General features: G+C 33.7%; 4 protein-coding genes and 1 long non-coding RNA gene across 7 annotated transcripts; 1 reads left to right on the forward strand and 4 right to left on the reverse strand.

The window, feature by feature from the left end:
- Positions 1 to 11298: 11298 nt before the first annotated feature.
- Positions 11299 to 12252, forward strand: LOC112778921 (zinc finger BED domain-containing protein RICESLEEPER 1-like). Its single transcript, XM_025823187.1, has one exon. The coding sequence runs from the start codon at positions 11299 to 11301 to the stop codon at positions 12250 to 12252; it is 954 nt and encodes a 317-aa protein (XP_025678972.1).
- A 12293-nt stretch (positions 12253 to 24545) lies between these two features.
- LOC112779814 (uncharacterized) lies at positions 24546 to 29020 on the reverse strand. Its single transcript, XM_025824165.3, has 7 exons — positions 28869 to 29020; positions 28259 to 28747; positions 27652 to 27807; positions 27420 to 27527; positions 26551 to 26655; positions 25868 to 25909; positions 24546 to 25781 (listed from the first exon to the last, which is right to left on the reverse strand). The coding sequence occupies exons 1-7, from the start codon at positions 28921 to 28923 to the stop codon at positions 24745 to 24747; spliced, it is 1992 nt and encodes a 663-aa protein (XP_025679950.1). The 5' UTR covers positions 28924 to 29020; the 3' UTR covers positions 24546 to 24744.
- Positions 29021 to 41856: 12836 nt separating this feature from the next.
- Positions 41857 to 45074, reverse strand: LOC112779913 (uncharacterized). Of its 2 annotated transcripts, none has more exons than XR_003190911.3 (4): positions 44944 to 45074; positions 44744 to 44830; positions 44013 to 44188; positions 41857 to 43098 (listed from the first exon to the last, which is right to left on the reverse strand). It is a non-coding gene; the product is annotated as an uncharacterized lncRNA (long non-coding RNA). The 2 variants fall into 2 exon arrangements; XR_011877730.1 differs by having other exon boundaries at positions 44744 to 44821; positions 44944 to 45057.
- Positions 45075 to 46023: 949 nt separating this feature from the next.
- On the reverse strand, positions 46024 to 49674 carry LOC112780100 (uncharacterized). 2 transcript variants are annotated; one of them, XM_025824439.3, is made up of 14 exons: positions 49373 to 49671; positions 48519 to 48630; positions 48290 to 48402; positions 48073 to 48195; positions 47775 to 47947; positions 47615 to 47690; positions 47412 to 47498; positions 47245 to 47325; positions 47088 to 47120; positions 46904 to 46957; positions 46773 to 46814; positions 46531 to 46609; positions 46383 to 46453; positions 46024 to 46270 (listed from the first exon to the last, which is right to left on the reverse strand). In XM_025824439.3, exons 1-14 carry the CDS (start codon positions 49553 to 49555, stop codon positions 46166 to 46168), a joined length of 1332 nt encoding a protein of 443 aa, XP_025680224.1. In that variant the 5' UTR covers positions 49556 to 49671; the 3' UTR covers positions 46024 to 46165. The 2 variants fall into 2 exon arrangements, with proteins under 2 accessions (XP_025680224.1, XP_072083984.1); XM_072227883.1 differs by lacking the exon at positions 48073 to 48195 and having other exon boundaries at positions 49373 to 49674.
- Positions 49675 to 54724: 5050 nt separating this feature from the next.
- On the reverse strand, positions 54725 to 56737 carry LOC112777455 (organelle RRM domain-containing protein 2, mitochondrial). The gene is made up of 3 exons (XM_025821828.3): positions 56445 to 56737; positions 55246 to 55314; positions 54725 to 55150 (listed from the first exon to the last, which is right to left on the reverse strand). The coding sequence occupies exons 1-3, from the start codon at positions 56563 to 56565 to the stop codon at positions 54915 to 54917; spliced, it is 426 nt and encodes a 141-aa protein (XP_025677613.1). The 5' UTR covers positions 56566 to 56737; the 3' UTR covers positions 54725 to 54914.
- Positions 56738 to 72089: the final 15352 nt, after the last annotated feature.

Genomic DNA, 72089 nt, shown 5'->3' on the forward strand with positions numbered 1-72089 from the left:
TTCGCGACCTTAATATTAACATTCTCATCCGAATTCTGAGCGGCATACATCAACGCAGTAGCACCTTGATTGTCCATCAACTCAAGATCACCTGCTAACATTAGATGCACTAAGCTTTCAACAATATGCAGATGCCCATACATAGCTGCAATATGGAGTGCTCGCTGACCCTTGTGCGTGATCCTTGCATTCAATGCTTCTGGATGCTCTTCCAGAACTTTCATGGTGCCGTCTAAGTCCCCTTTGCGCACTGCCACCAAAAGTCCTTCATTTTCCTCTAAACTACTACCTAACCTGCTTCTTCTATTATCTGCATATGAATATGATCCCGCCATAACCATAAGTTGCTATGTATATATTCTGAACTTTCTCTTTGCAGAAGCAGAGAACGTGATACTTTAGTAGTCTCCTGTGACCTAAATTTAAAGAACCATACATACTTAGTATCAAATTCATCAACACTTCAGGCCCAAGGTACACAAAATTCTAACAATAAGCAAGACCAAATAGAATGATCAATTTTTGTCTTTTTCTCTCTATTCTATTTGTAAATTCTGTCTTTTGTCTTTTTCTTTCTTTATACCTTCTTAATGTTTCTAGAATTTAGATGACTTTTTCTTTTCTGTTAGAAATAGGAATCTTCTATCATGATACGGAAAGATTTGGTTTGTTATGAGAGTTGTCCATGTATATATATTGTCTCCCTAAAATCATTCAATTCAAGAAAATATACACATTTTCTTCAGCCTTCTTTATCTTTTTCATTGCTCTGCTTTTCTATTATGGTATCAGAGCTTCTTTAAAGAAGCTCTGCTGATACCCAATGGCCAAGACCACTAACCCAAACACACCACACTCTTCTTCTTCTTCTTCTAGCTCTACAAATACAAATGCAGAAGCTATTTCTTCTTCCTCCACAGACACATCCAACCCTTTTCACATACATCCTAGTGAGAGTCCCACTTCTGTTCTGGTAACACCACTGCTCACTGCAACAATTACCACTCATGGAGTCGTGCTTTCTCCATGGCCGTCATCATGAAGAACAAGCATGGATTCCTCACAGGAACCATCCCCATGCCCTCTCCTGAGGATCCCACCTTTCCTGCCTGGGAAAGATGTAACAGTCTCGTTCTATCATGGTTGTTCTATTCTTTTTCCCCTTCCATCACTCAAAGCGTCATATACTTCTCAACCGCCTCCACTGTATGGGAAGACCTACGAGAACGTTTTTCACAGATTGATTTGTTGCGAATCGCAGAACTACAAGAAGAAGTATATGGACTCAAGCAAGGAAATCAATCAGTGACAGATTTCTTTACCTTTCTGAAAACCCTATGGGAAGAGCTGGAGAATGCTAGACCCCTACCTCCGTGTAGCTGTCCAGCTAAGAAGCATCGAAATCAAGATTTTGTAATTCATTTTTTGAAAGGGCTGGATGAAAGATACGCTGTTGTTGGCTCACAAGTTCTGATGCTCGACCCTCTGCCTCCAATTACTCGAGTCTTCGCAATGGTGATCCAGCAGGAGCGAAACCTTCAAATCGCTTCTGGAATCCTAGATGATCAACGCCTACTCACTGCTGCTGTCAATACTCGCCGTCCTGCACCAGGGCGAGGCCGCGGCGGTTACTCCCAAGGGCGTGGTGTTGGCTCTAACAAGCAGTGTACCTTTTTCGACCGGGTGGGGCACACTGTCGATGTGTGCTATGGAAAGCATGGGTATCCACCCAGTCACCCGCGATACCCCGGTCATCCACGCCTCCCGGACCGAGCAGCTTCCCCCAGCAGTAGCGCCGCCATGACCGTGACATCTTTCTCTCATTCACATGCCCAGTTGCAAGGAAATAGGGCAGTGATGGGTAGCACTCCAGAACCTCTTTTGGGCCTTACTCCACAACAACATAACACTCTGATGGCTTACTTGAAGCAGGCCGAGGCCCATGTGCCAGAGACTAAAGATGATAAGGGTTCCTCCTCCTCCCAATCTGGGCTTCTCCCCAGTCCACGTACACATATCCTTTGTTCTGCAAAAACCTTTTCTATTTTAAACAAAGATTTTTCAAAAACTTTTAGTGATACTTGGATCATAGATTCTGGTGCTAGTGATCATATTTTAATTTATCCTTTTTTGTCTCATACACAAAAATAAACCCTATTCTTGTCCACATGCCCAACGGTTCAAATGCTACTGCACATTATAGGGGAATAGTTAAATTTTCATCTTCTTTGACTCTTATTCATGCATTATATTTACCTCAATTTCATTTTAATCTTATCTCAGTGTCTAAGCTCACTTCTACATTACCTTGTGAACTTATTTTCTCTCAATTTTATTGTCTCATACAAGAATCGAGCAAATCGAGGATGATTGGTTTGGGTGAATTAAGAGATGGGTTGTATGTGTTAGACAAGAAGTCCACTACAAGTTCATCAAATGACATCCATCCCACACATATTGCTTCAGTCCACACCTCCAACCTATGGCATTTTAGATTAGGACATCTTTCTGGACACCGTCTTAGCATTTTACATAAACAATATCCTTTTATTTCCTTGAATCATGAAAATGAAGCATGTGATGTATGCCATTTCTCAAAGCAAAAGAAACCTTCTTTTTCCGTTAGTCATAATCGTGCTCATGCTCCTTTTGATCTATTGCATCTTGACATATGGGGACCTTTTAGACAAAATTCAATCCACAACTACAAATATTTTCTAACTATTGTGGATGATTTTAGTCGATTCACTTGGATTATTTTACTAAAATCCAAGAATGAGGTTTCTCAACATGTCATCAATTTTGTTGCTCTTGTTGAAACACAATTTGACTCTAAAGTTAAAACAATTCGTTCAGACAATGGCCCAGAATTTTTAATCCCAAATTTTTATTTGTCAAAAGGGATTCTTCATCAACGAAGTTGTGTTGAGACTCCCCAACAAAATGGGCGTGTCGAACGTAAGCATCAACATATATTAAATGTAGCAAGGGCCTTAATGTTTCAATCCAATTTACCCCTTAATTTTTGGTCTTATGCTATAAACCATGCAGTTTATTTAATAAATAGAGTTCCCTCTTCTATTCTTGATTTTAAAACTCCTTTTGAAACTTTGTTTAACAAAGTATTTAACTACAATGATCTCAAAGTTTTTGGTTGTCTTTGTTTTGTTTCAACCCTTCTCAACCATCGTTCCAAATTTGATCAAAGAGCTCACAAAGCCATTTTTCTTGGTTATCAAATAGGAACAAAGGGATTCATTGTTTATCTTTTGGATCAAAAGAAATTTATGGTGTCCAGAAATGTTGTGTTTTATGAGTAAACTTTTCCCTTTTCTATAAATCACAAACAAAGACAAATACTCAGCCCAATACCACCAGTTGAAAACACCCCATTCTTAAACACTACACAAAATGAGATAGGCCCACATAAAATTCCAACAAATCCCTCCTTACCTATTGGGCCACAACCCTTGACCCATGATCCTATCACTCCCCCCTTATCTCTCTCAGACTCCACTGTGCCTTCAACCCCTCTCCAAGACCACCATACACAACCTACCAATTCCACACCCACTCCTTTATCGTCCTCCCCTACCACCCCAAACTCATCAACATCGACCGATACCCCATCTTCTACCTCACCCAAGACCACCGCCCCTTCCATGCCACCACTGCGACAAAGTTCCCGTGCCACCAGGCCATCCATACACCTTCAGGACTACGTATGCAACGCCTCTCTTCATTCATCCACGTCAACACCCTCAAGAACTCGATATCCAATTTCTTCTGTCCTCTCTCTCTCAAATTTCTCAGCCAGTTACAAAAGCTTATTATCTTTATACTCTGACCATGAACCTCGGTCTTTTCAAGAAGCAAATCAATCCCCTCAGTGACGTGCCGCCATGAAAGAGGAACTTGTTGCTTTGGATTTGAACCAAACTTGGTTTCTGGTGGATTGCCCTCCACGAGTGAAACCCATAGGCTGCAAATGGATTTTCAAAATTAAAAGGCATCCAGATGGGTCCATTGAGCATTACAAAGCACGGTTAGTAGCAAAAGGATTTACGCAGACAGAGGGCATAGATTTTCTGGAGACTTTTTCCCCAGTGGTGAAACCTACCACTATTAGACTGGTCTTAGCCATTGCTTCCATCCGAAAGTGGCCAATCCATCAGCTCGACGTCAATAACGCTTTTCTTCATGGCGATCTTACTGAAATTGTGTATATGGATCCACCTCCCGGCCTCACTCTCAGTAATCCAAGGATCTGCTGTCGTCTTCACAAATCCTTATATGGACTGAAACAATCGAGCCGAATGTGGTATGACAAGCTTTTTGTACTCTTGATGTCTTGTGGGTATCAGCAGACTGTCTTTGATTATAGCCTTTTTGTTAAATTTTTGGGCAATAAAATTTATATTCTATTGGTCTATGTTGATGACATTGTCATCACTGGCAGTTCAGTTTCTGAATTAGCAGCTATCAAGCGTACTTTGGATGCACATTTCAAAATTAAGGATCTTGGTACCTTGAAGTACTTTCTTGGTATTGAGGTAGCCCATTCCTCAAAAGGAATTTCCCTCTCACAACATAAATATTGCATTGACGTGTTATCTGACTCTGGATTGCTAGGTGCAAAACCTGTTAGTTCTCCTATGGACATCACAACTAAATTGTTTTAAGATGACAGCCCTCTTCTTTCTGATCCTTTGGTGTATCGCCTATTAGTTGGACGCCTCATATATCTCACTACTACAAGGCCAGATATCACCTATGCAACCCAACAATTAAGTCAATTCATGGCTTCTCCAACTCAGAAGCATTACACAGCTGCAATTCGGGTGCTCAAATATTTGAAGAACAATCCCGGTCGAGGCTTATTCTATCCTAGAGACTCTGACTTCCAGATTTTTGGATTCAGTGATTCTAACTGGGCCGGCTGTCCCGACACTAGACGCTCCTTAACTGGATATTGCTTCTTCTTAGGCAAATCTTTGGTTTCTTGGAAAACAAAGAAGCAGACAATAGTGGCTCGGTCCTCCACCGAAGCTGAGTATCGCGCCCTTGCAAACACCACCTGTGAGCTTCTGGATTCTGAACTTATTGCAATTTCTTCACATATCTTGCGATCGACTACCTGTATTATTTTGTGATAACCAAAGTGCCCTCCACATTGCGGCAAATCCTATTTTCTATGAGTGAACGAAGCACCTTGAAGTTGATTGCCACCTTGTCTGGCAAAAAGCCCAAGCCGGCATCATGAAACTGCTTCCAGTCCCATCCTCAGATCAGCTAGCCGATATGTTTACAAAAGCTCTCCCAAAGCATCCTTTTCATGCCAATCTTTTCAAGATGGGGATTTTAGACATCTACCATCCTCCAGCTTGCGGGAGCATATCAAATTCATCAATACTTCAGGCCCAAGGCACACAAAATTCTAACAATAGGCAAGACCAGATAGAATGATCAATTTTTGTCTTTTTCTCTCTATTCTATTTGTAAATTCTGTCTTTTGTCTTTTTCTTTCTTTATACATTCTTAATGTTTCTAGAATTTAGATGATATTTTCTTTTCTGTTAGAAATAGGAATCTTCTATCATGATACGGAAAGATTTGGTTTGTTATGAGAGTTGTCCATGTATATATATTGTCTCCCTAAAATCATTCAATTCAAGAAAATATACACATTTTCTTCAGCCTTCTTTATCTTTTTCATTGCTCTACTTTTCTATTACTTAGCTTCCAATTTATGTTTCTCTTGCCAATAGTTCTTTTCTCTTTCTCTTGATTCTTTTTCCCTTATAACTCACCTTCTTCAATATAATATTAGACCACGAAGTCTTTTTAAACTCGCAAGTGTTAAATTTTTATTCATCAAGATCTGATCTCGTCATGAGCCATTAAAATAAATACTTGAATTGTTATTCGCATCGGCACCAACACATATAAAAATAAATATTGTTTTATGGCCAATAAACATTATCAGTTTTTGTTATCACTTTATCAAAAATAATTTGCACTCGTATTTATAAAAATTTTGTATATAAAAAATATATAATTTATATTTATATTTTTAAAAGTTTATTCATGTAAATTAATAAAATTTATTTATTACAGATAATTCAAAATTTGTACTGATTAAATAATAATATAAAATATTAAAAATTACAAAATTTCAAGAATTCTTTCGTAAAGAATTTTAGTTATGAAAACAAAAATATATGAGGATAATTTTTTAACATGCAATATTTACTATTTGAAATTGGAATTGTATACATGTATTATGAAAAAATAGAACTATATAATTGTTTTAAGGTACCTATCAAGAACTCCAATATCTAAATCGGTAAAAATTTAAGTAGATCTATGTAAGAATTAAATTAAAAAAAAAATTACTTAAGTGATATTAAGAATTATAAATGTCACCTAGTCATTTTAGAGATGACTACAAATGATCATGAATAATTATTTTTTTATAGAATAAAAAATTATCTTATATTTAGATTAGTTGTATTATTATCTTGACAATACTCTAATGCATTGGACAACCCCCAATGCTAGATATAAGATATACATCTACACACTTTTTATATATTTATCAATTTTTTTTTTCGGTTGCAGCTGGTAGGACTTAAACCCGAGACCTCTAAAATGAGAAGGAGACGAAATACCATGTGAGTTATGGCTGGTTGACAAAAAAAAAAACGTTTAACTTGTTCTTCAAATCGAGTAGAATACAAATTTTAGAGATCTGTATCCAAAGTCGGTGCGATCCACGTGAATAAGGCCATATGGACTGCCCGTTTAATACCAAAAAACAAAAGGCCATATGGACTAATTTTGCCGCCGTTTAGACCGATTTTGTTTGGTCTAACTTCGAACGTAATATATCACTAAAAAATGTGGGTTGAATTTATATTCAGTAGGTCTAAATATAAACAACATTAAAAATATATAAATTTAAAATAATAAAAAAATTTATAATTCTCCTCCTCAAACTATTTTGAGCATAGTTAAATTTTTTTATGATTTTCGTTAACAGGTTTCTTTAAGCTATTGATTAAGATGGTGACAATTTTTTTTATTTTTCTCTTAATAAATCTATTACAAACATGTTGAAAATTTCAACTATTTAATTTGTTTCATAAAATATTTCTCTATTAAACACCTTAATAAGTACTGGGTATAAGTCAAAATGATGATATTTTATGCTAAATATATACAATATAACACAAATTATAATTGACTGATATAAATTAAAAATTTAAATATTTTTAAAAGATAATTCTAATAATTATTACTAAATAAACTAAAAATATATTTCCTAATATATAAATTAAACCTACGTTAACAATATTTACTAACTAAATCCAATAATACATTTCTAATTATAATATATTAACTATCATTTAATTATTATAAACAATAATATTAATATCTAACATTATTATTAATATTTTTGTTAAATTAATAAAAATAAAATAATAACTTACATAATTAAAATGAATAAGATAATTAACAATATAAACTTCAGAACGATTAACAATTGTTTTCTTGACATTGTTGTGTTGCTGAAATTTTGTTGAGCTTGGAATAAATTAGAAGAAAGTTGAAGAAGAAAAGAGAAGAGAATGGATGTGAGAGAGTACTGAATTGGGAGAAGGAGAGGGAGTTTGAAGCGTGTTGTGAGTTGTGCGAGAGAGAAAGAGAGAAAGAGCTTGCACAAATACGTGAAATTGGTGTATAAATTGAACGATTCGATATGTATACTTAAATCGGACTGTTCAATTATTTTTTCATTAATTTAGACTATCTAACTTTTTCATCAATTTAGACTATCTAATTTTTTTTTTTTAATATCACAACGGCGTTAAGTATCATACTTTTCAATAATACGGAGAATTAATACGCCATTTTTTTATCCATTTCAAAATAAAAAAGCGGATACTTAAACGGCTAATCCCATATTATTATTACAAACTTTTTTGTCGTGCAGACCAATTGAAAAATATTAAAAGAAGACTTAATAATGACTGACGCCTAAATAATATTAAAAGAAGTAGGGGTGTAAATTATCGAACCGGACCGAAAATTATCGCAGAACCGAACCGAATTTTACAACAACCGATTGAAAAATAAAAAAACCGGTTTTTTTTGTTTTTTTCGAACTAAACCGATCGGTTCGGTTTGGTTTTCGGTTGTCTTTGCTAAAACCGAACCGAACCGGACCGAACCGAAGGATGATGGTTCAGTGGAGTGTGATTTTACTAAGTTGCCCCCGTTAACCTAGGTATAAAAAGGAAACTCAGAAAAATAACCTAGCTTTCTTCTTCCCCTTTCTTCTTCAGCCGCGAACCCTACCTAGCCTATACCCAGTTACCCAGTCTGCCAGCCACCCACACCTCTCTCCCCCATTCTTCGAAGGTTCCACGGTTCCACCTCCGAGCTCCATACTTGAGAGAAGGAGAGGCTGAGGGAGACAGAGAACTCGCCAATCGTCGCTCGAAGCCTCGAGGTCGTTCATCATCGCCGTCAAAGGGTCGCCGTCGCAGGGTCGCCGAGCAACAAAGCCAAAGTCGAGCACTCGAGCAGCACTCCAATGTCCAACTAGTCCAGCCGCCGAGCAAGACTCCAGAGGCCGAGCCGCCGAACAACCAGTCCCTCTCCTGCAAAAACCCAAAACGAAACATAACTATGTCTTCGTCAGAGGTTAGATTTTGTGTTTGGTTATTTGTATTGTTATGTGAGTTTCTGATTGTATGTGTAGTGATTTGGAAGACTTATTTAAAAATATACAGAGTTAATGAACAGAAAAAATGAAGTTCTGGAGTTGTTAGATCTGAGAAAATGTTGCTGTGTTGAAAATATACAAATGTTTAGTGATTTGTTTTTTAGTTAATGTTGCTGTGTTGTTTTTGTTAACTACTAGTGAGTCTCTTTGATTGCTCTTTCTTGTTCTTGTGATACTGATCATTGGCTTATTTGTATTGTTATGTGAGTTTCTAATTGTATGTTTAGTGATTTAGAAGACTTATTTAAAAATATACAGAGTTAATGAACAGAAAAAATGAAGTTATAGAGTTATTAGATCTAAGAAAATGTTACTGTGTTGAATGTGTCTTATTTTTGGGGGTGAATCAGCAACCTCTTATTCTTGGTGATAACCATAAGTTGCAGGTGATTCCTTCATTTATCATTTGTTTGATTAAGCTGCTAACCATGTGGTGAACTGCCTTTTCATGTTGCCTTTTACATGATAGAGTAAATATTGAGTTTTAGTATATTACTGAAATGTTACTTAAAGATGCTGAAAAGAGACCATGATATCTTTGCGAATATTGGTCAACTATTTTATGACTTTGCCAGTACTATTAAGTGATATGACAATGATGCATGATGAATAACTAAAATAGTTCGATTGTGTTAACAGCAGTGCTTAAAACTTGTTTTAGGTTTGTACTTGTAGGCATATGATGTGCATAAGCCTTTCTATTATCTAACAATACTTTTTTAACCATTTCTTAGTATTACATAGTTATGATTATTAAATTCTAAAACTCAAGCAACTTATTATATGAGAAGTGTGGTTAACGTAAACAGAGAAAAAGATTAAAAAAAGAAGGTAGTTTCTTGTTGGAATGGTTATCAATTATCACACATAAAATGTTGGCAGTTTAGATATCACTTAAAAGAGAATGAATTTATTTTAAAAATCTTATGACATTTATTTATCACTTTTTATTTGTGATGGATATCTCTGCATCTCTGTTCCGTCTTACCAAAGGTCTATTTTTTGTTCACTTTTCTGCTTCTTTAACTCTGCACTTTTGTCAAGTGGATTCATTGGTGGAAGATATTGGTTTATTTTATATAGAGGTTGTTTATTTTATTGGTGGAAGGTATTGATATCAACCAAATTTAATTTCTTTGTTAATATATAACTAATTGTTGATTGGCTGCTTAGGAGCTATTGTGGTTTTGTTGATGGAAACAAAACTGTTGGTTCTGTTCATGAGTTAAAAATGCTACTTTTTCATTGTTCTGTTTATATGTATGCAGCCAACAAGCAATGAGGTGCCCAATGAACGGACGCCTGAAGTTGGGGGTGAAAATGTCGAGTCCGTGGTACGTTCCTCAACGGACAGCGGCACGCTTACCAAACCCCCGCCCCACCCTAGAACAAAGAAGAGGAAGGTTGATATGACTAATGTGGGTGCAACTTCGGGAGCAACTCCTACAAATCCAGCTCCAAGCAATGTGGACACTGATGAAGAGGATGGCAAGGATGAAGCCAATGAAGGTAACAGAAAACCTTCTAGACCTAGATCCTGGACTTGGAAATACTTTACAAAGGATCCTAAGTCCAAGCCATCACATCCTAGGGCTAAATGTAATTGGTGTGGTGCATCATATGCATGTGACTCTCATAGAAATGGTACAACTAATATGCGTTATCATTTGTTGAATCAATGTAAAAAATTTCCTAGGGACTCGGGTGACCCTAGTCAAACAATCCTTACCTTCCAACAAAAAAAAGAGGGTGAAGGGGTATTTACTGCAGTTACTTTTGATGCTGAAATGTGTAGAAAAGTCCTTGCTAGGATGATAATTATTGATGAGCTACCGTTCAAGTTTGTTGAGGGGGAGGGATTCAGATTCTATATGAGTATAGTGCAACCTAGATTTCCACTTCCAGGAAGGATTACTGTTGCTAAGGATTGTTGGAATCTTTATATTAGTGAGAAGAATAGGTTGAAAACTGTGTTCAAACAACCGAATCAATCTGTTTGTTTAACTACTGATTGTTGGACTTCTGTGCAAAATCTGAATTATATGTGTCTCACTGCTCATTACATTGATCATGATTGAAAATTGCAAAAGAGGATTATCAATTTTTGTCTTATTAAAAACCACAAGGGAGAAACAATTGGTAGAAAAATTGAGAGATGTCTTTTGGGGTGGGGGATATCTAGAGTGTTCACAATTACTGTTGATAATACTAGTTCTAATGATACTGAAATATCTTATCTAAGAACTAGAATGGAGGATTGGAATTTACATCCTTTGAAAGGAGAACATTTGCATGTTAGGTGTTGTGCACATATTCTTAATCTTGTTGTTAATGATGGTCTGAAAGAGATGCATGAATCTATTAGTAAGATAAGAAATGCTATTAGATATGTGTGTGCTTCCCCTAGTCGCATGAATAGGTTCAAAATTTTCATAAAGGAAGCTAGGATACAAGACAAGTGTACTTTTCAACTCGATGTTCCCACTAGATGAAACTCTACATACACTATGCTTGAAAGTGGTTTGAAGTTTCAAAAGGCGTTCAAGAGGCTAGGGGAGAGAGATACAGAATATGCTCTAATGCAAGGTGGTATTCCGAGGAATATTGATTGGGACAATGCAAAACACTTTATGGAATTCTTGAAAATTTTTCATGATGTTACAAAGAGTGTGTCTGGTAGTTTGCTTGTGACTTCTTCTCAATATTTTCATGAGTTTTGTAAGATTTTGCGAGTGTTCAAGGCTTCTTGTGGTAGTCGAGATCCATTACTTGGGAGTATGGCTGAGAGGATGAAGCTTAAGTATGACAAATATTGGGGTAACATAAAAAATATCAATATGATGATTTTTGTTGCTGTGGTTCTTGATCCTAGATACAAGTTGAAGTTTGTGAACTTTAGCTTTGAAAAGCTATATGATAAGGATGATACTGATTTTTTGGGTGCAAAAGTGAAAGAGATCTTCTCCAATATGTTTGATTGCTATGTGAGTGCAAATAATGGGGGTAGATCATTTACTTCAGCAATAATGGATGGTGCATCAGATGTGGGAGTACCTGATGGTGACATGGCTGGTGATTTTTTCAAGGAGGTTCATTTTCATGAGATCATCAACAAGAATGAGGTGGATTTGTATTTGATGGATGGTTTAGAGAAGCCTCGTGATCAAAATACTTTTGACATATTGAATTGGTGGAAGGTAAATTCTAGCAAGTATCCTATCTTATCCCAAATAGCTAGAGATGTCTTAGCAATGCCGGTCTCGACTGTTGCTTCAGAATCAGCTTTTAGCACTGGTGGAAGAGTGCTTAACAACTATAGGAGTTCTTTAACTCCAAAGACAGTTGAGGCATTGATATGCACACAAAATTGGCTTCGTGCTTCTCCAATGACAACTGGTTTTGAAGAGCTTATTGAAGAGTTTGAGAAACTTGAGTTAGGTATGCAAAAAAGAAATTTGTAGTTCCCTTTATGGTTTATGTTTATAATTTATAATCTATATTATGTTTATAATCTATATTGATTTTCTTGTTTTATTTTTGTAAAAATTGCACCAACCGGAGAAGATGAGGATGAGTCTGGTGTAGATTCTGATTAAACATGGTGGCTGTTTGGCTTTTGTTTGTTTAAAAGTGAATGTTTCGGTTTAAACAGTGTTTATTGTTGTTGTTTGTGTTTATTGTTTTTGTTTTGCTAGACATTTTTAATTGTCTTTGTTTTATGTTTAATTAAATTGAATTTGTATTGGATTTGGATGTGATAAACTCTTGTTATTCTAGTTTATTGAAAGTTTTAAATATCATTTTATAGCATTTTAAATTCAGATAAGCAGGTGTAAAAAATCGAAAAAATCGACCGAACCAAACCGCTGTTGGTTTGGTTCGATTCGGTTCGGTTGCTCAAACAGCAGCCAACCGAACGGTTGGCCTCTTAAAAAAACCGATCAAGTCGGTTCGGTTGGTTTTCGATCCAAAACCGAACCGAATCAAACCGATTACACCCCTAAAAAGAAGTCTTAATTGCTAGTTGTTCTCTCCAATTCCTACATAGAGGAAGCTGCTGCCTAGGATTTCTAAGCTTGTGCATAGAAAGTTCTTTCTCTGTATTCGAATTCCATTTAAGAAAAAAAATTACTATTTTATAAAAACATGTTAAAATTATAAAAATAAAATTTTTAATTAAAATTTTAATATATTTATTTTATATATATTGAGAGAAAAAATTTAAATTTTTTATTATTGATAATCTTATTATATATCTTAATATTAATTAAACAAAAATAATGATAGAATCACAATCAAATTTTCATTTTTTCAAGCAATGCTAATATTATTTTTAATATTATACTATTAAAAATATAATCAATCCCTTTTTATCAATTTAATCATATTTAATATTTTAAAAATAAAAAAAAAATCAAATGTCAAATTTTGACTTTCATAAAATATAAAATTTGTCAGCGCAAATGTCAAATTTTGTCTAACACAATTAATCCCAGGTTAAGCTGTTTGTTGTCTTCCCATTGTTCGTTCTTTCGAAATTGTTCCCCACCAGACCAGAATGAATGACAATCTAGCTGCATTGCATTTGCATAGGAACTAGTTTTAAAGAAAAAATAAATAAATATTAGATGAAAAAACTAAACAATTATTATAAAATGAAATATTATGAAACCTTTTAATATATGAGAAAATAATCATTTTTAATTTCTAAATGGTATTTAATTTACTAGTCTATTTATAAAAAATAGTAAAATAGAATCTTCTCTCTCATAAAAATAAGAATAAATTATCATATTAAATTATTTCACATTTAATATTATCCAATTATGTTTCGACTTTTATTTTAGAATTGTCCTTATAAAAAGATATAATATAAACCGATTTAATATCATAGTATAATAAATCGTTTTAAACTGATTTACCATACGAATACGTTACCAGGTAAATCGTTGTTCTTAAAAACGATTTAGTAGGGTGAGGGGAGTTGCTTGTAATTCCAATTTCTAAAACCGATTTACTAGGAATATCATATATGTATAATTTGGTTTCTATTAAACCAATTAGGAACACCTCCATATAAATAAGTGAAACCACATTGTGTATGATATGCTTATGATTTTAAAATGTCTGATAAAATTTCTTATTACTAGTTTATTATAAAAAAAATCAAGAAAAAAACGAGAAAAAATTAAATTCAGTAGCAAAAATCCACTTAATGTCTTCGTTCGCCCATCTATTGATTTTAAAAAATTACAAAATACTATACTACAAAAGTTTGAGATTTGTGGAATAAAGCTAGTGAAAAAATTGTCTACAAGATTCTTATTGCTATCTGTAAGAATTTTACGAAGTATAATTCTTTTGTAATAGGAAATGATGATGACTCTAAGTGTTATTTCACTATCACATGAATTTTTCTAGAGTAAAGGTGCCTCAGTTGTATGCGAAGCTTGGAAATGTGGTTGGGAGTATTACAAAAACTTATACACGCTTTTCGTTTTAATATAATGCCTTTTAAGTGCTCTTATATAAAATTATTTTGAACCAGGGGAAAAGGTAACATTTGATGCACTCTGACGAAAGAATTCGCTACTCAGTTGGTGAAACATATGGATCAACAACCAACCACTGAGTATATACTCATCTTGGAATTTACAAAATTCAATCTATATAAAGGTAAAAATAATAATCAATAAAAAGGACGTGGTCAGCACTATCGCGTGATCTCCATCAGCCACAGCGACTTCAATTCACCAACCATCAGCATTGTCGTGCGACCTTCATCAACCACAACGAGTCGACGTTGTAGAGCGCGAGGATGCGGTCTCCGATGAGAGCTGGACTTCGACGAGGACTAGACTCCGTGACTTCGCAAGAAGATTGGAGGAGAATTTCATCCATTGGTGGTTGTTGTCGCCAAAGAACCAGAGGGCGGGGAGTTTGCTGAGGATGATCACCAATGACTTCAACACCTAGTTTTACAATTGTTGAGTCTGCAGCGGAATTTTAACTTCTAATAGCTACAAAGTAATATGAAATTGAACACTAATCACAATAATGCACTCGCTATATAATTACTAAAGAGAAAAAGAAATAATAATAATAATAATAATAATAATAATAATAATAATATGAAAAGAAGATGTGAATGTAGTTGTTATTGTTGATGATGATTGAATTGAAATTCTACAAACGTTTATATAGTGGTTATATGCTATAATTTCAACGGATAGAAATAAAAATTTCCTATAATAACCCTTAGCCTTCCTTTTCTTTCTCTCTCCCTCACAATTCTCCACCTCGTTCACAATTTGAAATCTACGCAAATTTTGGACGATCAAAGAATGGTATTCGTATTCGGTTGCATCATTGACAATGACTGCCTAACATAAAACAATATTGAGCAATTTCAAACAGTGTTAGAACTTGCTTCCTGACACCACTTTAGTCAACATGTCAGCGGGATTTTCATCCGTGTGTACTTTTACAAGAGAAATGTCACCTTTCTCCATAACATCACGCACGAAGTGATATCTAACATCAATATGCTTGGTACGAGCATGATGAACCTGATTTTTAGCCAAATGAATTGCACTTTGACTATCACAATTCAGATCCACGCAATCTTGTTTCAACCCCAAATCATCTAGAAGACCTCTTAGCCACAATGCTTCTTTCACCCCTTCTGCTACTGCCATGTACTCAGCTTCTGTAGTAGATAGTGCCACTGTAGCTTGTAACATCGATCGCCAACTAACTGGAGCACCTTGTATTTTATATACATAACCAGTCGTAGAACGTCTTCTATCTAGATCACCAGCATAATCAGAATCAACAAAGCCACTGATTTGACATGATTTTCCACTAAAGCATAAACCTGTGTCAATGGTGCCCTTCAAGTATCTTAATATCCACTTGACTGCTTCCCAGTGTGCCTTACCCGTGTTTGCCATGAACCTGCTAACAACACTTACTGCCTGTGAAATATTTGGGCGTGTACATACCATAGCATACATTAGGCTACCGACTGCACTAGCATAAGGTACATTTTCCATGTAAGCCTTATCCTCTGCTGTTGTGGGAGATTGTTTACTAGAGAGCCTAAAATGTGGAGCCAACGGTGTTACCACCGATTTAGCATTTTTCATTTCAAATCTTTCAATGACGCGCTCAATGTATCCTCTTTGGCTCAAGAACAATTTTTGGCTTGATCTCTCCCTTTTAATTTCCATGCCTAATATTTTTCGTGCAGCACCCAAGTCTTTTATTTCAAATTCTTTACCAAGTTGAACCTTTAACATATCTATTTCTACCTTGCTCTTAGAGGCAATAAGCATGTCATCCACATACAATAGAAGATAGATATAATCACCTCCAGGAAGCTTACGAATGTATACACAACAATCATAATTACTTCTGGAAAAATCTTGTTTTAACATAAAGGAGTCAAATCGCTTATACCATTGCCGAGGAGATTGTTTCAATCCATATAGCGATTTCCTCAAGCGACATACCTGACTTTCTTTACCCTCAACCTTGAAATCCTCAGGTTGATACATGTAGATTTCTTCCTCTAAGTCACCGTGCAAGAATGCAGTCTTTACGTCTAGTTGTTCCAACTCAAGATCACCATGAGCGACAAGACTTAAAAGCACCCGTATGGAAGTGTGTTTCACCACTAGAGAAAATATCTCATTGTAATCAACACCTTCTTTCTGTGCAAATCCCTTTGCTGTTAACCTAGCTTTGAATCTTGTACCATCTGACTTAGTAGGATCTTCTTTTCTTTTATACACCCACTTACAACCAATTGCAGTCTTTTCCACGGGCAATGGGACCAGATCCCATGTCTTGTTCTTATGAAGAGATTGCATCTCTTCCTCCATAGCGACCAACCAACTCTCTCTATCTTTGTCTTTGATAGCATGTTTGAAGGTGACCGACTCATCATCCTCCACTGAGAGTGCATAATCTACCAAGTTTAGCTGCCCATAATGTCTCAAAGGCTTGTCTGACCCAAACTTCTGAACAAATTTATAATTCCTTTTTGGCCTAGTAGATGCCAAAAAATCCTGCTACTGCTGTTGTAATACATGTGCATTTTCTCGCTGAATTTTCTCATGATCAAGTTCATCCTCTGCATCATCTCGAGTAGCATTAGGATGCTCCACCTGAACATTATTAGAGTCTATTTGTTGGTATTTAGACTCTATCTCCACCACTTGAGTATTTAAAGTTTTTCCAACATCACCATCATCTGGCACCACATCTTTAGACAAAGCTACCATAGATCGTTCATCAAAGGTAACATCCTTGTTAATTACAAACTTAGAATCATTTACACTCCAAAGGCGATAGCCTTGAACCCCTCTTGGATATCCCAAAAAGATTGCCTTCTTAGCTCTATCATCAAGCTTATTATCTTTGACATGATAATAGGTTGTGCATCCAAAGACTCTGAGTTTCTCGTAATCTGCATGTTCACCTGACCATACCTTATAAGGTGTGTCTCCATCTAGAGAAGAATGTGGGGATCGATTCACTATGTAGCAAGCTGTAGCAACCGATTCTGCCCACTATTCTCTGCCTAACCCGGAATTAGAGCGCATACACCTTGCCTTCTCAAGTAGCGTACGATTCAGTCGTTCGGCGACTCCATTCTGTTGTGGTATTTTTCTAACTGTCCAGTGTCTTGTAATGCCTTCTCGGTCACAGAACTCCTTGAAAGCCCCATCCATGTACTCTGTGCCATTATCAGATCGTAGAGTTTTTAACTTCCTATCCGTTCGATTTTCAACCATTGCTCTCCATCGCTTAAAAGTACCGAATACCTCATTCTTATGTTTGAGGAAGTAAATCCAAACATACCTGGAATAATCATCAACAAAAGTAACAAAATACCTGGAACCACCCTTGGAAGTAACTTTAGCCGGGCCCCAAACATCAGTATGCACATAGTCTAACAACCCTCTGCTTTTATGCTTGCTTGTAGAAAACTTCACCCTATGTGCCTTTCCATACACACAATGTTCACAAAATTCCATTTGTGGTTTCTTCATATTCTTCAGCAAACCTTGTCCACAAAGCAATGATAGACCTTTCTCTGACATATGTCTAAGCCGCATGTGCCATATTCTCGTGCAATCTGTTTGATCTCTACTTCCACCGATTCCAACTGCTAACTCACCTATAACCGTTGTCCCCAAAAGAGAATAAAGATTACCGTGACGAACTCCTTTCATCACTACCAAAGAACCACGAACAACTTTCAGTACCCCATTTTCCGCAACTATTTTGCAACCATTTTTCTCCAACAAACCTATGGAGATCAGATTTTTCCGCAAGTCTGGAATATGTCTCACATCTTTTAAGGTTCTTACGACACCATCATGCATCTTGATTCTTACAGTACCCAACCCCACAGTTTTACAAGCATGATCATTGCCCATTAAAACTGTGCCACCATTTATGCTTTCATAGGTAGTAAACCACTTCTATTTGGACACATATGGTGAGACTGAATCAAGAATCCACTTATCGAAGATTTCATAAGATTGTTCTGTCACAGAGTAATAATCTTCCTCATCATTTGAGACGTAGCTTGCTTCTTGCTTTTCTTTTGGGTTGTCGTTGTTTTGTTTCTTGAAAGTTATCTTCTTATTTGGACAATTTGCTTTGAAATGTCCAGCCTCACCACATTTAAAGCATGTTCTCTCCGCGTGAGGTCTAGATTTTGGCCTAGACTTTCCACGCTTATTACCTTTTCCTCTTTCATTAGTCCTTCCTCTAGCCGCGAACAATCCTTGTGCTTGATCATTATACTCTCTTCCATTTGAAGATGACATTACACTTGTAGCAACCTTACATAGATCATCTGCTAAAAGTGATGCCCTCGTCTCATCCATGGTCAGAGTGTCACCCACCAGCATCAATGTCTGTACCAGATTTTCATAGGACTTCGCTAATGAAAGTAACAATATGAGTGCCTGGTCTTCATCATCAACCTTCACATCTATATCCTTTAAGTTTGATATGATCCTATCAAACTTATTGATATATTCTCGGATTGAGGTGCCTTCCTCCATCTTGCATGTATACAATTTGGATTATAAGTAGATCCTATTAGTTAGAGTCTTTGTCATGAAGTTACTCTCTAACTTTAACCAGACGCCTGCTGCAGTTGCTTCTTCGTTCACCAAGAAAGCAACATCCCTCTCAAGGCATAAGATTATTGCAGCCCGTGCCTCAAGATCTAATTCTTCCCAATCCTCATCTTCCATTCCTTTCGGCTTTTTCTCTTTTTCCGCTAGTGCCTTGTGTAACTTTTGTGATATAAGCAGATTTTTCATCTGCATCCTCCAATAGGAAAAATCATTTTTTCCATTGAACTTCTCGATTTCATATTTGCCTACTTTGACATTACTACTAGTAGAAGCCATTATATTCAAAATTGAATTTTACCACTCAAATAATGAATAATATAACGTTGGCTCTTGATACCAATTGTTGAGTCTGCAGCGGAATTTTAACTTCTAATAGCTACAAAGTAATATGAAATTGAACACTACTCACAATAATGCACTCGCTATATAATTACTAAAGAGAAAAGGAAATAAAATAAAATAATAATAATAATAATAATAATAATATGAAAAGAAGATGTGAATGTAGTTGTTATTGTTGATGATGATTGAATTGAAATTCTACAAACGTTTATATAGTGGTTATATGCTATAATTTCAACGGATAGAAATAAAACTTTCCTATAATAACTCTTAGCCTTCCTTTTCTTAGCCTTCCTTTTCTTTCTCTCTCCCTCACAACAATGGTACCCTTCAGAAACTTCATCTCTTTTCTCATTTTCTGTTACCCCTTCATCATTGTTGCTGGTGCTGTTGTTGTTGTTGGAGAATGTGAAAAGGAGAATAGATGAAATGGTGGACTTGCATCTTGCGGATTGAATTTGTGGTCTTGGATCTGTTTCTTCTGCGATGATGTGGTTGCACCGGTAATTTGGGATTTTCAGATAATTTTTTAGTGTTTAGATAATTTTGTTGTGCAGAACCCATATTTTATGAATACAAATGATAATTTCCTTTTTCTATGGATAGATGTGTCAGCTTTTTTAACTTTCGTGGGTAGAAATGATAATTTACTCTTTTTTCTATTGAATATTTGACTAAGCATAATTTGAGTCGTTTATTGTATATTGTATAGTTGGTACTTAATTTCCTTATTCCCTTTTTCTTCTCTACCTGTGTGGTTAACAAAGCCTCAACACATTGAAGGAAATTAAAAAAAAATTAAAAAATTAACATTTTTATTAATATTAACCATTATTTAATAAATCACATCCTACTCAACAAATTTAGCATACAAACTGCAACAAAAATGTGAAAAACACAAAAGGAATTGGCTTGCTCTTTGAAAGCAAGCTTTTCGAGCATGCAATTTGGATGTGATGCATCAATTGAAAGACTAAAATCCGATGTGGAGAAGTCAAATAGCCTTCTTGAGTATGGTGAACTCCCGTAAGAAGAGTTTCGAGCAATAAACTTACAGAGTTTCTTGCACTCGAAGGCCTGCAAATGAGTTCACAAGTTTGAGTTTTACAATTCAAAATTATCTAAGCTCAAACAGTTTCAGTGAATATATATACTTTCATGAACAATTAATATGAAGTATAAAATGAATTTTTCCAGTGATATCAATGTTCAACAATGATATAAGCTACCTTGCACTACTCTTTCTAGCATTACTCATGGCAGTTACATGGGCAGCCTCTTGCATCCTGATAAGCTTGGCATAAACTCCATTTTCGCCTTTGGCAAAAAGCTCATCATGAGTTCCGATTTTCTTGCTGAAGTACTGCAACAAGGTCAGCTTTGCGAATCGTGGAAAGGCGATGTGCAATCACAAGTGTTGTTCTACCAATCATAAACCTATCAACTGCTTCTTGCACTAGCTTTTCTGACTTGGAGTCTAACGCACTTGTCGCCTCATCTAGGAGAAGAATTTCCGGGTTCATTATTTTGAGATAAATCATTATTTCTGTTATCCAATTTCATTTTCATTTCTTTTAGCCATATATTTTACTTAAAACTTCTAGAATTGGACTAGCAATGATGGTAACAACCCATGTTTGTATGCTAGTGTTAGATCTTAAATCAAATAATGTGATTCTTTTCACATTGCACAACCACCACAACCACAAACATGCATTTACTTGTTATTGTTTCTTTGAGACAAAATACAAAAATCTTTTTTTACCTAAACAGACACTTCAAAAATGGATGAAGCATTGGCTAACCTGTGTTTCATAACCTTCTGGAAGTTTGATAATGAAAGAACGAGCATTGGCTACTCTTAAAGCTTCTTCTTAAGAGTATGTTTTTTCTCATTGTTGTCACAAACAAAGCCGGTTCTTGACTCACTAGTCCTATTTGCTACCTCAACCATTTTAGCATCAAACTCTTAACATCATTCCCATCTAGCAAAACTTGTCTTACACACAATTTCTTCAATTAATTAGTGTCACATAACATACCATACCATATCATATGGCCTTTAATTAATACGCATAACTTCAGTTCCAGAATTTTTAATGTAATATCCTACCATACAGAGTTTTACGCTTAAGTTCGTAAATCAAAGGTGGTGGAGTATTATGACCTCTAAAAGTAAAAATGCGTACATAAGCATATATGAAAAGAAGTTTAACTAGGAGTCTTAAAAAAAAGTTGAACAAAACAAATAGAAAATGCGTCGCACTTGAAACGGTTAAGCGTAAAAGGGATAGATAACAGCGTATAGTAAAGATAATGTACATAATATATACATGGAGTTCTAAAAAGATACAAGTAGCAAGCTCTTAACTCGACCTGTAAAACAAAGGCAGGCCAGAGTACAGATATAAATATATATAACCCAAATTATATCCAAAAGACAAAAATATAAATCATGTTTCTTCGAATTCAACCTTTAAGAGGGACAAAATATAAGTTATGAACAAAGATGGAAAATATTATTTATATACATATACAAAATACAAAATACAAAATACAAAATCTCCAAATGTAGATATTCGCATCCCAAGAGTCTCTAGCATGCTCAACGAGGTGTCTCACGTCTTGCATATAAAAAACAATGATATATGTATGGAATGAGAACTGAGGGTTCTCAATATAGTAAAGGTGTTCATATAGATAATAAATAATGTCCCGAAAAGCCAAAGGCATTCCAAAACTCTAACAATCCATGTTCGTATCCTAAATTTTTTACTAAACCAGAAATATGGTAATTATATCTAAGGGTTCTAATTTAACTCTTCATTTTCTTTCTCAGCAATCCTCCAAACTCTAGGTGGAACAACCCTTAGCGCCTCCTCCACCCCCCAGAGGGATCTCTCAAAAACAAACACAGGCAAAACAGAAAAGAAAAGCACAAGTATAGATAGCAGTTACAGCAAATAGATCAGGAAGCAATTAATTACAGTTAAGAAATTAGGCAAACCAAAGCATATGCATTCTTCTGCGTACGTGAGAATTTGTAAAAAGACAATTCCACGTATGCATCCACTGTTCGCGTACGTGAGAATAGTGGGCAGAGAAAGAGTCCCGCGTACGCAAGATACATGCCGCAGATGCATGAGTGTAAAAATGACAATGTCGCGTACGCAACCCTCTTCCCTGTACGTGAGTGTGTTGCCAGAGCCCAATACTCGTGTACACGTGAGACTGTCACGTACGCAACCATATCAGTTTTGCCAAAAAGATGTTAAAGTTCAAAAAAATCATTTTTTTACACCAAACTTCTAACGCCAATAATTTTTTCAAAAAAAAATATTTTCAATTTGTTCTTCGAACGTTATAAATTTTTCGGACCAAATTTTTATTCAAAATAAGTTTCACAAGATTTGGGGGTCCGGAAGCCAAGTTATGCCCCGCCGAAATTGGTCAAAAATTCAGTTTTTACCAAAAGCTCAAATACTCTAGTTTTTCAAAATTCTCAATCCAAAACCAACCAAATCACAACTAAAACAACACCAAGCATTCTCGTACATCGCCAAACACTAGTCCTCTACTATCAATCATTTAATCACCTAAATTATCAACTTTTCATTATCAATTCAGCATCATACTCATCACATATGTATATACATACATTAATTTCATCAAATCCAACCATTCAAAATATTCAAGCCTATCATATCGCAGTTAACCTAAGTTTTCACATAATATTATATATTATCTATAAGAAACAAAAACCATACCTTGGCTGATTCTTCCCTAAGCCACAAAACTCCTTGTCCACAAGCTTTCAAGTATCCAATCAACTCAACAAGCTTCAACATGAAATTCAATCTAATTTTATACAATTCACCGAAAATCAATACTAGATTTCACTAAATCAATAATTCATAAGAGTTTAGTAGTTTCTTACCTTATCCACTGAACAATTAGATAAAACCCAAGCTAGTTTAACCTTAAACCATTAAAATACTGAAATTCTCAATACCCATGAACCAAAATCAAGAAAATGAAGGGGGTGGAGAATTGGATGAGAAATTTAAATTTCTTATAATTTTGTTCACAATGGATTTAAAGAGCTCGACAAGGTGGTCGCGTGGCCGCAAACGGTGCGGCAATCGGAGCTCAAAATTGAAAGTTATGAGGAATAGAAGATTGGATTGAAAATGGAGGTTAGGTTTCCTTTGCTCCTTCCCTCAATGCAGCGTGTTTCATGTGTGTTAGGAGGAGAGAAGGTTGAGTCTTGGCTTTTATATATTGGGCTTTGGGCCCAATACGATTTGACCCGTTGGCTCTAATTTCAAATCAGAATATTTAAGATTAATGTTTTAATATGCATTCTAAATATTTTTACTTTTCTAAAATATAAAATTTAATTTCTTAATTTTTTAGACTCATAATTAATTTATTAGTTAATTATTTATTAATTTACCGAATTTTACATTTAACAAGCAAGTAAACTACATACTAAATAAGAATGCAACTTTACTTAACCATCACTCAAATCAAGTGATGGAATTGTAGCGGTTGAGTTTACCTTATGAAGAGTCATAGAATCTCTCTACGAGGGACAGAACCGTGCTCCTTCTCGAACATGCTTCTTCTGCCGCCAGCAACGATGAGCACAAGGAAGGTGCGCGACTAAGTGCGAGATAGTAATGAGACGGGAAGCGATGACGATGATTAGTCCCGGGATCTTCTTCTTCTGTCGTTCGGCAACGACGAACACAGGGGGAGCACGCGAGCGCGACTGAGTGTGAGAACCAATGAGTCACAGAGAGAGATGAGAGCTCGAGCTTTAGTGAGACATTGACGAGAGAAAGGGGATAGGGCATAAGGCTGATGAACGAGGTCGTATTAGAAATTTAAAAAAAAAAATTAAGCACGATCCGGTCCAGATTATATAAACCGGCGGGATCAAACCAAACTGAATCTGAAGAATAAATTATTAACCGGTTTTAGAAATTTAGTGATTGATGTTTACCCGCAAATAGTATTTTTGTTTAACTTCTTTGAATTAGAAATATTTTACGTAATATTCATCATGCCACTTAACAGTGAACAATTCTGCGCTTAGAATATGATGAAAAAGAAAAAGATACGAGATCAAGTATACTTTGAAATTTGGACAAATAATTTCCATGAAGTAAGAGCAATTAAAAAAATCACTAGAAGACTAACAAACTAACCAATTATTGCAGTTCATAACCGTCCACGCAGCAGAGTAGAGAAAGAGAAATGGTTACCTTTTATTCTTTTTCCAATAATTTTATAAAAAAAAAAATGGTACATTATATTGCAATACAAAGAAGAAGAGAAAACTATAAACCAAATGATGATTAGATTGAAATGTTCAAACACAATAAGAATTCATCAAAGTTGAACACCACACTGGCTACTTAGCTAGCTTTTAGTTTATTAATCTCAAAGCCAAGGCTTAATATTTCTATCAAAGATGCCTGGTGCATAGGTTGACTTAAAGATCAGAACAAGCAATGGAAATTGCAACCAAATATATAAAGTAACCGGAACAGAGGCAAGCAGAGTCACAGGAATGACGATCCATGATCGATTTTGGAGCATAAGGAAAAGAGAAGCACAAAACGCAGCCATCATGGTTGCAAGAGAGATGAACATGGTGGAAAGGCCTATCATCAGCTTTGTAGGCAGTGAGTTGAGAAAATCATCCTCTGCATAGCGAGAAGTGAGGAGACCCAGAAACATAAGCAGTGAAGTTGTGGAAGAGAAGAGTGACACTGCATCTGATATTATAAACAATAGAAATAGCTTTTTATGCAAGAAAATTGGATATCCCTTGCTTTGGTCATTGCCACCGGGAACAGTGAAAGCAGCAGCAAAAGTGATGGTAGCTACAAGAGCTGCTACAACACCGCAAGAACTAGCTGTTTCTTTGGTCCATTTCTCACCTTCTTTCACCAAATTGGTATGTTGTTCTGTGAACAATGCTCTGGGTGTCAAATTGTTATCGTTTAAACGTTCTCTTATCATAGGTGTTGTGATACTCTCCACTTCCTTAAACCACTGCAATTCTCTTTGCATCTGTAAAAGGGCCCCAGGAATCGGACTAAGTTGTATTGGAGGAGCTAGCATTCCTGCCATGTGTAGCATGGAATTTCCAAAGTAATCTATGGAGGTTGAAAGAAAAGGCTTCGCACTAAGGCCATGAATAAGATTGTAAACGTTTGCTTGACGATACTCCACAGCGAGGGAAAATATGCGCCTCCTTTTTTCATCATGGATCGCATAAAGTGTAAAGTGCACCTTTAATGCTTCCACAATGAATACAGCGTTCCCTCGTTTTGCTGCCTCAAATATCGCATTCCTTATTCCACTTTCTTGTATTTCTTTATCATTTAAAGGAGTCACTCCTCTACATGTAGCACGTAAGAGTGCAAGATATTGTTGGTGACCTAACTTTGCTTCGCGTATTTTCTTAATTCCTGTTGTATGCGTGTCAAAAATCTAAATATTTTCATGTGAAATTTCATATTATTGAAGGAATCTTAAAAAGGATTTCTTATGGTACCTAATAAATTGTCGATATTCCCAACCAATCCGAGCAGTAACCCTACATACACATCATCGTAAAAAAATAATTAGGGGAAAAATGATACAAATGAAAATGCCAAAATTCGAGCAAACGTACAAGCTGAGTTCCATGGCATATATATTTGCTAATTAACAATTACTCTAACAAGAAAATATATTAAGAAACAAAAATTAGGAATTGTTCAAGGAATCTGATGTAATAACTACTATTAGAAGTTTTTTTTTTTTCCTATACAAAGAATTCAACTTTTGGTTCTTTAACGAGTGTATATAAAACTAAAAATCGGTGTAATCACAAATTCTTCGTTGTAGCAATTGACCAAGAAAAGGATTTGAAGCTGAAAAGAAAAAGTATAAAGAACTAATTTTTTGTTAGTTAATATTAGTCAATTTTATTTTAAAATTTATAATTTAAAATTTAGAATTAATTTTTAGAAAATTAACTGATATTAGCTAAAAAATTTAATTTCTTAATATTACTCAAAAAAATTAAAAAGTGATTTTTTTCAAAGAGTTTAATTAAAAAGCTAACTTTTTTTAGTGAAATTTTATTAATTCTAAATTAAAATAAAATAACTACTTTCGTAATTTTAGTAGTACTTGGAAGAGAGGGAAAAAAAATAAAAAATTAAATTAAACTAAAATAAAACTTTGACTTACTTTCATACAACCATCTTTTCCAAGATGGGAATTGGCTTTTATCCCCAGCTCCCTGATCACGCATTGCTAATTTTGTCCAATCCCTCACCAAGTCCAGAGTCACATCTAATTAATATGCACGCATCATTTAATTAGCCACATTTAAAAATTGTGTTAAATTACAGCCATTACCAAAAAGGATCAAGATGCAATTGTAATGTGATACTAATTTACCATGAAAACAGGAAAATGCATCCTCTCCATTTTTTTTAACATTTGAGAGAATAAAGTGTGATCTTTTATTTTTAATTTTATAAATGATATCAAAATTAAATAAGAGAGAAAGAGCAATAAAAAGTAAAATCTTATACTGAATACCATCCAGTTTTTTTTCTACTGAAGATGATCTATTCCCTGAAAACAGTCCTCGTATTGCAATATATAACTGTCATATAATTATAATTTAAAATATTTATATTAATAAAATAATAAAATAAGACAAGTTTTAGAGACCGTTTATTTCAGTGAAGATTCAATTAAATTTTGTTGCTTTATATAAAATTTTAATTAAACTAAAGTTAAATATTAAAGTGATAAATTTTATAATTAATCTCGAGTTACTATTTATGAAATATAATACATAAACTAATTGTAAGAAATTGACTGATATTCACTAAAAAAAAGTTAGCTCCTTCGTATTATTCTTTAAATTTTACATACTAAATTCTAATATTAAATTCTAAATCTCTAAAAAACAAAAGTTAAAAAATATTTTTACAATAAAAAATTAACTAATATTCCAACAATAATTAAGCCTAATTTCAATGAATATAGAGTTAGGTTACATGATCCAAGATGGAAGGATATTTGAAATGTACACATGAACTCACCACTACCAGCACTCCTTGCATAATTATCTCTGATGCTGTCATTAACTTCCGCAACGAGATTAACAACTTCATCTAGGGCAAATTCATGGGCTAGGTGCACGTGGATCCCTTTATTGTTGTATAAGCAAGTGTAAATGTGAATTTAGTCATACATATAATATAAGCTACTTTCTTTATTTTAATAGTACTTGGAAGAGAGAAAAATAAAATAAAAAATAAAACTTTAACTTACTTTCATACAACCATCTTTTCCAAGATGGTAACTGTATTTGATCTAGTGACGAGGAAGGTGCTTTTGCTAACGTCAACAATAAGTTATCCCCAGCTCCCTGACCCTGATTACGCATTGCTAATCTTGGACAACGCCTCAACAAGTCCACAGCCACATCTAATTAATATGCACGCACCATTTAACTAGCCACATCTAAAAAATGTGTTAAATTATGGCCATTCTTGCAAAGGCATCAAGATGCAATTGTGATATGATACTAATTTACAATGGAAAACTTCCGCCATATAATTACAATTTAAAAACACTCATGTTGATGAAATAAGACAAATTCTAGAGAGAGTAATTTAATTGAGTAAAGAACCAACTAAACTTTGCTACTTTATATAAAATAAGGAAAAGTCTAGGGCCAGCAACTTTTATGTTTTCTGGCCAATACTTAACCATCAAAATAAAAGTGAGTGATTTTCCATCATTAGATGTAATCTCATACCATTAAAAACATTATTGATGGCCAATTGATGATTACAAAACACCAAAATTGCTGGCACCCTAACATTTCTCATAAAATAATATTATTGAATTGAAACCGAAGGGAGGATATTTTTACCAAACATCTTGGAATAGTAGCACCTGACGAGAAGATCAGCGCCATATTTGCCATTTTCAGGGCGCAACACATGAAATGGTGTGACAGAATACAAATAGCGAGCCAGTTCATTGTGGCCCAATTCAACAGCCCATGTCACCGGAATCCAATAATATGGGGTTGGAAGAGTGAGCAACCTATCATGTTTTGCGACGATGCATTTTGCAGCTGAAATGTTAAAATTCTCGTCCTTATTTAAAACAGCAGAACACAACACTGTGTTTGAATCAGTTGCCAGCTCAAGATCCTCCGGTGACATGAGTTGCACTAACTTCTCAACAATGTGCAAATGCCCGAACGTAAGTGCAATATGAAGTGCTCTTCCGCGCCAGTACGTCATCACCTCTGCCCTGATTGCTCCTGTCTCCACCGCCGCCAACTTTAAGGTCTCCTCTAAGTCTCCCCTTCGCACTGCCTCCAGTAATTTTTTCGTATTTGCTTCTGTTTCATCTGTATGTTTGATTCAAAATTTTAAAATATATATAGGCGGACATAAAGAAATATGTATAGATAAAGATATTTATATATATTTTTATTTATACATGATAACTAATTAATAAATTAAAGTAACCTGGATTCCTTGATGAGCTTCCTTGTGCAGCAGAAACTGGTTTTGGTCTCTCCATGACGGAACGAAAATCTATTTGGTATATTGTCGTCAGCGAGAGCAGGCACCAAATTTGGAGATAGACACTTATACAATCTAGTTTAGCTAATTATATATGCTATCGTCTGTACTATATTATAAGAAATCAGACCAGGACATAATATCTTCTCACCAGAATCGTGTATAATATGTTGCCCTTCTCAAACTCAAAGAACCATTATATTCTATTATTCTATAAGCTTAAAAGTTGTCTAACTTATTAAAAATTAATATTTAATTTTAAAAGTATAAAAATAAATAATTATTAAATATTTAAAATTTATCATAAAAAATAAATTAAGTAAAAGTTAAACATCGAATTATAGACCATCTAAAATCCACTTATTCTGTATTTCTACTTCTGCCAGGGTTTTTCTGACTCTCCCTTGTGGTTTTTCATTTTTCTCTTTTTAATTAAAAATATTATACATATTAAAAATCTATTACTAAATTAACTATGGTCTAATTCTTATGATTGAAGTGTAAAGTATTTACTATTTTAACTAAGGTCTAATTATCTGTATTCATAATTTTACTAAATTTCTAATTGAATTTTTATAAATTTCCTAAGTATATACTTATACGAACTAAATTAAAAAAAATTTAAGTGATAAAGACTGAATCACAAATTAAATTATACATCAATGTTTCATATTTCTTTTAAATTGGGTGAAGTCTATTTGTCCTTTATTATTATGAAAATATAATAGAAGACAATTATGTATTTTCAGATAAAAAATTAAGAAATAAATATTTTATAATTATATTATATGAATTTAATTATAGAGTAATCATTAAGAATTGTAATTCATTTTCCAAACTATATATATAATTTTTTTGAAAACATACAAATGATGAAAAATACAAAGTTTTTTTAAAATAAATTGGGAAAATAATTAGAAAGATAGTTTAAGACTCTTGATTATTTTTCTTAAATATATTAGTAAACTGAATAAAAATAATGTATCCGATTAAAAAACATTACATTAAATATATTATCTTTTAGTATGCTATTAATTCATTCAATATCATGGAAAAAATAAATGAAAATATTTTATTTTTTTGTGCAATTCTAATTTACTTTCATTTGTAATCAAGTTCTTATTATTTACAATTTCTTTCAATTAAGCCTTTATAAGAATATACCTATAATGGCAAACATCTTATCACAGACTTTTATAATGTATGAAAAATTTAATTACAAACTGTTAAAATACAATAACCTATTAATAAATTTGAGAAAATTATGAAGAATCCAAATTGATTATACCACTAACTAATTTCTTTTTCTTTTACACATATTTAACAAACAAAGAGTAAATTAATAAACACATTTGACTATAATGAATTAATTTCATATTTATTATTTTATTATCTATTAATATCGTAGTATATAATAAAGAGAGTGTGTTTTTTTTTTTTTTTTTGAGAAATACTAAATAAATAAATTATTTTTTAATTAAATTCAATCAATTTTTTCTTCTTTTATTTCAATTAATTTTTATTATATCAGTAAATTATTAAATTAATTTAATTAAATTTAATTATCCAAATAATTTAATTATGTAGCATCATAGTTTTTTCCGTGACCACAATGATTAACTAATAAAGTAATAATACTTTTCGTTCTGGAGACTCAAAGAACAATTATATTTTCTTTTTGCTTCTATCCACAACCTTTTTTATGGATTTTGTTTTTAAATAAATTAAATAAATATTTTATTTATGAAAATAAACATTTTGCAATTTTTTTACGAAATTGCATTGTATGACTTATTTCGTTTACAGTGTAAACGAAATAATTATTCACGTATTTTGTTTACACTATAAATGAAATAAGATTAAAAATGTAGCGGTCGTATGATATTTATACACGTGTTGTGTAACGAGCTTATTTTGTTTACAGTGTAAACGAAATACGTGAATAATTATTTCGTTTACACTGTAAACGAAATAAAAATAAGAACGCCTATATATAAGAGTTTCGTTCACAGCACATGTGAAAGCTTGAAATCCTTCATTTCTTTTACTTTTCTCCCATTTTACTCTTTTCTAATCAAATCTATGGATTACTTGAAGATTATGACGCGCGCCGATTAACACAATGTGGACATTAATAGGCTGAACGCCACGTGACACGTTGTCGGAGTAGACGACTTTGAAGTTGATTTTGTTCTTCCTTTAATGTTTATGTTAAACATGAAATATGTTGCCATAATGTGGATACTTTCATAGAAATAGTGTGCAGTAGATATTAGACATAGAAATATATTATTCTGAGTGATTTGAACGATCCGGTAAGATATTAGACATACTTTCACATAGATTTGTTTTTAATGATTTTAGTTATAAAAAAAAATAATTAAGATATATTAGTAAACTTAATTACGTCTAAATATGTAGAGGTTTGTATTTATTTAATAATTAAAAAGATAGTTTAAGACTCTTGATTATTTTTCTTAAATATATTAGTAAACTGAATAAAAATAATGTATCCGATTAAAAATATTTCATTAAATATATTATCTTTTAGTATGTTATTAATTCATTCAATATTATGAAAAAAATAAATGAAAATATTTTATTTTTATGTGCATTTCTAATTTACTTTTATTTGTAATCAAGTTCTAATTATTTATAATTTCTTTCAATTAAGCCTTTATAAGAATATACCTATAAAAATATTTCGTTTTCTTTACACATTTTTGTAATGGCAAACATCTTATCACAAACTTCTATAAAATATAAAAAATTTAATTACAAACTTTTAAAATATAATAACCTATTAATAAATTTGATAAAATTATGAAAAATTCAAATTGATTATGCCACTAACTAATTTCTTTTTCTTTTACACATATTTAACAAACAAAAAGTAAATTAATAAACACATTTGACTATAATGAATTAATTTCATATTTATTATTTTATTATCTTCTATTAATATATCAATAAATTATTAAATTAATTTAATTGAATTTACTTATGTAGCGTCATATATAGTTTTTTTCGTGACCACAATGATTAACTAATAAAGTAATAATACTTTTCCTTCTGGAGACTCAAAGAACAATTGTTTTCTTTTTGCTTTTATCCACAACCTTTTTATGGATTTTGTTTTTAAATAAATTAAATAAATATTTTATTTACGGAAATAAACATTTTACAATTTTTTTACGAAATTGCATCGTATGACTTATTTCGTTTATATTATAAACGAAATAAGACTGAAAACGTAGCGGCCGTATGACGTTTACACACATATTATATAACGAGTTTATTTCGTTTACAGTGTAAACGAAGTACATAGATAATTATTTCGTTTACAGTGTAAACGAAATAAAAATAAGAACGCCTATATATAAGAGTTTTATTCGCAGTGCATGTGAAAGCCTGAAACCCTTCATTTTCTTCACTTTTCTCCCACTTTACTCTTCTCTAATCAAATTTACGAGTTACTTGAAGATTATGGCTCGTGCCAATCAATAAGATGTGGACATTAATAGGCTGAATGCCACGTGGCACATTACCGACGACTTTGAAGTTGGTCTTATTCTTCGTTTAATGTTTATGTTAAGCATGAAATATGTTGCCGTAGTGTGAATACCTTCATAGAAGTAGTGTGCAATAGATATTAGGCATTGGAATATATTGTTCTGAGTGGTTTGAACGATCCTATGGGATATTAGGCATACTTTCACATGGATTTAGTCGGTAAAACTTTATTTCGGTTTGTTTTTAACGACTTTAGTTATAAAAAAAGGATAATTAAGATATATTGGTAAACTTAATTACGTCTGAATATGTAGAGGTTTGTATTTATTTAATATAAAAATTTCTGAATTTTTATATTGAAGTTGTTATAACTTAAATTAAGTTAGTAAGTTGAATGTTGTAGTCATTGTTTGTTATTTTAGATATTTTTGTTAGATATTTTAATTTAGATTTAATTATATAGACGTTTGTCAATTTAGGCACAAATTTTTTATTTAGATATTTTATTTAAATTTAATTATATACACGTTTATTCATTCAGTTATGCCTTCAATAAGTAACCAGTTTTATTTTGAAATAATTTGAAAGTTTAGATTATATGCATGTTTAGTTATTTCTTAACGTAATTTTATAATTCAGTTTGAGTTATGTAAATGTCTGTTGGTTTGATGAAATTTTTTAAGGTTAGATTAAAATAATAATTAAATTAATTTATTTTAAAAAATATCGTTAGAATTATCTAATCTGAGGTTTTTATAGCTTTATAGGTTGATAGACTCCTGATATGGATTTTTTATTTTTTACCAGCTGGGTTGCCTACTTCTGCCCAAGAGAGTTAGCCACAGACTCCTACCACCAGACGCCATTCTCTCTTATTTGAGGGAGGCTGGATTTGACGACGTCGTGCCACTGAGGATAACTTTGAATATTTTAATTTAGGTTATTGAATAACCTTACTAATAAAATAAACAAGTCGTTGATGCTTACTGTCATCTTCCAAAACTAAGGTTGAAGTCATCGTTTCTTCAATTATAGACAAGTATAAATATAAGGGTTTTTCGGGTTCTGGTTTTGCTAGAACAGGAGGAGACAATAACAAATTTTTAAAATGTTGAAAAGCGGTCTCACATTCTTCTGTCCATACAAAATCGACTTCTTTCCTCATTAAATTAAAAACGGCTTTGCTTTTTCAGCAGAAGCTCCCAAAAATCTCGATAAGGTGACCGACCTATGAGCCTCTATACCTTTTTGAGGTTTTGAGGACTCAACATATCGAGTATAGTTTGACACTTTTCAGGGTTAACTTCGAAACCCCTTTGACTTACCAAAAAACCTAAGGATTTACCTCCCTAACCCCGAAAGCACATTTTACTGGATTCAACCTCATCTGGAGAAGCCGGAGGCAGTGAAAAGTTTCTTGCAGATCAACAATTAAGTTAGAATCTTCTTTGTCAACATATCATCAATATAGACTTCTATGTTTTTTTTTTATTTGTTGCTTAAATACTATGGACACCAGTCTTTGATAAGTGATCCATGCATTTTTCGAACCAAACGACATTACAACATAACAATAAATCTCTTTTGGGATAATAAAAGCAGTTTTATCTTCATCAGGTGGATGCATTGGTATTTTGTTATAACCACTATAAGTATCCAGGAAACTTAATATTCGATATCCCGAGGTAGAATCAATTATATTATCAATGTTGGGTAATGGGAAGCAATATTTTGGGCCGGCTTTATTCAAATCAGTGTAATCAACACACATACGTCATTTTCCAATAGATTTTTTCACCATTACAACATTGGATAACCATGTTAAATAAGTTAACTCCCGAATAAATCCAGCATCCAATAACCCTTGTACTTATTTTTTAATTTTGGTAGTTGGGTATGGTGACATTTTTCGACATCGTAATCGGCTTGAACATAGGGTCAATAGCAAGTTGATGGGACTTGAGTATATGATCAATTCCAGACATATCGAAAGGTTCCCATGCAAACAAATCAACATTAGCTCTCAAAAAACTTTTAAGTTCCAACTTCTGGGGATGATTAAGGGTGTTCATGGTTCAGTTTTTTCATACACTAAACCATTTTAAATGGTTTAGAAACTGAACCAAACTACTTTGTCAAATAAAAAATTGGTTTTAAACCAGTTTACAATACAGTGCACCAGTTTAAACCAATTCATAAAAATAAAACCAGTTTAAACTGGTTTATAGGCTAAAACTAGTTTTAACTCGAGGTGTTCAAAAAAACTAGTTTAACTAAACTGAACTGAAATTGAACTAAAACTGTTTTAAATAAACCAGTTTTTTTTTAATAAAAAACTGAACTGAAACTAGAATTTTTATAAATACCAATTTCTTAAAAACTAATTTTTATGGTTCAACTTGGTTTTAAACCAAATATCTGGTTTTATTCAAACTCTAGAATGTGAAAAACCCTAACCGTTCTGCTGCTATCGCTACCAACCTTCTTCCAAAACTCCAAAACGACATTCCTCTTTCCCTGCTGCCATCGCTACCAACCCACCACTACCATCGCTGCCGTCGTCGTCATTGAACTGCTCTCCGTTGGTCAGTTCTGCAGTTCCGGCATCACTCACTGTTGCTACTTCTAACACAGCAACACCATTCCTCTTTCCACTGTTGCCGCTGCCACCAACCCACCACTTCCATCGTCACCATCGCCATCATTGAACTACTCTCCATCGGTTAGTTCCGGCGTCGCTCATTGTCGCGACTTCTAACACAGAACGACATTCTTCTCTTCTCTGCTGCCCGCCATTACCAACCCCTGCTACTACTATCTAACACAGTAGGTCATCTCTTTTCTCTTTACTTTCTAATTTCCTTCTTTACACTTTTTAACTTGGGTTTATCATTATCTTTTACTATGATTGGAAGCAGAGGAGACAATACTTATAGCTTTCTTACATCTGGGTGTGCTCTATTTTGTTCAAGCTTCTACCTTTCGTGGATGACTACTGTTTTAGAAAGCTAACTAGTTGTTGATGCTGCATAAACAGTAAGAGTCTCACTTTTTCAGATTTTGTGCCCTCTTAATTAGTAAAAAATGATCTTGTTTGGAATTAATTTTGTGAACATGAGCTGGAGCAAAAGCTTGTTTTGTATCTAATTTTATGTTTAGAAATTTGGACTGTGATTAGCAAAGATATATCTGATTTTATATACTACAATGAATTATTTTTTTTGGATGGCTTCCAAATTTGTTTTAAATTTGTGTTGTTGCTTCCAAATTTCCAATGTCCTTAACCCTTTGGGCCATGCTGCTATTTTATAGTTGGCTTTAATATACGGTATAGGGTTGTCATTAGTTTATGGGATAAGTACTTTTTTCGTCCCCAAGGTTTGGGGTCGAAATCAAAATCGTCCCCGACCTTTTTTTCTTATTAAAATCATCCTCAACGTTACAAAACGTTATAAAATCGTCCTTTTTTACTTCAATTTTATTTTTTTTACCAAATTACCCTTCATTATTAAAAAATTATAAAATAAAATAAATATAAAACAAATAAATAAAAAAAGAAGAAAAGAGGGTGGGGACTGGGAAGAGAAAGAAAGGGGGGAGGCCGCGAGAAAAAGGGGGGGAGGAGGGGGGAGAGAAGGGGGACCGCCGCCCTGCCCTACTGCTTTGCCGTCCTGTCGCACCACACCGCACCGCACCGCACCACCGCATCACCATTCTTCTGTGAACTGGATTTTTGATGAAATGTGTTGTTGCTGAAATTTGAATTTCTAAATTTTTGATGAAATTTGTTGTTGTTGATGAAATATATTGATGATGATGATGACCATGAAGAGAGGGGCATGAGGAAGGGGTGGGGGGTTACGGTGAGGGGGTGAGGGGTGGGGGGGTTACGGTGAGGGGGTGAGGGAGTGGAGTGAGGAGTGGGGGGTTACGGTGAGGGGCTTGATGGTGGTGGTGGTGGTGGTGGTGGTGTTGATGGTGGTTGTGGTGGTATGGTGTTGTTGCTGTTGTTTGGTGGTCTTGGTGTTGGTGTTGGTTGGTTGTTTGTGGTGGTGTTTGTGTTGGTGGTGGTGGTGGTAGTGGTGGTAATGTTGGTGGCAGTGGAGGTGGTGGGGTGAGGAAGGTGAAGAGGAGAATGATGATGATGAAGGTATTTTGGTCCAAAAATTTGGAAAATGATGATTTTAAAGCGTTTTTGAACGTTGAGGATGATTTTAATAAGAAAAAAGGTCGATGACGATTTTGATTTCGACCCCAAACCTTGGGGACGAAAAAAGTACTTATCCCTTAGTTTATCTACCAAACTTATATGTTTTTTATGAATAATTCTTGTATTCTTTTGTGTTCATTTTCATAGAAATTACAATAGACCTTGAATAATATATGTAGACACATTGATTGATATGCAAGAGTCACCCACTAAATTGGTTAAGTCTTTTAGTCATTGTATTGGTATTCTTTGTATTATTTATGGAGCTTGCAGGCATCGGATTCGATGGTCCCAAAACGTTTGGACCATTAAATGGTCCCATAACAAAACATATTTTTTAAATTTTTTAATAATTGCTAAATAGTCCTTATTTAATTTTAATTACAAATTAATCCTTTATATATTATTTAATTATAAAATCTATTTTTTATTTTATAAATTATTATTTTATCATTCATCTATCATGTTTATTAATAATCAAAAACTAAAACAATAATATTAGATCTTCCATTAATCGTAATAAATATTTTGCAATCTTAATCGATCATAATTTTATCATTGATCCGTTTACATACATATTGGATTGGGAAAATCGTGTTTGTTAGAAATTCAATCGATTGGATGCACAAACCAATCGATTAAAATTCAGGCTTTCTAAACTTCAATCAATTGGAATTGATACACAATCGATTGAATTTTGCACGGCATGTGGATTTTTTTATTCAATCAATTGAAATCATCAAAGCAATTTGAGAAATACATAGATACAAGGGAATAAACCATATTTAACAAGAGTTTTTTTCATTATAAATTAAAAAAAAAAAACCATTATTGTACAGTTGTACTCCTATATATTCTGGAGACGATGATAATGGTTGCCATTGCCTATTGTGAAGCTTAATAATTTGAGTTAGTAATTTTTTTTAGAATTTGAAATGAAATTCGCCTTGCTCTGCATTAAAAAAAATTCGTATTTGAGAAATTAAAGTTGAAAATTTGAGTTTTGAAAAATAATAATTTTTTTAATTTTATTTCAGAAAAAAATCCATTACTAAAAGATAAAAAATATCTTTTTATTACACAATCAATTTCATAAATAAAGAATCGAAATAAAGAATTGCAAAATTAGAGATTATATTCACTAATCTCGATTTTGTAATCCAAATAATGGATTGTTTTCTAACACTACAAAAAAAAATTGATTGGATCATTGTGATTATATTGGATATTAAAGATATGGATAAACAATGAAGAAAAATTTGATATTAAGTAGATGGATAAATAATGAACAAAAACAATGAAAAAATTGATAATCAATCAGATTGATAAACGATTCTAATTGTAGGATTGAGTAATTGTTGATAGATTATTCACCAATTTATAATCTTTATTAAAGAAAAGATAAGATTAGAGTATCTAAATTGAAATAAAATCTTAAAAATTGAAGAAGAATTTCAAAGATAAGATAGATGAATAATAAAATAATAATTTATAATCACGAGTAGAAAAATTTAGAAAAGCGTAACATATAATGCATTGCACAATTCAATCAATTGGGTATCACAACCAATCGATTGAATTGTGAAAATCTATATTGGTTTCGAAGACTTAAATTGATTGGGTAATATGACCAATCGATTGAATAAGAAAAACTCCACGTGCCTTGCAAAATTCAATCGATTGTGTATCAATTCCAATCGATTGAAGTTTGGAAAAACCTGAATTTCAATCGATTGATTTGTGCATCCAATCGATTGAATTTCTAACAAACACGATTTTTCCAATCCAATACGTATGTAATGGATCAATGATAAATTATGATCGATTAAGATTACAAAATATTTATTACGATTAATAGAAAATCTAATTTGTTATTGTTTTAATTTTTTATTATTAATAAACATGATAGATGAATGATAAAAAAATAATTTATAAAATAAAAAATAGATTTTATAATTAAATAATATATAAAGGATCAATTTATAATTAAAATTAAATAAGGACTATTTATTAGTTATTAAAAAACATGTTTGGTTATGTGAGCATTTAATGATCCAAACGTTCTGGGGACCATCGAATCTTTTGCCGAGCTTGCATATTACCTATAAGTAACTATGAATTGATACCATGATACAGCAAATTGAAAATGGAGTGCATGAGCAAAGTCGATTTATTGGCGTATAAATGACAAAAAGTGAGAAGGTTATTAGTAATTATTCTTCAATTCTTGTGTAGTTTTATTTAATTAGTTATTTGATTTACAATTAGATTTGTTGCTCATATTAAAAATGTCTGAAGGAGAAGAGTATTCAAATTCTGCTATCCCTCAAAGGTATAAAGAAGTATACGAGATGTAAAAATTGCAATGATCAAATAAAATATGCGGGGGAATAAGTGCTATGCATCAACATTGGAAGCAATGTTTTGACTTGGACAACGAACAGTAAAAGGACAGAAAGGGGAACAAGTGGTCCTATATCCTCATTGAGTGTTACCAAATTTGACCGAGTAGTACCTCCAAGTATCCTCATTGAGATGTTTGTGACTGAAGAGCTATCTTTTCGATTTGTAGAAAGAAATGTGTTTCGAAAGCTCTAGCTTGCAACCCAAGTTTAAAATTCCTTCGCGTACTACATTGGCCTTTGATATACTATACTTTCTCTTTATAATACAGAAAAAGTGAAGTTACAAAATTATCTCTCTCATCATTGTCAAAAAATGTGCCTTACAACTAACACTTGGACGTTAGCGTCAAAATTTGACTTATATGTCTCTAACACACACTTTATTGACAATGATTGGAAATTGCAAAAGAGGATATTTAATTTTTGTCGGGTTGAGGGTCATTTAGGAAAAATACTTGGTAGGGCTATTGAAAGCTGTTTGGATGCTTGAAAATTGCATCAAATTTTTATTGCAATGGTTGACAATGCAGCTTCTAATGATGATGTAATTTTATACTTGAAGAGAGATTAAATGCATGGAATAGTCTAGTTTTGAACGGGGACTATCTTCATATGCATTGTTGTGTCCATATCTTGAATTTGATAATAAAAGATGGCTTGAAAGAAATTGATGACTCAATTACAAGAATTATCCTCTATGAGAAGTGAAAGCTTCAAAGCGTGCATTAAGCGGGAGAGCATCAGCTATAAAGAGCTTGTTTGTTTGGATCTCGAAATTCAGTGGAATTCGACATATTTAATGTTGGAGGCAGCATTGAAGCTTCGAGTGGCATTTGATTTGCTAGAATTGCAAGATGATAAATATAGAAATAAGATGAATGAACAAATCTGATGGTGTGCCTACAGTTGTTGATTGGACTTATGCAGAGTTCGATTTTATCATTCTTGAAAATATTCTATGATGCTACATTGCATATTTATGGAAGTTTGTATGTTTCTAGTAATAAATACATGAAAGAAGTCTTTAGCATCGGAAGGTAAATCAGGTTGCATTGTGATGTGAGCTTAAGGTTAATGGCATCCGAAATGCAAAGGAAATATGATAAATATTGGAGAACTCCAAATATCATTAACATGTTAATTATAATTGTGCTTAATCCATGTCAGAAGTTAGATTTTGTAAATTGGATTTGGATGTATCCTTCGATGTAGAAAAGGGAGGAGAATTCAAGTCAAAATTATTTACTTGCTTGAATTCCCTTTATAATCACTACCAAGGCAAACAGAATGAGTCTCAAATTAATCAAATATGCAATGATCAATGAAGAGGATAAAGATAGATATCCTGAATATTTATTTGCAGTCAATTGGATGTGATTCAGATGCTAAATTTAAACTTGACAGATATCTGAAAGAAGATTGTAAGTCTAAAAACAAATTGGCAGAGTTGGATATTTTAAGTTGGTGGAAGAAAAATTCAACCCGACTCCCTATTCTTGCACGTATGGCTCGAGAAGTTCTACCCATATTGGGTTTCTTCAGTTGCTTCTGAGAGTGCATTTAGTACGGGAAGAAGGATTATTGACCCTTATCGAAACTCCTTTGACACCATATATAGTGGAGACTCTTGTATACACTCAAGATTGGGTAATAGATGAGCCTTTTGAACTAATTGAAAATTTTGAAGAGATTGAAAAAGCTGAACAAGGTAATATATTTCTTTTTTTTTTTTATTGCTTGTTTGTTATTAATTGTTAATTTTTTATAATTAATGAGATATTTCTTTTACGTAGGGAGAAATTCTACAACAAATGTTGGTACATATATTTCTTTAGAAGTTGATTAGAATATTGTAATGGCCAAAACATTCAAAACATTATATATATATATATATATATATATATATATATATATATATATATATATATATATATATATATAGTATTAACTTAAATGAAGTTAAAATAAGCTAAATCAAATCCAACACAATTTTGACCGATTACAATATTTTAACCATCTTCTAAAGAAATATGTGTGCCAACATTTGTTGTAGAATTCTCCCTACATAAAAAAAATCTCATTAATTATAGAAAACTAACCATTAGTAACAAACAAGCAATAAAAAAAAGTACATTACCATGTTTAGCTTTTTCAATCTCTTTAAAATTTTTAATTAGTCTAAGAGGCTCATCTATTACCCAATCATGAGTTCATACAAAAACTTCCACTATATGTAGTGTCAAAGAGCTCCGATAAGGATCAATAATCCTTCATTCTGTACTAAACGCACTTTCAAAAGCAACCGTATAACTGGTATGGCTAGAACTTCTCGAGCCATACGTGCAAGCATAGGAAATTGGGTTGAATTTCCTTTCCACCAATCTAAAATATCCAACTTTGCCAACTTGTTTCTAGGCTTACAATCTTCTTTTAGATATCTATCAAGTTTAAATTTAGCATCTGATGCAGTTGATTGCAAATAAATATTTAGGATATCATCTTCTTCCTCTCCATTGATCATTGCATCTTGATTACTTTAAAACTCATTCTCTTTGCCTTGGTAGTGATTTATAAAGGGAATTCAAGCAAGTAAATAATTTTGACTTGAGTTTTCCTCCCTTTTCTACACCAAATGACTCATCAAAAATTCAATTTACAAAATTCAACTTGTGACATGGATCAAGCATAATTGCAATTAACATGTTAATGCCATTTGGAATTTTCTAGTACTTATCATATTTCCTTTACACCTTGGACCTCATTGATCTTATGCTCAAATCACTATTTTCACAATGCAGCTTGATTTTTCTTCCAATGTTAAAAGACTTCTTTCATGTATTTATTACTAGTAACATACAAACTCCCAAAAGTACGCAATTTAGCATCATAGAATATTTTTAAGAATGGTAAAATTGACTCTGCATAAGTCCAATCATTATCTGTAGGCACACCATAAGATTTGTTCATCTCATTCTTATATTTATCATCTTGCAACTCTAACAAATCAAACGTCGTTCGAAGCTTCAATGCTGCCTCCAACATTGAATATGTCAAATTCCATCGAGTTTTGATATCCAAACAAACAAGCTCTTTATAGTTGATGCCCTCCCGCTCAATGCACGCTTTGAAACTTTCACTTCTCATAGAAGATGACTTGACATATTTCACTGCATTGCGAATTCTTTTAATCGAATCATCAATATCTTTCAAGTCATCTTTCACTGTCAAATTTAAGATATAGGCACAACAATGCAATGAAGATAGTCCCCCTTCAAAATTAGACTATTTCATGCATTTAATCTCTTTTTCAAGTATAAAATTGCAACATCATTAGAAGTTGCATTGTTAACCATTACAGTAAAAACTTGATGCAATTTTCAAACATCCAAACAACCTTCAATAGCTCTACCAAGTATTTCTCCTGGATGACTCTCACCCGACAAAAAATCAATATCCTCTTTTGCAACTTCCAATCATTGTCAATAAAGTGTGCCGTTAGAGACATATAAGTCAAATTTCAACTCGACGTCCAAGTGTCAGTTGTAAGACACACTTTTCCATGTTGAGAGAGATAATTTTGTAACTTCACTTGCTCTATATCATAAAGAGAAAATATATCACGGGCCAATATAGTACAGGAAAGGGATTTTAAACTTGGGTTGCAAGCTATCAAGAGCCTTCGAAACACATTTCTTTCTACAAATCGAAAAACTAGCTCTTCGATCACAAACATCTCAATGAGGATACTTCAAAATAATGCTCGGTCAAACTTGGTAACACTCGGTGAGGATATAGGACCACTTGTTCTCCCTTTTGTCTTTTTTCTCTTGCTCTGCTCATTGTCCAAGTCAAAGCATCGCTTCCAATGTTGATGCATAGCACGTGTTCTCCCCGCATATTTTATTTGACCATTGTAATTTTTACGTCTCGCATACTTCTCTATACTTCCATATCTATAATCGATTTTTACGCCTAGAATATCCACTAGATTGAGGAGGTAATGAGGGATTAGCAAGAGGGGCAGCAGGATTTGAATGTTTTTTTCCTACATTTTTAATATGAGCAACAAACTTAATTGTAAATTAAATAACTAATTAAACAAAACCACACACAAATAGAAGAGTAATTACTAATATCCTTCTCATTTTTTGACTTTTTATCATTTATATGCCAATAAATTGACTTTGCTCATGCACTACATTTTCACTTTGTTGTTCGACTCATCGTGGTATCAATTCATAATTACTTAAAGGTAATATGCAAGCTGCCAAGCTCCATAAATAATACAAAGAATACCAACACAGTGACTAGTAGACTTAACCAACTTAGTTGGTAACTCTTGCATATCAATCAATGTGTCTACGTACATTATTCAAGGTCCATGTCAACACATAGATTTCTATGCAAATAAACACATAAGAATACAAGAATTATTCATCAAAACATATAGGTTTGGTAGATAAACTAATAACAACCCTAAACCATAGATTTCTATGCAAATAAACACATAAGAATACAAGAATTATTCATCAAAACATATAGGTTTGGTAGATAAACTAATAACAACCCTAAACCATAGATTAAAGCCAACTATAAAATAGTAGTACGGCCAAATATCACTCTCTTCAGCTAATAGTAGATCCACTACAAATTGGCAATAATTATTACTACAAGAATAAAGGATTTACTCGGCCAAAAGGGTGAAGGACATTGGAAATTTGGAAGCAATAACTGAAATTTAAAACAAATTTGGAAGCAATGCAGAAAAATAATTCGTTGCAGTAAATAAAACCAGATATATCTTTGCTAATCACAGTCCAAATCAATTCCAAATTTCTAAACATAAAATCAGAAACAAAACAAGCTTTCGCTCCAGCTCATGTTCACAAAATTAATTTCAAACAAGATCAGTTTTTACTAATCAAGAGGCTACAAAATCTAAAAAGGTGAGACTCTTACTGTTTATGCAGCAGAAGCAACAGCAACAGCAACAGCGAGTTAGCTTTCTAAAATGCACACTTCAGGTTTATAAGGCTACAAACTGCAGGTTCTTGGTGCACTTGCATCCTTGTAATGTAGAAGAGCTAAACTGTGAATTTACAGCATAAGGTACTGTAGTCCTCTTTAGCCTGTAACTAAGTTCATTATGCAACAGAAAAAAAATAAAGCGTTACTATGTATACAACCATCGTTTCCAACCTTGTGTTGACGTTTTTACACCGAAATGATATATATAAATAAGAAAAAAACTAATATAGAATTCAAGAATACTAAATTATACATGATAGTAGAGTGCATTTTTCATGCTTTTGTTAAGCAGAGAAAAGATTTTAAAATAGATTCCACTAAGAAACTAACATTTTTTTCCAGCCAAGAATTAGCCAAAATTATGAATAAGGATTAAGTTTTTAGATTATTATTATTAGAGAAGGAAATATCTAAAGAAATAAGTATATCAGGTAATGTTTTTTTCTTGAAATTGAAGGGACTAGTTGTGCAGGCTAAATCCATTTGACTAATATAAAATATAAACCATTAATCACTTGTATATAGGTCAAGTATATTACTGATAGTACAAGCCCTATTCAACTCATGGCGTATGACTATTGACTCTGAAACAGACAAGAAAACAATAATTACATGATATTCTAGAATGTTTTATAATATTCCAGAAATGCAGCATATATTACCTTGACTTACATCAAAAGGTTGAGCCAAATAAGATCACACTGCAGAGCAGGAAATAGTGGGTTCGTACTTGAAGGACTCTGTTGTGTCTTGGCAACATCCACCAGTATCATCCACCCATTAATAATAAGTTCAAAAGGGAAAAAACAAATATGAGGCAAAAGTTCATTTTTCAATAGCAAGAAAAAAGAGATGAAGCTACCTTGTCATTCATCTCTTTCAATGCTGTCCCTGTGCTTGCAGTCTCCTCTGCGGTGTGCTCAACAAATGCATAACCGTTGGAGAGTTATAAGGTTTGTGAATGCGGTAGATGTTTCGCTGGGTTGTTTGTGATTTGGGTTATACCCGGTTCTCTTATTCTAGGTGTGGGTCCGGTTTTCCGGCCCATACCATGATCCAAATTTTTTTTTAATTTTCTGCCCAAAAACCCTTTTTTATTTATTAGGGAACAAAAATTTTCATGATTGAGAAAGGAACATCTTCAAACTGGTTGCCATTTGTGTATGCTGGCTAGTGAATGTATTGCCGTATTGGGGTTCAAAAATCCTAGCTCTGACTAGAAAGTGGTTATATGAATGAAACCCATGGCTACGAAGAGAAGATATTGTCCACGATTTTCTAATTTTTTTTTTTTATCAGAGATAGAAGACTCGAACTTAGAATCTCTTAATTGAGTATGGGGAGACTATGCCATTTGAGCTATAACTCATTGGCTTTCTAATTTTTTTTATTCTTTTATTATAAGTACTTTGGAATATATATTTAACCTTTAGAATATTTAAAAAATATTGTTTATCATTATAACATTATTTATTAATGTATTTTCTTAATATATATATATTAGAGAGGCTAATAAAATTATATTTAAAGTACATAATTTTACCGGATAAAATTCAATTTTCTGGTAAATTTGATATCTTGTTTTTTTCTTTTTCTCTTAGTATTTAAATTACTAGTTAAATTTGTTTTTTTCTTTTTCTCTTAGTATTTAAATTACTAGTTAAATTTAAACTTAGAAAAGTTAAGATTACTAATTCACTAGTTAAATAAACAAAAAATTTGCATTATTATATTTTTTACACCATCATACAAATCGTGAAAGAGAAGTACAATAATTAATAGAATAATGCTATACATCCAAATCTTTTTCTTAATTAAGTCCAATCAAATTGGTCTAACATAACAAAAATAAGCTATGGCTAGTATTATTTTAAATTTTATTGTTTAACTTAGTTGAACTTTATTCATAAAAAAACTTGATATCTAGCATTACTCTAATTAATAATATAAAAAGAAATTGTATTAAAATGTACTACATTCTTTTCTCTATGCTTACATAATTACATTTTCAAAGCCAATTGTATTATAAAATAAAATAAAGATAAAAAAATATGGAGCATAAATTATAAAGGCAAATGGATTTACTATTCACTAAGAAGAGCGGTTTGCTGATTGTTCTGTATGTCATCATCACTTGAGCAACTATGATCATCGGGCTTCAGCAGGCAAGCAAAACAAAGTGAAATTATCTGAACAAAATTAATTTGAAAGATTTCAATGTGAGTGGAGAGTGACAACTATAAAAATTAAAGAATGTAGATATATACATTATGGGAGAAGAAAGAATATGAAATGTGTTACCATGCATATTGATGCACATATAATACTGAAACCTTTGCAATCAAAAGGAGCATTTGTAGATAGAAACCATGCTGAAACACCAGTTGTTAATTGTATGGTAAGCACTAATCACTAATAAGAATTTTTTAAAAGTTATTGTTCCACTTACAAGTCAATGGAGTCATAGCAATAGGTGATAGTAAATGTGATATAGATTGTGTTCCACCAATAAAACTTTGTGCTTTTCCCTGCAGTATAATAGCATGAATGATTGTGAGAAGAGTAATAATAATAAGAAAGATGTTGAAATATTATTGTTCCTTTGAAGAAGTGATACGATGTTTTATTTGTGCTATTAGTTAATTGTTTGTTGCTTGGGATGATGTTGATTCATAAAGAAAGAAACCAAACCTGATTGACTGAGCTTGATGCTTTTGAGATAATAGCATATGTCTGTATAACAAGAAATGATACCAATATTAGAACCTTATGGGATTATTAATAACATGATTGCATCATAGGAAGAGTCATCTACTACTTACAGCGGGTTTTACAAGGATGTAGATGACACCAAAAGAGGCACTCATGTATGGTACCTGTATTGGTGTGTATTATGTATAGAATTGAAATCCAATTTTATACAATAAAAATACAAAATGTAAACTATAATACAATGTCAAGTAGTTTAAAAGGGTATATATATAGGAAGTTGGCAAGTTTACTTACCCAAGATGCCCATGCTAATCCATAGAGCCATGCCTACGTAGAATCATATATGCATAGAATAAGGTGTCAGCAAGTGACTCGAACTCCAAATCTCTTGATTAGAATATAAGATATTTACTAACAGACACTTATTAATACACTAGTATAAATAACTTACATATGCTATTGATGCAAGCAATGCAGAGCAAAGTATCACTTTCTCTCCAACCAGTGGATTTAGTATGGGAAGCACCACCATCTGGGTGCAAAAAATTGAATGTAAGTTACTATGTCAAATAAAATTTTGTAAACAATTTTAGACAAGCTATATGCTAACTTATGGACCTGAGAAAATATTGAACCAATTCCAACCATCATCAGAAGTTCTGAGAACTGATTTTTGTTGAAACCGAAAACGGCTTTCAAATAGTACTGCACAAGGAATTATCAGACTGTCAAGTACAAAACATAGAAACTTGGTACAATATGCTAAAGAACCAATTATCTGAAAATATTTAATCTCAAGTTTTATTCAATTGCAAGCATACCAGTAAAACACTGTTTATGCCTGACATTCCCAACTTGTAAAAGAAGGTGACAATAGCCATGCCCCTCAATGTTGGACTGAAAAATGAAAATACAATTACTTAGAACTCAAGCACTGCACATTAAAAAAAAAGACAAATGAATCCTAAAATTAATAACAACCTGAACATGACTATTTCTGCAGCTTTTCTCATAGATTTGTATCTCTGGTTGAGAAAATCAACTACCTTCATGCAGCATCCTGACTCGTGATTCTTTCTCGGAGCAACTTTCACCGTCTCAATGAGGAAGAATTGCATATAAACAGGACAGAATATCAAGAGTGCTATTGAAACCTGAAACCAGTGAAGCAGTGTACTTTGTTACTAAGATTCATTGTCAATAGGAAGCATCCAAAAAGGGATTCACAATATGATATGAATATGCATAAAAAGGTAACTACAGATGTATAGTTATGCACCATGAAAATGTAGCTTTGGGGAAGAAAACGAGCAAGGAAATTCCCAAGAACATGTGAAGCAGAAAACAGGCCAGTAATCCAACCAAATACAGCTGCTCTTTTGCTTTCACTGATAACATCTGCCTAAGGACAGAGAGAAGAAGTGTGTGTAAAAATTCTTTACTATTTTTTCTTCCCATTTTTGGCCTATGTTCAATTATTCAAGAATAAATCTTACCACATATGCAGCAGAAATGCAGAAAATGCTTCCTTGACTGATTATAAATGAAATTGTTCGAAGAACATAGTAAGCATAGACAAATCTCTCAGATTGATTCCAGGCAAGTAAAGCTGCAACAAGAATAACAGTGAAAGGTGAATAAACAAATTACAAAATGTTGTAAGTAATGGTAAAAACATATCAACAGAAAACAAAAGGAAAAACAAAACACAGTGTAATGGCATACCAAAAGGAATAATAGTAGTTGACATGGTAATGAGAAGCAAAGGTTTACGGCCATGTTCATCCGAAAGCTGACCAAGTATTGGAAGAACCACCATCTTGAAAATTCCAACAACCTGCAGAAAAGCATTACTAATCCAGTAATACTACACTTCAATTAAGAAGGGAAAAAATATAATTAAAAAAAATAGAAAGAACAGAAGTCATCATGGCTGTTTATCAAGTACAGAAAGCACTTATGCCGAAAAATTACACAAAGACTTGTCCAATGAAGAACAAAATTGTTGGCAATATGAATATAGTGGACCAAATTAGAGAAGCAAGAGAGTATAATTAGGGGAAGAAAATTATTGATCCCACTATTTATATAAACTTTTTTTACTAGCATAATAAATCACTACAGCCTACTAACTTCGAGTTAGTCAAGTGATTAGCAAAATCGTCATCTTTCCAATGATCTTGGGTTCAAGTATTGAGATTGCAAGAACATATGCTAGGAAAGATAATCATCGCTTCTCGAACCAGATTAGTAAGATCAATGTAACTCATCACTAACTAGTCTCCTTGCATAACATTAGTCTAAGAATAATGTTATTCTTCAATAATAGTATGATATTATCACACAGTTATGATATTAGAAGCAAAAGGCCAACAACATGCATAGCTCTTAAACTCTAGACTTTTCGGACATAGAGTTCTAATACCATGTCATGAAATCGCTCATCCCAAAAATTTAAGCTGACTGGAGAAGGCAACATTAATGGTTATATTTCTAACACTTTTTGATCAAACAAATTAATAAGACTAAAAAGAAAAGCAGACACAAAGTGCACAAGTAAATGAGAGAATGAGTAGTACCGTTTGTTGAAGGCCATTGATGTAAATGGCTTTGGAGCAAGTAGTGTGACGAGGACAGAGAGCAGAAGTGGTGACATCAACAAGAACAGAAACGGTCATTTCTTCAGCAACCCAATGGATGCTAAGTGGAAGCAGCAAGTGAAGCAAAGGCTTTAGCTCCCTTAGCCCACTCCACCATGCCATGTAGCACCTTAAGCTTAATTGGTAATGTGGATGTGCCTGTTTGTTTCAATTTTCTAACTTAGGAATAGGTGGAACATAAGGTTCTTATTTATATATTACAAGAGGAAGGTTATGATTCACCTCATTATTCATTTGATTTCGGAATATTTTTAGATACTTATGTAATTCTTATAATATTACTTAGCAAATATTTATTGTATTAATTAATATTTTTTGGGGTAGAAAAATTAACCTTTGTTAGATTTTCTTTCTAATATCTTAAAGTATACCAAAAAGGGATATATATAAACAAAATTAGCCTAATAAGTTAATTGATGTGATGCAAGACACAATGACATTGTTGAAAAACATATATTGGGATGGTAACCATAGAGGAAGAAAGATTGAAGAGCCTTCGACTACTCTGTCGTGTCCATTTCACTGAGTAAAGTTTGCAGCTTGGCTGCATGTGAAGTGATGGGGATAAACTATGGATTTCTTACCTCCATTTTTTGTTTTCTTTCTTTTTTTTTTTTTAAAGGATATTGTTTGTAAAATAATATAGATTAAAGTATATTTTTTGTTTTTAAAATTTATTAAAAATTTTAAAAATATTTTTAAATTTTATTTTGTTTTAATTTTATTTTTAAAATTTTTTATTTGTATTAAATTTATTTTTAATGACTAATTTTTAAAAAAAAAATATGACCAATTTAAGAATAACTTCATAAGAACAATCTTTAATATAAGTAAATCAAATAAAATTTTATTATGTATTATTATTAGATTTTTTTTTTTTACCAAAGATAGAAAACTCGAATCCACAACCTCTTAATTGAGTATGGGAAGATTATGCCAGTTGAACTATAACTCAAATTTATTATGTATTATTATTAAATTAATCTTAAAATTTTTTAAAATTTAATTGTTAAAGATATATTTAATGTAAATTAAAAATTTAAAATAAAATTAAAACAAAATAAATTTAACAATATTTTAAAAATTTTAACAAATTTTGGAGACAAAAATTATAATTTATCCAATCATATATTAATATGACCTTTAGTTTGTATTATCTTGCACTACTAGCTTTCCCAGCTAAAAATCCCCCATAACGATCATTTTCGTAAAAAACAAAAAATTGCACATATCTATCCGATTCTGCCATATATTTATTCATAATAATCTTACAATATAAGAAGATAAAATTATTGCTTCATTGGCGGTTTTGATCGCTAAGCTGCACGAAGCATGCCGTTTCCATTAATCACATTAATTATTATTATTATTCCTGAAAGTCAAAATGTATGCTATGCTGCATGAAATAGCCTGCCTCACTTTTCAATTTTAAATAGCAAGATGTAAATGATATTTAATAAATTTGCGGTACGTATTTTTATTTCTCAATTGTATTTTAGAATACACAAAATATGTAAGAAAATCATACCTTTATCTTTCTATTTAATTGATTGAATTCTATTTCTATTAAGACTAAAAAGAGCTCAATGCATGTCATATTTTATTTTAACTTGACGCTATATATTCATTAATGTGGTTATAAAGGCAATAACATATGTGAAATTACTTTAATATTTTTAATATAAGATAGAAATTAAAAAAACTAAATCTACGTCAAACAGAATACACGAAAAAAAAATTTAAAATATAAACTTAGAGAAATTCTAAATGTTAATGATCCGTACCTCAATACTCAGACTAATGTTATATCTCAAACAGACTAAGTCAAACGCCAGTTACACCAAACAGGAGAGATCTTCGTCATACCTCGGTTCCAATTCTAGAAATTTTGAGATCACCCGCACTCGCCCAAACATAAATAAGATGTTGCGAGTAACCTAACAAACATGGATATACACACAAAAAGTATAGTTAGGAAAGTCATTAATATAGCTGATTCTTGAACATAGACTAACTTAAGTATCGGAGTTTCTTTTGCAGGTTCTCCACATTGCTCGGACGAGGAAGGAACTTGTGGCGCAGCATATTGAAAAAGGACGTCATCAGTGCTCTTCCAGCTGCCGCCGACTTATACCTCGGAGCCAAGTCCTAGACAAAAATATTTGGCACCCACCGTGGAGCCGAAATTATTCAGATTTATCCCCACGTACACTTTGTTTTATTATTTTTTGCAGGACCATGGCCGACGAGACCATATTATAGACCCCTCCCCCCCACTAATGGGGAGCTAGTGGCTATGAATGCTACTCTCCTGACTGAGGTCAGGAGAATGGCCGACCTTTTGGAAGCATCTCACAACGGGAAGTCAAACACGGATGACCTCAAGAGTCAAGAGTGCGACCTCAAACGGCACGCAACCTCTGGACTCGGGCTCCCAGGAGGTCACTCCACTGAAAGAGAAGTTGACGATAGACAACCCCTTTTCGGAGGATATTGTCAAGTTCCAAATGCCAAAGAATTTTGTTCTACCTACAGCACTCAAGCCCTATGAAGGATTTGGAGATCTCCGTGTTCACATTAAAAAGTTTCAATCCATGATGTTCTTTAACAGTGCCTCTGACCCTATATTCTGTCGGTCTTTTCCAACTTTTTTGGATCATGCTGTTTTATTTTGGTTTTCTAAGATTCCTACAGGTTCAATATCTTGTTTCGAGGAACTGGCAAGGTCCTTCATTGACTATTTTGCAGCTTCAAAGATATACGTACATGGGTCCGACTACCTCAGCACTATCAAACAAGGCCCGCATAAAAGCTTGAAGGACTATATGACGACGTTTGCCAAAGCAACTATGGAGATCCCCGACCTCGGCCCTGAGGTACACCTACACGCACTAAAGAGTGGCCTCCGCCCTGGGAAGTTCCAGGAAACCATCGCTGTCACCAAGCCGAAAACACTAGCAGAATTCCGAGAAAAAGCTACAGGTCAAATGGAGATCGAAGAACTCCGTGAAGCTTGGCAGACGAAAAAACAGCAACCCCGTCGAGATGAAAAAAACAACCAAGGTCACACACAAGCAAGGAGCTTAAAAAGCCTTTCAAACTGACCCCGAAGTTCGACTCCTACACCAAATTCAACACCAAAAGGGAGAACTTCATCAAGGAGATCCTTTACAGTAAGCTCATAAAGCCGCCAAACAAAACAGGAACTTACCAAGACCACAAATACGTGGACAAAACTAAGCACTGTACATTCCATTAGAAGTTTGGCCATACCACAGATAGGGATGTCAATGGGGCGGGGGCGGGATCAGGGGATGCCTCCCTGCTCCCGTCCCCGCCCCCAGAATTAATCCCCGTCGTTCCCCGTCATAGGGAGATAATTGTCCCATCCCTGTTCTCCGCGTTTTTCGCGGGGCCCATTTCCCATCTCCCTATGTTTAACATTCATATAGAAATTATAGTAAAAAATATCAAAAAAACCAAAAAACAAACTACAAAATATTATTACAAACACACAAACATATCTTATCCAAGATTATAAGTCCAAAAATACAACATAGTAAATCATAGTCCATAAAATAAAATCTTAAAGTATAACTTCCATTCTAAAAAAAGCAATAAAATAAAATCTTTAACATCAAATATTTTTTCATTGTCAGCATACAACTTCCAACAAACATCTCTATGTTCTCTGTTAAAACAAAACAGACATAAATATGTTAATATACATCATAAACAAGAATTTCACACATTAAATAAAAATTTGACATACAAAGAGATATGATGTGGAAATTATAGAATGAACTTTATAGCATAGTTATAATTGTCAAACCCATACCCTCATTGTTGAAATAGGGTTTTTGTATTAAATATATAAATATATGAGAATCAAATAACACTAGTACCATTTTAAACAATTGTTTTGAAAAACCATATTATCAAGATTTTAAAGTAGGTGTAGATGATGTTCCAGAAAGACAGCTTAATGTTGTTTCCATGTCCTCTTAGCAACATAAGGGGTGCATTTAATTTCCAATGGGAGTTAAGTCTCAAAATAGTCCCTGAACTTGCACTTGAGCCTCAAAGTAATTCCTAAAATTAATAATTACTCAAATTCGTACCCGAAATTGTTCTCCGGGACTTATAGTGGTCCCTAAAATAATTTTCGTCCATCCTTATTATTGGAGACCATTGAAACGACGTCGTTTTATATTTTATAAAAAAAAAATACGTCCCCCCTTCTCCTTTCCTTTTCCCTTTCCCTTTCCCTTTCCCTTTTCCTTTCCCTTCCAAATTGTATTCAATTCACAAATTCTTTTTTGCTGTTCAATTGTAACGCACTAACACTGAAAATTCAAATACAATAATTGAATCAAATTGGTAAGCTTGTGATGATCATAAAAAAAAACAGCACATGTAAGATTCACAAGAATAAAACAAAATTGACCTCATCAGGAAATGGAATCTGAGAATCAGAAACATTGTAAAAGGCTGAAAGTGCATAATTTTGTTCCTTGTTTAATGGGAGAGAAGGCAAAAGGCCTCATAAAAAAGTCATAACTTGCATTTGAGAAAAAGGTAAGCCATGGCTGTAACCTTTCTCTCTTCTATTACCTCCTCTCAAAAGACAGTGACAATTCTTTCTATCTCTATTATCTCTCTCTGTGAACTAATAAATTATTATTATGTTTCTTCTGAATTATTTAAACAGTTATAAAGTACTGCTTTTTATTGACAACGATTACGAAAGGAAAAAGAGAAAAGAAAACTGGGGATGGGTTGGGAAAAAGGAAGGAGAGCATGGAAGGGAAAGAAAAAGGAGAACTGGAGAAGGGTTGGAAAAGGAAAAAGGGACTGTGGAAGAAAAAAGGAAAGAAGAAATGGGAATGGAGAAGGAGAAGGGGAAGGGAAACGTGGAAAGGAAAAGAAAAGGAGAACTGGTAATGGGGAAGGAGAAGGGGAAGGGAAGCGTGGAAGGGAAAGGGCAAGAAAAAAAGATCGGGAAAGGGAAAAGGAAATGTGAAAGAGAAAGAGAAACGGGAAATGAGGAAGGGGAGTGAGGTGGGGGTGTATTTCTTTTTTTTTTTAATAAATATAAAACAAAGTCGTTTTAGTAGTTTTTAGTGTTCCAGTGAACAAAAAACGCTTTGGAGACTAGTATGAGTCTCGGAATATAATTTCGAAAACGAATTTGAGTAATTATTAACTTCAGAGATTACTTTGAAAGTCGAGTGCAAATTCAAAAACCACTTTTAGACTTAACTCTTCCAATGGACTTCAAAATCTTCCGAATAGTAATGTATTGCGGCTAAAGTACAATCCCTAGTTACAAATTATAATGGTCTGATACAAAAATTCCTCCAGAAACTATGGTGTATAATAATTGGGGGAGTTAAATTATATATGGTCTTCTGAAATCTCACACCATGAGAATAAGGTTTATTTTAGTCAATAATGAATATCAACCACACCATCCAATTGTCTTGTTAACCGTGAAACCAGCTCCAGAGGGCTGAGACTCTGGCTGCTGAGGAGGTCTGGGCTCTCTTGGTTTGGCAGGATCAACAAATATAACCCATCCATCAATAAATTTAGCATTCATTCCGGCTCTCGCCTTTTCAGCATCTTCTATGGTCGCATAAGTTACAAATCCAAATCCCTTTGACCGTCCAGAGGCTCTATCGGTTATAACCTTTGCTGTCGATCAAGATGAGTGAAGGTCAGGAATGATATCCAGCAAGCTAATACATAAGCATGTAGAAGAATCAAGTATTGCAGGAGAAATGCATTACCTTGAAGCAGCTGCCCGAAAGGAGAAAACGCTTCAGTAAGTTTTTCATCTGTTGTCAGTCTTGAAAGACCTGTTCAAAATGCCCGATACATATAAAAGTTACATACAGAACTATGTAAATTCCATTATACTGGATATTTATATTAGAAGCTTCGCCAATTATAGTCTTACATGATCCACCTAACAATTCCCTACAGAAAATGGTGCTAAAAAGAAAATGGACGTTTATTGAACTACAAGCCAATAGAGTAGAAGAAATTCAGAGTTTCAGAGACCAAAAAATGGCCTTTCATGAAGTCCTACAGCGCTACTAATAAAATACATTTCACGAGAGTGAAACTTATCTTACTTCTTTGTATATTTATATTCTAATAATTCTGTCTCCTAATCATATAAATATTGTAAAGTGAGTGATCCAACTTTAAAAGACACAAATTAAGCATTGTATCTGTGTCTTGTCACGCAAGATGTACGAGCACTAGCTTTAGTAGTGTTTGTGGGAAAACTCTTTAAGAGCATCATCTCCAGTCAAAGTTAATGAGTTAACAACATATCCTTCTCATTACATTTAGAGTAATAAATAAGACGCAACAGTTCTATTCAATTATCTTCCTCGGATCCCCTTCCCCTTGAACTTTGGCTTTGTATAGACACTAGTAGACTAGTACCTGTATTGATAAAGATTACACTTCAATGTTCCAGGTTGGTTATAAAAGTCGCCACATAAAAATGCAATGCATTCAAATACTATTCTACTGTTCTTGAAGGCTACATTGGAGTACACAATAATACTTCAGAGTCCAAGTTCAAAACTGTTGAATCCAACAAATTAAAGGAATCAAGACAGAAGAGCCCTACAACTTCAAACCTCCTTTTATCAGGGATACAGAAAAATACCACAATTCCACTAAAAAAGCTAGCCTCAAAGTTTAAGATACAGGTATCTATCAGATGCAAATCATAGTTGCTAAGCCTACCCATCTAGTGCAACATAATCATTAATCATAACTGATTACCCTGTCCAGATTGAAGATAATTTTGCGTCTCAAGGAAGCTAATTTGACAATTCTAGAAGAGAAAACAGAATAAGGAAAACAACGAAATGAAGGTTTCAATAGTGACAATCATGTTATGGAAATGATCAATTAATTATAATTAATAAGATGAACAAGCAGAAGAGAATTGGAGTAAATTACTGACCGCTGATGAAGAGTTTTGGGGAAGTAAGAGTCGAAGTGAAACGAGTAGAGGTGAAGTGGGAGGCCACAACTATAGAAGACTGGCGGAGAAATCGCTGAGCTCCACTGAAGAACGCCATCATCACCAAAACCCTAAACTCAAACCCTCACTAGTCCCTTCCCTTCACACTTCACGCTTCACACTTCTTACCTTTCAAGTATCCCTATTCCCTAAACCCCTCTTTTTATATACTTAGGGGTTAGGGATGGCAATAGGTACGATAGGTTTGGATCTAAAGTTTGAATTTTATCTGTAGAGAGTAAAGTATGATTTTTTATTATTTATTTTATAGGTAAAATTAAAAATAAATATGAAAGAAAAATTATTTAAAGATAAAATATTATACTTTATCCTTTAAAGTACAAATTTAAAATTTAGAGAATCTAAATTCAATAGGTTTGAATTTGAATCCAAATTTTAATTCCACTTACGAATTAATATTTTTATATAAATTTAATCTTATTCTATATGTGAAATGATAATATTTCAATCTTAACCCTACTCATTCTTAATTTACAAATATTAAATTCTATCTTTAAATTATAAAAAAAAATATAACATTATTATATAACTTAATAATAATTTAAAATAGAACTAATTTTTATATAAAAAAATATATTAAATTACCAAAAAACATATTTTTTGTGTACTTTAATTATTATTTATTTGCATCATTGATTCATGTAACCGCTATCATTTATAAACTTTGAACAAAAAAATATATTACCCTTTTTAGTACAAAACTTATAGTTATTTTAGTTGTTTTTTTTATAAAGTTTTCACTTTCATTAAGAATTTTACATAGACATAATTGTTTAAAATAGTCTAATTTATCCTATGTGAATTTACTACTACATGTTATTTTGTGGGTTAAAATAATAAATAACACTAATATATTTTATTGAGATTAAAATATTACTCAATTTAACCTATTTAAATTGATAGTTTGTAATTCACTTAATAATATATATTTTTTAAAATCATAAAATTCTTACAACAAAATAAAAAATTTAAAATAAAACATAAAAGATCTTATGTAAATAAATGTGGTATATAAATATTGAAATTAAATTTTGATTTTGATACACGGTCAGTCTAAAGTAATTTTACACATGTATTTAATTACGTAACACACGTAATAAAAAATAATTATTATTTTTATTGACGGTATGAATGATCATTCAAAAAATGGATGCGATTGCATTGTGTAAAATATTTTATATTATCCGTGCATTAAAATTAAACTTTTAAAATAATTAAATAAAAGACAATTTATAAAAATAAAATATTTAGCTTTTAAAATTACGGGCAACTTTTAGAGTAAAATATGTTATTATTAATAAAAATTTGAGAGTATTATTTAACTAAATATATATAAATATACATATTAAAATTTTAAAATATTATTTGAATATATGTACTAAAAATTTGAATGAGTTACTTAAATTAAAAAATTTAAATTTAAATAGAATATAATTCTATTTAATTCAAATTATATTAGATTAAATCAAAATAGTTTGAAAATTAAATTTAAATTAGCACTGTACAAATCAATCATTTGCTTAAAATTGAATTAGATTGAAAAGTATAAATCAATATTAATATCATCCAAATCGTTTAAAATTATATTATTTTTATAATTTGGATAAATTTAAAATATACTACAAAATATCGTCTTATTTTGTTGACAATACAAATGATAGATGTAAATATATCCCATTCACTCTAGGTTGGTATATATATAGTGAAACTCGTGTATAAATTGTTGGATCCCTTCCACGGTTTATGCATGTTTTGCATCCTCACAGAAACCGTGGAACCCCTACCATGGTTTCTTCCCAAATGCTTCATCAACGTAAACCGTGGACCCTTCCAGTGGTTTACGTGCTGTTGATCGGAAAAATATTCTCGACAAAAGTAAGCTAGTTCGAATTGATAAAGAGGTCGAAGACATAAGCAGTTCTCGAAAAGTTACACGCGCAAGCATAGGCTAAAGATAATCGACGTGGATTCGATTATACTTACTTTATTAAATCGAATAGGCCAAATCGAACAAAGTCTTCGAGACAAGTAATCAAATAAGACGTTCGAATAAGTAGACCGAGCGGTTATGGTAGTGGAGAAGTTAGAGGCTTTCATCACGCGAGGAAATCATGAAAAATGTGTACAGCCAAAAGGTGGGAACGGTTATCAAGGAATATGCATTCAAGACTGTGATTTTGTAATTAATTGTAATTAGTTGTCAGTTACCAAAAGTAGATTTTAAATAATAAGAAGTTTTAGGGAATAAAGGTTGGAACTTTAACTCAGAAAACACTCAAGCACACTCACATCCCAGAGAATCCCTGAGTCTACGATCGAGTAACTTTTCTGTAGGGTTCCTTCCATGTTTTCTTTCTTTTAATTTATTTTCTTGTAAACTTTACCTTTCAAGCAAATTTATCTTTCAAGTATCCTTTATCTTCTTCGTCCAATTTACATTTCTACACTTTAGATTTTCATGTCAAAGCCCTTTGCCCCAGTCAAAGGCATTTTATTATTTTTTTTCAATTTCAACGCAAACCTTTCTGTTTTCAACACATTTTCGTTTTCGAAAACTTTACCTTTTCGTTTCTTTCATTGATTTATAAAGTCCAATTTATTTTTATACCTAATACTCGTCTAATCGAAGACACTTTGATGCACTTTTAGAAAACTGGTACCTGCACAGAGGAGTAGGTTTCGCTCCCAGACCACTAGATATCGAACCACCATCGATTTGCTAAAAATTGACAAAACAAATTGGCACGCCTGGTAGAACAGTTTCGAAAATCTGAAGTGTGTCAAATAAATTTTTCGTGTCACTTGGTGTATGCAATTACGAAGTAGAAAAATCATTCATATGGCAGATGAAATGTCAAATGTGAATGGTGGTTCATCCACCAGTGATAGCCTACCAGTAATTGTGCAACAAGCAGACGTGACTTCACGTTTGGAAGGTGCAATTGAAAGTGAGAGTATAGCAGTTACAACTGTTCATACTGAAAATGTTGGACGTAATATTCGTCCACGTGGTACCTTACCACCATTCCAGCCTCCACTAACTGCTGGTTGGCCTCCTTATGGTCTTCCTCCTGATTATACCCCACCAGTGGGTAATTTGGTTCCTCCTGTCCGATTCGGGAGTGTAAATGGAGGGAGTAACTCTTAAAACCTACAACAACATTCCGAGTATTCTCGTGATCATAATGTGGGCTCTACTTCGAATGCTGCAAATTCAATAGCAGTATATCGACAACAAGTAGAGGAAAGTCATCATGACTTAGTCAATTTATTGACTCAACAAATGACCATAATTTTAAATCCAATGATGGCTGATCACGAATCAAAATTCGAACGTCTTGTTAGACAAGTCGAACGGATTGCTTTAATCGTAGATTATGAGGATGGTGAAAGGCATAATGCCAGGGGAAATAATGAGGGATTCGAAAATATATTTCAAAATGAAAATGATGTTGTTAATAGAGAAAATCCTTATGTAGTTCTTCGAGGTCAAAATGCTGATGACTTTCTTGCTAGATTACGTAATAATCATGGCGGTGAACGTTATCAAGTCACCAGAATTGTGGAAGAAGTACTGAATCGAGTTGGTTTGAATGTTGGTTTTATGAATCGACCCCACTTTGTGTCTGCTTTCTCCCAAGTTATTCAAATGGCTAAAGTGCCAAGAGGGGTGAAAAATCCAAAGATAATCACAAAATTTATTGGGGAAGTCGGAGAATCAACTATTAAACATGTTGCTCGATATTTGGTTGAGATTGGAAATTTAGCCAATGATAAAAATTTGAAAATGAAGTTTTTTCCTTCTTCGTTAACGAAGAATGCATTTACTTGGTTTTCGAATCTTAGACCAAATTCGATAACAACATGGAATCAGTTAGAAACTGCTTTTCACGCTCAGTTCTATTGAGGGAAAATAAATGTGGCAGTTACTGATCTAGTAGCCTTGAAACGCGAAGATGGTGAAACTATTGATGATTACATGATACGTTTTAAGAATGCTAGGAGCAGATGTTATATTTCATTACCTGAGAGTGAAGTGGTGAAAATAACAACTATGGAGTTATGGTTCTATATGCACAGGAAGTTGCTTAATGTGCATATCCCTGATTTAGCCCATTTAGCCGAAAAGGTTTGTCAGACCGAACTTATGAAAAAAGGAGAAGGAGAAGTATAGGAGTGAGCAACGATTTGAAGAGTAAACCTTTTACTCGAAAAGAAAAAGTTGCTTATGTGACTATGGAGTCCTCAGAGGAAGAAATCGATTTCGAAACGGAGGTCGATTTGGCCGAACTTAAGAAAGGCCCTCCATATGTCTGTACTCAAAAAGCTTCCTATGAATGAAAAGTCGAATGATTCAAAACTGAAAAGTGGAAAGAAATATAGTTTTGATATTTCGAAATCTGATCAGATTTTCGATGTGTTGCTTAAAGATAAACAGTTAATTCTGCCTGAGGGTAGAACTTTACTTTCGGTGAAAGAATTAAAAGGAAAACCTTATTGTAAGTTTCACCAAGCAACAAGTTGATGCACGAAATTGGAAGTCACAATTCTTCACTAATTCGTACCACTAACCAGCAAGTGCACTGGGTCGTCCAAGTAATACCTTACGTGAGTAAGGGTCGATCCCACGGAGATTGTTGGCTTGAAGCAAGCTATGGTTATCTTGTAACTCTCAGTCAGGAAAACAATAAAACAATTCACTTATCAAATTTGATTGCAAGGGATAACAGAGTATGAAATAAATACTTGTTATGCAGTAATGGAGAATGTGTTGGAGTTTTGGAGATGCTTTGTCTTCTGAATCTCTGCTTTCCTCTGTCTTCTTGTTCACGCACGCACGTCCTCCTATGGTAAGCTGTGTGTTGGTAGATCACCGTTGTCAATGGCTACCATCCATCCTTCCAGTGAAAATGGTCCAGGTGCGCTGTCACCGCACGGCTAATCATCTATAGGTTCTCGATCATACCGGAATAGGATTCGCTATCCTTTTGCGTCTGTCACTACGCCCAGCACTCGCGAGTTTGAAGCTCGTCACAGTCATCCAATCCCAGAATCCTACTAGGAATACCACAGACAAGGTTTAGACTTTCCAGATTCTCAAGGATGCTGCCAATGGATTCTAGCTTATACCACGGAGATTCCGATTAAGGAATCTAAGAGATACTCATTCAATCTAATGTAGAATGGAGGTGGTTGTCAGGCATACGTTCATAGGTTGAGAATGGTGATGAGTGTCACGGATCATCACATTCATCATGAATAGGCGCGAATGAACATCTTAGATAGGAACAAGCGTGATTGAATAGAAAACAGAAATACTTGCATTAATTCATCAGGACACAGCAGAGCTCCTCACCCCCAACAATGGAGTTTAGAGACTCATGCCGTCAGAGATTACAAAGTTCAGATCTAAAATGTCATAAGATCCAAAATAAATTTCTAAAAGTTGTTTAAATACTAAACTAGTAACCTAGGTTTACAGGAAATGAGTAAGTTATGATAGATGGTGCAGAAATCCACTTCTGGGGCCCACTTGGTGTGTGCTGGGGCTGAGATTAAAGCTTATCACGTGCATATGGCTGTTTTGGGCGTTCAACGCCAGCTTTGGATCCTTTTCTGGCGTTGAACTCCACTTTGTAACTTGTTTCTAGCGCTGGACGCCAGACTGTAGTATAGAACTGGCGTTGAACACCAGTTTACGTCGTCTATCCTTGAGCAAAGTATGGACTATTATATATTGCTGGAAATCCCTGGATGTCTACTTTCTAACTCAATTGAAAGCGCGCCATTTGGACTCCTGTAGCTCCAGAAATTCCATTTTGAGTGCAGGGAGGTCAGAATCCAACAGCATCAGCAGTCCTTTTTCAGCCTGAATCAGATTTTTGCTCAGCTCCCTCAATTTCAGCCAAAAAATACCTGAAATCACAGAAAAACATACAAACTCATAGTAAACTCCAGAAATATGAATTTTGCCTAGAAACTACTGAAAATAGACTAAAAACTAACTAAAACACACTAAAAATTATATGAAATTAACCCCAAAAAGCGTATAAAATACCCGCTCATCACAAGTCATTCGACTAACAGTTGCATTCATTTCAGGAACTTAATTCAGGGAGCAATAATGGAGGGATGGTTGAAATTTGATGATGGCAAGAAGAAGATAAAGGTTGATACTGATCCCTTCGAAGCAGACGTTAGCTTTGTGGAGCCATGTTTAGGAGTAAACATGGTTGGCATGTCCTATGATTTTGATGTGGCTCTTGATGATTTTGAGTCACAAATTAGATCAGTGTATCCCCAAGTGGGAGACGGTTTGTTGGACTTTCTAGTTTAGTAAAAGATTAAAGACCGGGACGTATCTCTGTGTCCGCCGTGTAATGCCATTTTTAATGCCGAATTAGCGGCAATTTTCAAAAAAGAAAGAATGAAGAAATAATTGGCTCATAGAGAAGAGCAGGCGCGGTAGAGACAGCCGATTCGGTGCATAGAGGGTCAGAGTTTTAAGACTCCTCAACAAGGTATGGCTACACCTTTAAGCCGAACTCAGGCTATAGGTGTCTGGTGGATTCGGAATTGTCAGGAGTTCCAGAAGCAGGATGCTGTATATGGACGTAATGCACAGTGGGAACATCGGGGACTCCTCGAAATCAATATCCCTACTATTGTGGTCGAGCCAGGGGGTATCCAAGAGGCAGAGGAGGAAGAAAAAATTTCGATCACAATAAGAAGCCTCAAGTGGAAGTAAGCAAGGGGGCAACGCCCTCTGTGCATTCTCGAATTACCTTTCCTTCTGATGGAGAGACTTGTCCGAAAGGAATTCCGTCTCCTGCAAAGATGAAAAAAGGCAAAGCAATAGCTCAATTCTCAGGGGATCGACAAGAATAAAGAAGTTGATGTCGATAAAGAGTATTTTGATGAAGGGAATGATGACATGATTGGAACGATTTCGATCATTCCAATTGAATATCTGGGGGAATATGAAGGTGACCCAGATGAAAATTATGATGGAGGATGAGGAAGCATTTTCCTTCATCTGAATTGAAGATGAGCCGGGGTACTTCCTTCGACCTACTGAGAAGCAAATGTCCCATCTTCGTCCGCTTCATATAACTACTACTTTGAGTGGGATCAAAGTAAACAAAGTATTGATCGATGGCGGAGCGACAATCAGTTTGTTGCCTGAGAGGATGTTAATAAAGGTGAGAAAGCATCCTGATGACTTAGTTCCCACAAATATTGTTGTAACTAATTTTAGTGGGACTTCGACTCCAGCAAAAGGGTTAGTTACTCTTACTGTAAAGGTTGGCTCATCTGAGCGTAACACTGTATTTGTGGTGGTTCTATCGAGAGCAAGCTATAATGCTTTGCTGGGGCGTGATTGGATCCATGGTAGGTGCAGTACCCTCTACTGTGCATCAGAGTGTTCTTCTTTAGACAAAGGATGGCAGGCCTGAAGTCTTCAAGGCAGATTCGAACCTCTATGTCGAACAAATGCATGTTGATTCATGATGTATAATCCTAAATTGAAACTTTTGAATATTGACCAAACACTGAATTCTTACAATTGTGAAGGGTGCTACCTGTCTTCTGAAGGCCTTTCGGTGAAGTTGGGTTACCCAGAGTTAGGATTTGCTCCAACTGGTTGGGGCTGTCTGTCTTGAAGATTTTCTGAAGTTAATCCATGGGTCAGGTCGAGGAAGTTTCCAATTACCTGGTAACCTTGCATAATTATTTAAATAATTCTATTCCTGTAAAGAATAAAAATGATTCTTTTGATGAAGTGGAATCATGTAGGTTTAGGAGTTCCTTTAATAGTAGTAATGGTATCAGTTCAATATCTTCAATCGATTTTTGTCATAATTTAAATATTTATCCTATGTGTAATGAAAATGTTGCTTCGAATTCGATGGCTGATTTGATAGCAGCAGCACATTGTATTGAAAATCGAAGTAATATCAATAAAGTGGATAATTCAGTTTATTCTATTTCTAATGAAGTTGTTGATTTTATCTTTGACTGCATCTATGATTTAGAACCTTTGGGTTTTGAGAAACATTCTGTAAAAGATGATGATCGTTAAAAAGTGTTTGAATCTCAAGATCCCTTAGAAGAAGTCAATCTAGGGACTCTTGAAGATGTTCAAATTACATATATTTGTAAAGATCTTGTTGATCCTTTTCGGACTGAACTCTTTAATCTTTTACATGAGTTTAAAGACTGTTTTGCTTGGGATTATTATGAGATGCCTGGTCTCGATTGTTCACTTGTGGAATATCGATTAGCATTAAAACCGAATGCTAGACCCGTGAAGCAAACCCCAAGACGTTTTGCTCCGAAAATCAATGAAAAAATCCAAGAGGAAATAGAACGCTTAATTAAAGCGAAAAAATTTATTCGAACTGCACGCTATGTTGAGTGGGTTTCGAATATTGTCCCTATAATGAAGAAAAATGGGAAGTTAAGAGTTTGTATTAATTTTCGAGATCTGAATAATGCTACTCTGAAAGATGAATATTTTATGCCTATTGCAGATATGTTAATTGATTCTGCAGCGGGAAACAAAATCCTTAGTTTTATGGACGGTTATTCAGGATATAACCAAATCTTCATTGAAGAAGATGACGTGTCTAAAACTGCTTTTCGTTGTCCTGGGGCATTAGGCACTTATGAATGGGTGGTTATGCCATTCGGTTTGAAAAATGCTAGTGCAACGTATCAGCGGGCAATGAATGCCATCTTCTTTGAGTTTATTGGAAAATTTATGGAGGTTTTTATCGATGATGTTATGGTCAAATCGATTTCAGTGAATCACCACATTGATTACTTAAGAAAAGCATTTACCACCATGAGGAAGAAGGGATTAAAAATGAATCCTTTAAAATGTGCTTTTGGGGTATCTGCTGGTAATTTCCTGGGTTTTGTTGTTCACAAAAAGGGGATTGCAATCGATAAAAGTAAGGTAGATGCAATATTAGCATTATCTGCACCTAAATCGAAGAAAGAAGTGCAATAATTCTTAGGTAAGGTAAATTATCTTAGGAGGTTCATTTCGAATCTCTCTGATCGAACTCGAGTGTTTTCTCCTTTAGTAAAGCTAAAGAATGATTCACAGTTTGAATGAACGAATGATGAACATCAATTAGCATTCGATTCGATTAAGGTTTATTTATCGAAGGCTCCAATCATGGCGAATGTTCATCCACATGAGGCCTTAAAATTATACATTGCAGCTTCTAAGAACACAATTGGGTGTATGTTAGCCCAAGATGATGAAAACGGGCAGGAGCGGGCCGTTTATTACTTTAGTCGAGTTCTAACTGATAACGAGACAAGGTATTCCCCGATAGAAAAATTATGTCTGTCTTTATACTATGCCCGTATGAAGTTGAAATGTTATATGGTGGCTAAATCGGTGAAAGTTATAGCACAAACTGATATCGTCAAATATATGTTAAGTTTTCCAATGTTAGGAGGATGTTTGGGTAAATGGATGTTAGCCTTGACGGAGTTTGATTTGCAGTATGTTGATAAATCCCGATTTTGTGGTTTATCTTGTGCTTAATTTGGGAGATTTTATCACCTTTTTCCACATTTATTCAATGAAATAGCACGGTTTTGCAATTCTCCCTGAATTTGTGCTTAAGTGTGAAAACATGCTTTTTAGGCCCTAAAATTGGTGATTTTAATTCACTTTAATTTTATTCGATGTCTTGATATGTTTGTTGAGTAATTTCAGATCCATAAGGCAAGTATTGGATGGAAGAAGTGAGGAGAAAAGCATGCAAAGTGGGAGAACTCATGAAGAAATGAAGGAACCGTAAAGCTATAAAGTCTGACCTCTTCGCACTCAATCGACCATAACTTGAGCTACAGAGGTCCAAATGAAGCGGTTCCAGTTGCGTTGGAAAGATAACATCTAGGGTTTCGAAATAATATAAAATTTGCTATATATTGCTTCGCGTATAGGGGTGCGCACACGCCATGTACGCGTGCACGCCAATGCTGCTCGTGGCCCACTAAAGTGAAATCGCCCCCAGCAATTTCTGAAGCACTTTGGGCCCAATCCAACTCATTTCTGATGCTATTTCATGCAGAATTCAAGCTTGGGCAAGGGAGGGAGCAATTGTTTGGTAGTATAGCATCATGTAGATTAGTTTCTAGAGAGAGAAGCTCCGTCTTCTCTCTAGAATTAGGTTAGGTTAATCCATCTTAGATCTAGGCTTAATTCCATGTTCTCATCTTATTTCCTTTACAATTTCTTGTTCTACTACTCTAGTCTTCTTAGTTCTCTTGTTAATTTTACTTTTATGTCTCTTTTATGTTTATGAATGCTCATGTTGAATTTGTTTACATTTAATGAAATCTAATGTTTGATGTTCTTTTATTGATGATTTGAGTTGTTGATTTACTTCCCTTGTAATTGGTAGTTGATAGATTTATTATTCTTGTACTTTTACTATGTTTTTCATTTGTACCCACCAAGTGTTTGACAAAATGCTTGGTTGGGCTTTAGAGTAGATTTTGAGCATTCTTGGCTTGGAAAGAGTAATTAGGCAATCTTGAGTCATGAAAATCCAACTCATGTTGGTGATCTAGAGTTGTTAGTTAATATCATTTTCAATGACTCTAATCTTTTGCTAATTCAATTAGTGAGTTGATTAGGAATTTTGAATTGAGATTAACTAGTCTCGTTTGACTTTTTCTCATGGAAGATAACTTACACATTTTTCCAATGTTGGGGATGACAAAATGAGATAGATTCTTGTTATTATTGTGATATGATTGATTAGTCTTGTTTGATATTCTCCCTATGTGAAGATAACATGATACCTTCTTCCATTTGTTGGAGTTGACTAAATAAGATGAATAAATCATTGTATGACTAGGATAGAAAGTCTATGATCTCAATTCTTACCATGAATGTCTCTCTTTATTAATTGCCTTCTTTAGTTATTTGCTTGATTTACTTTTTTTGTCATTTAATTCTTGCCCTCTTACCAACCAAACCCCCCTTCCATCTTCATAGCCAATAATTGACCACTTCATTGTAATTCCTTGTAAGACAACCCGGAGTCTAAATACTTCGGTTAATTATTATTGGGATTTGTACTTGTGACAAAACCATATTTTAATTTGATGCGAGAGTTGTTTGTTAGTTTGGAGCTATGCTTACAACGAAGTAATTCCTTTCTTGAAGAAGAAAATCTAGACCGACAACAATTTTCGCTATCATATGTCCCGGCCAAAGCTGTGAAAGGACAGGTCATTGCAGATTTTCTGGTAGACAATTCGAAAGATCTGAATGACCAGGGGGCAAATGTAATCGATGTTGAAGTCGATTACTGGAAGTTATATTTTGATGGATCGAGGTACAAAGATGGTGCAGGGGTTGGAATCTTTATTATTTCACCAGAAGGGATTCCATCAGAATTTCTATTCGAATTAAAATATCCTTGCTCGAATAATGTGGCAGAGTACGAAGCCCTGATTTTGGGTCTCGAAATATTAGTTAGTAAAGGGCCTTTGGAAGTCCAGATATTAGGGGACTCTCAGTTGGTTTTGAAGTAGTTATCGAAGGAGTTTAAATGCAATAATGAGAGGTTGCAAAATTATTTAACAACTGCTTGGGAGTTGTTAACCTCCTTTCGAAAAGTTTCTTTGATTCACATTCCAAGGATTCATAATGAAATTGCTAATGAATTAGCCCAAATTGCTTCGAGATATAAAATCGGTCCAGAAACTCTTAAGAAATTGGCTAGTGTTCATCAGATTTTAGTACCTGCGAGTGAAAGAGAAGTTTTGTGCATAGACGAATGGGAAGATACTGATTGGAGGAAGCCTATTGCTCAGTATTTGAAGGATCCTAATAATTCAGTGGATAGAAAGATGAAATTGCAAGCAATAAATTTTGTCTTAATGGCTAATGAGTTATATAAGAAAGGGATCGATGGGAGTTTATTAAGATGTTTAGGTCAAGATGATCAAAATATTGCTTTAGGTGAAGTCCATAATGGGATATGCGGTGCCCATCAGGCGGGAAAGAAAATGAAATGGGTGTTATATCGCAATCATGTGTGCTGGCCATCTATGATAAAAGATTGCATCGATTATGCAAAAGCATGTCAAGAATGTCAATTGCATGGTTCGATACAGCATATCCCTGTATTCGATAATAAAACCATGGCCATTTAGAGGCTGGACTTTAGATTTGATTGGATTGATCCACCCTCCTTCATCAAAATAACACAAATTTATCTTGGTGGCAATTGATTATTTTACAAAGTGGGTTGAAGCAATTCCCTTAATAGAAGTTGGTCAAAGTGAAATAATAGACTTTGTTGAGGAACATATTATCCATCAATTCAGAATTCCTCAAGCATTAAGTACTGATCAAGGAGTTATGTTTACAGGTCAGCGAATTAAAAACTTTGCAGCTTCAAGGAGTATCAATATGATTACCTCAACTCCTTATTATGCTCAAGCCAATGGGCAAGTTGAAGCAGCAAATAAAATCCTGATTAGTCTGATAAAGAATCATATCAGGAATAAACCTCAAACTTGGCATGAGACTTTAAGCCAAGTACTGTGGGCTTATTGAAATTCACCAAGGGGATCAACAAATACTTCACCCTATAAATTAGTCTATGGCCATGATGCAGTGTTACCATTAGAAATTAATTTGAATACTTTGAGAGTATCAAAATAGAATGATTTGCTAGTTGATGATTACTGGAATACAATGTTTGATGAGTTGAATGAATTAAACTCAGAGCGAGTCCTGGCACTTGATAATATGATTCAACAAAAAGAAAGTATTGCTCGAAGTTACAATCGTCGAATAAGAGAGAAATATTTTAATATAGGCGAGTTAGTTTTAAAAGTTATTTTGCCTATGGAGAAGAAATCGAAATTTTTTGGCAAATGGTCCCAGACTTGGGAAGGCCATTTTCAAGTGATAGGGTCATATTTTAGAAATGCATATCAAATCAAGGATATCGAGTCAAAAAAAGTAATTAACTCGATTAATGGAAAGTATTTAAAGCAATATTGTTGTTGGCTAAATTAAAGTCAAACATGCATAAGTCCAGGAAAGATAACAATCATTACAAAAATAGCTTGAAGCAAAGAAATTCAAGGAGCCAGAAGTTTTGCCAAGTCCGAACGCAATTTTGCCCTTTTATTGTCCAAAGTTGAGAGTGCTTCAATGTGCTTGAACTTGTCAAATTGGACCTGCTCAAATTGTTTCTCGTATTCTTCTTTCTTGGTTTCAATAGAGACAACTTTTTGAATAATTTGTTGTTGTTCTTGCTGGGCAGTGGTTAGAGGTATGCCTATTTCAGCCCACCTCTCGTGAACTTTAGCAAGCTTTTCATTAATTTGAGCCAATTCTCTTTCGAGCCTTGTTTCCTCCTTATCATAGAAAGCTTGAGTGGAAATAGCATGAGAGATCCTTAGATCGGATTCTTCGCGAGAAGTCTTCTTTGGTTGAAGAGCAGAAGCACAATTGTCTATTTCAGTTTTAATCTTCACTGCTTCATTTTTGATCTCTTGAAGTTCATTTTGAGAGGCTATACTACTGTGGGCAAGCTCTTTAAATTTTTGGACTATGGCAGAATACGGGGTAGAAACTGGAAATCCAAAGGTGAAATTCAAAATGTTAGATAAAAACTGGTTGAGAGGGGTATCTTTCAGTGGCGGAGCTTAACTAGGGCAATGGGGCCATGGCCCTCCCAAATTTTTTATAAAAAAGTTAGTAGTAGTTCTTTAAAAAATAAAGAATAGTTCAATTGGCTAAAATGCTTAACTATAACTTAGGGTACTCGGGTTCATTTTTTATGTCATGCTTTTATTGTATAATAAAAACACGTTTTGCTTCTCATTCTAAAATTAGGTATTTTTTATTTATTTAATTTAATATTATTTTATATATTACTGTTTATTTAATTTAATTTTTTATATGATAAAAAATATTAGAATATTTAATAAGTATTGATATTATTGTATTTGTATAAACTGATAAAAAAATCAATAAATATTATAAATTTTAATATTTATCTTTCTATTTTTTTTTACATATTTTACAGGATATATATTCAAATTTTTATACAAAATAATGATGAAAAATCAAAGAATTGATGTATTTTTTAAGACGAAGACTAATATTCAAGAAGGAGAACATATAACTTCTACAATATCAACACCTATAAATAGTTCTTCTACTTTAATGATTCATGAAGAAAGTGAGATACAACCTTCAAAAATTCAAAGAGTTGCATCAGATGAGTTTGACCTTAAATTTTTATATTAAATTTTTGGTCCCCCAAAATTTTGTTTCAAGCTCCGCCACTGCAATGCAGCAGGTGGGTGATTCAAGAGTTTAAGAAGGGATCGAAGCTGTTCTCGAGTGTCGACATCCAATTCGAATAGAGGACTGGATGAGAAAGGTCTAGGAAGTGTTGAAATAGGAACAGGTACTTCGTCTTCTTGGATAACCCAATTCAAAACAGAGATTAAGTTAGCCAATGTAGCACTTGTGTGTGTGGTAGATGCGTCTGAATGTCCAGATCCTGGTCTAGGAGGAGTTTGGAAGCCAGCCTGTTGAGGAGGACTAGAGAATCCTTGAGGAGTTTCTAAGACCCTAGATCGTGGAGAGTCCGAATTACTAGTTTCAGCAACTCTGGAGACAGAATCGGAGTCTGGAGCAGTGTGCAGCCTGATTGTTTGGTGAGGTTGACTCAAGTACCTGAGTTTGTGTTGGAGAATGTTGTGAGGGATTTTTTGTCAAGTCGATTACCTGTGTTCCAGGAGGACGAGAAAAAGCAACCTGTAGTGGTTCAACAGAGCCCGTAGCTTGAATTGAATTATGAGAGGTGGAATGTCCTAGATCAGTGTGTTGTTGCAGAAGTGGTTGATCAGGTGCCACAGAAAATGTGATTGATTGAGCAGTGGTGGTAGGCTGATTTAAAAGGTATGCAGTTATAAGTTAAGAATTGATTTTAATTCGAAAGAGATATATGTAGAAATGGTAATGATACCTGAATGAATCTTGGCTTTCGAATCAATTGAGGACCAGGATCCGAATCAGCTGTATCTTCTGATTGAGAGGAAGCAGCAAGGGTATCCTTAATGGTTTGTTCACTTCCTTCAGAGCTCTCGCTCGATGGTTGCAGCTGTAACTGATAAAAACTCGAAATTAAGAATTATTAAGTAAATGCAATTTTTAGAATGTTTTGACTTAAAGGGCGTAGATATAAATAGAAATGGTTACCCTTCTAGAGGTCCTGGTAGGAGTCCTTCGACTTTTGTGCGGTGGTTGTCGAGCAGTGTCAGCCTTTCTCTTGTGGGTTCTTTTTGGGGAACTTTTAGCAACAGGGGCTATTCGAATAGCAGACTGTTGGATTTCCTCTAAGGTACGAGTATAACTTGAATAGTAAGTAGCCCACCACTCAAAGCAAGATTTGGTAATATATGAGCTACGGTCATAGACCAGGAAATTGAAATGTTCCTTGCGTTGCTGATTCTTTAAGAGGCAAGTGTTGAAATCGTCTTGAGAAGTCAAGG

This window comes from Arachis hypogaea, chromosome 19 (assembly GCF_003086295.3).
Source record: "Arachis hypogaea cultivar Tifrunner chromosome 19, arahy.Tifrunner.gnm2.J5K5, whole genome shotgun sequence".
Taxonomy (NCBI): Eukaryota; Viridiplantae; Streptophyta; class Magnoliopsida; order Fabales; family Fabaceae; genus Arachis; species Arachis hypogaea.

Bases quoted from the DNA above. Each gene is read 5' to 3' on its own strand.
- LOC112778921 (XM_025823187.1), top strand. From the start codon at position 11,299: ATGCTTGAAAGTGGTTTGAAGTTTCAAAAGGCGTTCAAGAGGCTAGGG.
- LOC112779814 (XM_025824165.3), bottom strand. From the start codon at position 28,923: ATGGAGAGACCAAAACCAGTTTCTGCTGCACAAGGAAGCTCATCAAGG. The intron at 28,748-28,868 runs GTTACTTTAATT...TCAAACATACAG, and splicing joins AAGCTCATCAAGGAATCCAG to ATGAAACAGAAGCAAATACG. The intron at 26,656-27,419 runs GTGAGTTCATGT...CATATTAATTAG, and splicing joins TGCAAGGAGTGCTGGTAGTG to ATGTGACTCTGGACTTGGTG.
- LOC112780100 (XM_025824439.3), bottom strand. From the start codon at position 49,555: ATGGCATGGTGGAGTGGGCTAAGGGAGCTAAAGCCTTTGCTTCACTTG. The intron at 48,403-48,518 runs GTATGCCATTAC...TTCTTGTTGCAG, and splicing joins AACTACTATTATTCCTTTTG to CTTTACTTGCCTGGAATCAA. The intron at 47,326-47,411 runs GTCCATAAGTTA...TTTTGCACCCAG, and splicing joins TTGGTTCAATATTTTCTCAG to ATGGTGGTGCTTCCCATACT.
- LOC112777455 (XM_025821828.3), bottom strand. From the start codon at position 56,565: ATGATGGCGTTCTTCAGTGGAGCTCAGCGATTTCTCCGCCAGTCTTCT. The intron at 55,315-56,444 runs GTCAGTAATTTA...CATTTTGAACAG, and splicing joins CCCAAAACTCTTCATCAGCG to GTCTTTCAAGACTGACAACA. The intron at 55,151-55,245 runs GTAATGCATTTC...CTTGATCGACAG, and splicing joins TTTCGGGCAGCTGCTTCAAG to CAAAGGTTATAACCGATAGA.